The following is a 72,089-nucleotide window of genomic DNA, read 5'->3' as shown; positions in this document are numbered from 1 at the left end:
CCATCAAATTGCAACTTTTTTCCCCACCCTTTTCACCTGCTATGTTCTTGACCATTAAAAGCCATCCAGCCATTTTAACACTGAACATAATCTTCTCCTTGCTTCTGGATGAAAACCCTAGTAAATAGGATGGACAATCTGTCTACACTTCATCCCTAGCCACCTCCTTAGACATCCCACCCTACAAAAGACCATCCACCTGCATACCTCCAACGCACAACATTGCCTGGGCCATTCTGCTGTGGACAAAGATGTTCTGCCACTGGAACATACTCACTTGACATAAAACAGTCATTTATTGGAGAAGACACATGAAGATGGCTAAGATTTGACAAGCTCTGATGCTAAGGACCATGTTGCTACACACGTACCCAAGCCAGGCAGCAGCAAGGGCTGCAACAGGTCCATTGGAACAGGTTCCATTGCTGAACTGCCACCTGTTTCCTCCTGTCCACACTTCATTTTCCCTGCCATCCCCATTTCAGCAGCCCTGCCCCTGCCATCAGTGCTGACATCTCTGTGCTGCAGGTCTCTTTCCAAAGCCCCCACTCCCACAGCCCTGGGATTCACACTGGCTGACATGAGGACGGCCTTGCAGGCCAAAAACAGCATGCCAACAGATAAGCCTACAAGGGGTTCTACAACCCAGTCCATGTGACAGCAGAGGCTCTTTCCTAGCTCTTTATGCTACAGCACACCATACTAAGCACATCTGCTGCCTGCCGTGTCACCCACCCTGGAGGGGGCAGCTCACAGAGTAGAAGTCCATGTCAGCATGACGCACACTAACTGCACAGTCCTTCAAGACTTAACTTGCCTGCTTAAAAATGCTCTTTAATGATTACATACCTTTTCCATCTGTTTTGATCCATAAAGTGTGACAGCAGTATGTTTTCTCATTTTCTGAGAACACATGTGCTTTCTTTTCATATGCAGAGGGGATTATATAAAGGGCTTTTTGTTTTGTATTTTCAATTTGCATGACATACACTTATCAAGCAATTTTCTGACAAATGAGTTTTAAAGTAGTGTCACGTTACAGTACTAGACTTGTATGGTTATTATAATAAATTCTTTACAGTCTTCTGTTGAATGTATGCAGGAAAAAAACAATTTCTTTATCACAGTCACAGAGAATATATAATTTCCATTTAAAAGCAAGCTGCTAAGACCCTTTTCTACTGCTCTGAGCTAAATTTTGACTGGCTATGTTCATATGTCCTTGTCAGAAAAATGTTTGAACAGATATTTAGTTTCAAAGGCACATGATGAAAGAGGAATATCCACTATCCTATTTCATGAATACTCCAAGAGAGGCTCATTTTCCAATCCCTGAAAAAAGGATTTCACTGAATGTCATCATCCAGTATCATATACAGATTAATATGAACATGTTTATTAACATAATAGAGGTCTTAGCACCCTCTATTCTGACTGCAATAAATTTGATGATTCACACAGACTTGGCACGTGACTGACTGAGACTCTCAGAATGTTCCTGCCACTGCATGCAAGCACAATCAAAGGAATATTTTGCCAGCTTCCAAAATTATTTTATCACTAGGGTCTCTTTTACTACAAGGAGACTTCTCTTAGCTTTCTCAGCATCAGAGTACTTGATGATATCAGCAACATACAAATAAATATATAGATAAATTCACCCTATACATTTTTTCTTCTCAGATTTTGACTCAGAAGTTAATTTGAACAGACTGCTTATTTGACTAGAGAGAACTATAACCTAAGTGCAATTTCTGTTTAAAATACTGCAATACTTCTTTTTGGTTTCATTCTCAATAATATGAAGTTCCTAACTGTTGATTTCCCTAAGATGATGCACTTCATTATTGATTTTAAAAAGTCCAAAAGGAAAGCCAATATCTATTATCAATGGCCAGGATAAAAGCAGTATTTTTATTTGTGATATTCAGTAAATCATATTTCTTGTTTTCTTTTCTTAAATCTTCTTCATTCTTTGGCAAATATTCTTCATTCAAATGAGGCATGTAGATATGAGAGAGGAGAGGAGAGGAGAGGAGAGGAGAGGAGAGGAGAGGAGAGGAGAGGAGAGGAGAGGAGAGGAGAGGAGAGGAGAGGAGAGGAGAGGAGAGGAGAGGAGAGGAGAGGAGAGGAGAGGAGAGGAGAGGAGAGGAGAGGAGAGGAGAGGAGAGGAGAGGAGAGGAGAGGAGAGGAGAGGAGAGGAGAGGAGAGGAGAGGAGAGGAGAGGAGAGGAGAGGAGAGGAGAGGAGAGGAGAGGAGAGAAAAGGTTTTGGCTTTCCCCCTCTCTCAGTCAGGCTTGAGAAATTTTTTTTTTTTTGTCCTGCATCAGAGCTGTAATCACAGAATGATGAGCTACTCAAAAGACAATTCAGTCTGAGACAAACACTCAGCATGGAAATTTTTAGTCTGAACACTTGAAGTTTGGCAACGTCATAAGCATTTGAAATGAGAGAAGAAATTAGGCATTTCCTTGATACAGTGAAATGGCTTATATTTTAAATAAAGTCATGGATCTTTTGAATACTAGCCACTTTTAGTCCTGCTCAGTTTTTACTATGATAGCCAGCAAAATAGCCAGCAAGTTCAGGGAGGCAGTTGTACTCCCCCTACTCTGCCCTTGTGAGACACCACCTGAAATAACGTCTCCAGGCCTGGAGATCCTAGCCCAAGAAAGACGTGGAGCTGCTGGAGTAGATCCAGAGGAGGGCTATGAGAATGAACAGAGAACTGAAGCACCTCTTCTATGAAGAAAGTTTGAGGGAGTTGGGCATGTTCCACCTGGAGAGGAGAAGGCTCTGGGAGGTTTCATTGCAGCCTTCCAGTACTTCCAGGGAGCTTATACACAGGAAGGAAACTGACTTTTTACTTAGACAGTTAGTAATAGGACAAAAGGAAATGATTTTAAATTAAAAGGGGGGAGATTTAGGTTGGATATTCAGAGGAATTTTTTTATGCAGAGGGTGGTGAGACTCTGGCACAGGCTGTCCAGAAAAGCTGTGGTGCCCCATCCCTAGAGACATTCAAGATCAAGTTGGATGGAGCCCTGGGCAGTATGATCTGGTGGGTGGCAGTCCTGCCTATGTCACGGTGATTGGAACTGGATAGTCTTTAAGGTCCCTTACAACTCAAATGATTCTATGATTCCATGAAAATAAATATTTTTTCTTGTGATAATTCAGAAACATATGGAGAAGCTAGTCATATAAAGCCTGAATATACAGAAATTTATTGAAAAAATATCTGTTTCTTGTAAAAAGATAATAATAGCTTAACCACCGCTGAAGAGAAATTTTGTAGCTGCCACATGCCATGCCTCTCATAGAAAGTGATCTTGTTCAGGTGAAATTGTGTACAAGTGTGATTAAGACTGAATGCCCAAACACAGTTTGATAACTGTTCCTCCTCAATTACTTCTGGTTACCTTTGAACTTGCTTGCTAATATCAAACAAATTTAGAATAACAGCAGAAAATTAAACAATTATTATTTTCCATGGGAATTTGCAACTGGATAGAAAATGGAGATGCAGATGACAAGAAACTCAACCTTTATACACTCATTTTGACAGCAGTATTCCAGTTAATTATGTAGTTTACAGTGCAGAAGCCAGTCAGTCACTGTGAGAATCCTTCTTTGTTTTTTGGCTAAAAGCTTGCTGCCTGAGGTATTTATCACAGTCACAGAGAATATATGATAATTTACAGATAAGACTGACTTGTCTAGGAGATGAGTGATGGGTGTTGCTGTGTGGCAATCAACATCACTGCGTGGACAATTTTAGCTGTTTGCCTCCGGAAGAGAGTGCTCAGGAGTGCTTGCTGGAGGAAGATCCAGCCTGTAACTAAATAACTCCAGCTTGCTATGGGAAACTGGGGGATGATGCCACTGTATCCTGTGAAGGCAAGATACAAGTTGGCGCCTCCCTGCTCCCTCTTATCTGCTGGCAAGGCCAGGAAGATAGGAACAAAGGAGTTTCCACCAAGATCCCAGGGGCAGAAGCTGCCACTCCAAGGAGAGCTGACTCAACCACCTTGGATTTGAGCTGTCACTCCAAAGACAGCTGACTCGACCACTTTGAAAGCATTGAAAAGGAGCCATCATCACTGTGGTTATCGCCGTTGTCAACAGAACAACAACGCCCGATGACCCACCAGTACTGAAGATCAAAGGCTGAACTACGAACCACGCTGGATCCATGGTGGTGACTATCTCCCTCTTGCTTCCTATAAAGACTCCTTGCTGCTTCTTTCCTATCTTTTCTATTGCCCTCCTTCCCCTTCCCCATTACCCTAATTCATAATAGCGTCCGTCCTCCCCTTCCCCATCTCCCTAATTAAGATGTGTCGGACCAACATTTGAACCGTTGTTTCTTAATCTCACGCCGGGTATACAGATATTAAAAGAATCTCCTCTCCATCCTATAAATCAGAGCGAGATAGTCACCTTATACACAGCAGCTTAAAGACCTGTATTATCTTGTATGCAGCAGAAGAGCAGGAGGCTATGTTATGCTTTCGGAGGATATAAACAATGGAGACAGAATGCCAAAGTAAATTTGTTTTGCTTCTCACCAAACTTCCTAACTATATGCCACACCGTGCAGAAATGTTCAGCACAGAATTCATTTTCAGTGTTATTAATTTCCATTTATTACCTGTATCTCCACTGTATCGCTACTGAAAGTCTCTGTGAGTCAATCAGAACTATCACCTCTTCCCTCCCTTACACACTTTATTAAAAGGCAGTTTATCTGAATGCGAGACTTTAGATAATTCAATATAATAACTCAATAGAACTTGATAACTCCCTACAGTCTTGTCAGAGTTACTCTATTTCTAGTAAATATGTGTGTATGGTACTTCAAAACATGAGAAAATTATGTCTTCTGTCTACCAAATTTGCCACAAACATGGCTGAATTCCTTTGACATTCTATTTTGCAGAATATAGAAGAAAGTGCAGAAACTTTTAGGGGGAGGTCATTATTGCAGGATTTATGGGGAGAACAAATTTATGCAGAAATAAGGCAAAAGAGTGGAAGACTCAGAAAGCTACTGCAAGAATAAAATAATTTAGTATTGTATTATTCAGAGTACTAAGCAACTTTAAACAGGCCAAAGGCCTTCAGATAGCTATCAAAGGAACTTCACAGAGTTCAAGATCAGAATCTATATGGTTTTTTAAGTCAATACATTACCAGTCTGTAATGCATTCTTATGTATCCAGGCAGCCTTTATTTGCCTAGTTCAACTTGAAGTAGCTCGCTCCTTGGGAAGAGATATCTACTGAAAATGAGCAGATGCCTCTTTTAAAACTAGTTATCCTCAAAACACATCAAACACAGGGTCAGATCTTAGATCATACACAGTAAAGCATATACTTATTTCATACATCAGTATTCAACATTAAAGCAAAACAATAACTTTCATCACTCTGCCTGAAATTCCCAAGTCAAATAAACAATAGCAATATATTTGTATTTCACATTAATCCACTGTAATGAGTTTATAATATACCATATGCTACATAAATAAATAAATTAAAAATTAAAAATTTATATTTAAACAATTTTTTTTTTTTAGAAAGAGTAGTGGGTAGCTTTTTTTAAGATCCTATTCAGAGGAACAATGAACTCGTCTTTTTCCCTGTCTCTCAGACCACACTATACTAACACCATGTGTAAAAGATAAAAAAAGTTAAAAATAGATTATTGTAACTTCTTCCAGTTAATTATTCCATTATGCTGGATGTTCTTATGGCAGTCTTCAGCCCCTTATCAAACTGATGTCGGGTATGTCTACTGATTTTCACTAGGAACAATTGAGATAGTTGAAAACAAGAGCTAGTACAAAAGCATTCTACCTGGGCAGAGCTTGTCAGAAGATGTGTACAGTTGTTGCAGCCTGCAATATAAGATCTGTGAATAGTAGAAGAAACAAAGCTAAGATGAGAAGAGCATGGATCAGAGGAGGTTTGAAGATGCTCATGTGCTGTTGAGCTAAGATTCTGTAGTAGCAGAAAGACATTCTGAATAAGAAATCTATCTCTCCTTCTATAGAGACAAGAACATGTACATGCATTTTCTATAAACAGCTTCTTTAGAAAACTTGAAGCACAGGTTTTGTATAGGATGCAAAAATAGTGCTGTCATTATGAAAAAATGAAAATAAAAATAAAAATCCTTGCCCTACTGTACACCACAGCATGTTCACTTTCTTTCATTCCGGAACAAATTCCTTGGCTCTGTAGTATAAACAGATGGGAAATCAAATTGTACATCAATGACTTGTTAGCTCAAGCTTCCAGCAAAGAGATTATTGCAGAAGTTTGCCATAAAATAAGAGAATCTAGTATGCTACCTTCTTAATCCTTAATTCTTTCCCTGATTAAAACCCGCAAAAATGGTTTTGCCGTCAGCCACACTAAAAAATTACCTCTTCACCTGAGAACATTAATTTGATCAAGTATATTGGGAATTTTAACAATCCCTTTTGTATTTTGAAATGACAAATTTTCATTCTGTAATAATGGAAATGTGAAATGTTTTGTGATGTTTACTTTTGTATAGGAACTCCTGAGTCATGGCCTGAACCTCTGATTGATCACCTGAGGCAAGCAATGAATCACCCATGGGAGCACAGTTGAAGGCAATTCACCTGTGCTGCTGGAAGGGGTGGAGCCTGGCTCCACCTCTCCTAGACCCATTTAAGAGCTGACTACCAGTGGGGAAGGATCTCTTCTGGGGTTTCATAGCAAGCCCAGGTGATACAGGTAAGCATTCTATCTATTCTTTTTTAGTATAACTACATAGCCAAACTCTCTGATATATTTCTTAATTATGACATCTGTACATTCATTGGTTATATGATTTTGTAAGAAGAGATATCTGCATGTGGAAGGCTTCTTACCACATGAACGTCAGCAACAAATTATTTGGGAAGTCTCTAGATTGTTACTTCTCTCTTACTAGCTTCATAATTTGAAACATATTTTTCACTTGCAGCAATATAAACAACAAATCATGTCCATATACCTGTAAAGTTCTGCTGATATTGGTCAATATGGAAGGTCAAAAACGAAAAATTAGAGGCAATAATAGTGAGGTTCTAGAGAAGTAACTGTGACTGTTAATAGTAATAGGAATAATGTTTTGGATACTTTGTCTTTAACTTATGGAATATGAAGAAAAAGGCTTAGGTACTTAGTACTCTTAATAAAGATAACATATTATCCCAAACTGCAATATGACTTTCAGATAGTATTTTCTTGCTTTTGTTTTGTTGTTTTTTTCCTTTAAACAGTAACCTAAAGTAAAACAATTTTCTAATTTCTTGATTTCTTGATTTTTTTTTTGAAAAATATCTACAAGCAATTCTGTTTCAGACATCTACAGGCATGCTTCTAAAATCTAATATTTGCAAAATATTAGAATGTTAAACCACAACACTTCAAAAAGCTAGGAATATTTCAAAAAGCTACCAACTCTTTAACTGCAATATTTCTTTTGTTTCACGCATTTCCAGACTTTACTGTAAGCTGGCATCTCATGTACCACTTTTTTAAAATGAAGTCAAATTTTGACATACACATCTATTTTGTTATCCTGATAACAGTTCTACTATGCACAGTCCTGCATTGCTTTAAAACTCTAGCATTTAAAAAAAGGGGAAGCATGGGAAGGAAAGCAAAACCCTGGAAAAAGAACACCAGATTCTGAATGCTTGTGGTATCAAAACTAGCTAAACAGTAGCCAATTTGTAATTCACTTCCACTAGCCCATCAAATAATGAATAATAATCTTAAACAGCTAAACTTTCAGACACCTATTTCCTCCCTTCTTTAAATAGCTGATATTAGTGTGTGATATATCATGGTCAGTCTTTGCAAATCTGAGTCTGTGGGTCCACATTTATGATATTTCCTTGCTGAGCAGAAGCCCTACGGAGATTTCAGTAACTCCTCCATATGTTCTTCATCTAGCAGTAGAATAGAGGTACAGTACTTTTATGTTTAGAAGGTTAGTAGTATACAGCCGGACCTATAGATTTCAAGTCCACAGCATGCTTCAATTAATCACCCATAAGTAATACAGCAGGTATGCCATAACACTGAATTACTTATATAAAGAAAGCATCTCTCTGTTATAAGGCTGCTTAAAGCAGCCTTAAAACATACTTGTATCCTTTATACTTTAATGTCCACCAGGCTCAAACTTTACAGCTAGCATATAAAAGCTACTTTTCCAGTACATTATAGTGGAACAGAAGCTGTTAAAAATGAAAGGAGAAAATGACCCACTGCCTTTCTTAAAAATGCTCATTTTATTTAACTTTTCCTATATGCTACCTAGCAAATGGAACAGGCGTTAGCAAAAGCACTACAGATTGTACAGAAGCAGCAGCCTGTAGAGCTTTATATTATTCAGATTTATAGGTCTGGATGAAAATATAACATGATCTTATGCTTGACTAGAAAAAAACATGATTGAGTCTTTTCTTACTATAAATTGCTGAATGAAATTTCATACTGGTTTATTCCACATCTTTTGTGAATAGAGAAGAAGAAAACACAGCATAACTGGAGAGAGTTTACTGCCAAACAAACTGTGAAAGTTCACTGGAATCAAAAAGGAAATGAGCAACAGTAAGCACTTCTCAAAGGTTTAATATGTAATCTTGAGGAAAGAATTCCATATTCAACTTGAGGGATCTGGGTCGTCATTTAATCACTTAAATGCAGGTAGTCTTAGTAATGTAATTAATATTCAATTAATTAGACAGATATTTGGAAAAAGTACACCTATGAGAATTTGATTCAAATTTGCAATACCCTTCCTTCCTACCTTCCACCAAAATAATGCATTTCCTTTGTCTGAAAAAAATAAATACTTGAACTGTGGCATTGTTAGAAGAGTAAAGACAGATATCATTTCCCACAGTCATTCCTATAATAAGGGTTGACAGGGCAGGACATAGCACAGAGATGTTAATTTTCACCTTGTTTTATATACAACATGGAAGATTAGATGTAATCCATCAACCTTGCTCATATTCTAAGATTTTTCTCAGTTCAAACAAGTAAAAAGATTTCAATTCCAATGAACCTGAACATACCACCAGCCAATCTTGATATTTCAAAACCTTTATTCACAACTGACAAAACAGAATTCCACTAATTAAAAGAGTCAGAAATAGTAATTTGCAGCCTATTTCTGTCCTTGTAATCTACAGGCGGTGTCCATGCCCTACTCTTCTGTTCCTAGTGTAGCCTTGTTCTAGATATGGAAATTTGACTTACAGAAATATTCCCTAAGTGTATCACTAATTTTCCTGCCTAATCCCACATGATGGGAACTAAAGAGCATTAAGTGTTAGAAGTTGAAAGCCATACAGAAGTACAAAATAAGACTCTGTTAGTGTTTTCTTTTCAGAGATGTCTTTATTTTTTCTTTCACATGAAAATGGTAAAAGGTGAGAATAATGCTCAACAAGTTAAACTCCCAGGAATGCAAGCTAATACAACTTCACTAAAAGACCTAACACTTTTTTATCACATTTTTTGTGTGCAGTTGGTGACAACTGACAGGCACACAGAGTCACCAGAGAAAGAGCTATGCATTTTAAGGCTATACAGTACTAGCACATTAGAACTGTCAACTGAACCTTCCCAAGATACGTTTCACAGTAACAGGCTGACCCAGGAGTGCTCTATGGTGTTTATGGGCTACCTCTTTACTGTGCTGGTCTGTTCTTAGCCAGACAAATGTGTTGGAACTAATACAAATGAAAAGATAGAGCCCTTTTGCTCTCTTGTTTGGAAATACAGGGTGTTTTGTGATTATTTTTCATTTACTGAAATGAAAGCCCTTTCAAAATAAGCACCTAATACTGTCAGATTTTTTCTGTATATCATACAAGTCTTGTTTGAACAAGTATGCCAAAAGATGCATCCTACTAGTTTGGGCAGAATATATCTGGTTTTAAACTGAGCAGAATTAAAAACACACACAAAAATAAAAAAATAAAAAATAGAAAACAACAATCCAGCAGAAATTTAAAATTAGTATTTACAACAAAGTTTGCACAATCAATTAGAATTGTACCAGCAGGGATTCTGAGCAATGTAATCATAAATTTAATTTAGTTACAAGCAGCATGCAAATTTGTGCTTGAATTTAAAAAAAAAAAAAAATTGTTGATACAACCAGGTGAAAATCTCCAACCAGCATTTCTTATAGTAGTTAAATTCAGTTTCAACTCAAAGATTCCAATGACCACCTGGCTTGTAAACCGGTAGAGGAGAATAGCAAATGACATACTTTGCCTCAAACAATGTCAGTCTTTTACCTGCATTGTATTCCTAATGACTTGTACCCCAAGTCAGTAAACAAACCAAAAAATGTAGCTGCTGAGTCCTTCCTGTATCTTCTGTTCTCTAAGGTTACAAGTGTTTTATGTCCTTATACTTTGTTCTGTCCTTTCACTTCTATGTTCTCTAAATGGAATCAGTGAGAATTTTTAAATAAAAATCTGTCACTCTTCTCAAAAGGGGAAGATGCATCAGTTTTTAATCATCTCTGCTCAAAATAATCCAAAGAAAGATGTACCACAGCTCTGAAAAAGAATCCTGCTTTCCTCTAGGATATTATTGATTTTCCATTCTGACTTGGCTTGCCAAAGAGCATTTATTTGAGTTTGATTGCTATGGAAATTATGCCGATGTGATTATGTTAGAGCCCTGCTTTCCTCTCCATGTTCATGATAATCTCTGAATAGCTTTTGAGAGAGTCAATGACCACAAACAAATGTGGTGAAAGTAACAAGGAAAATCTTTTGGGTCTTGATGACCCAAACACTGTCAAGATCTTTCAGTTTCATGAGGAAAAAGCCACTGTGAAGTGGCAGAGTCCTCTACAATCTCTACATGCAAAAAAAACTGTTTGCACCTCCTGTCCTCTTAAGCATCAAAGCCACAGAGCTCCTTACATTGTATTAGCTCATTCTACTCTTATGCCTCAAGGTTTGATCTATTTTGTTTTCAAAATGTTAAATGGTTTTGGGTTGTTTTTCTGTTGTTTGTTTTAATTCTTCAGAAATACAAGATTGGGAATCTTATTGGGAATCACTTAAAATTTCTTTTCACTGTGCATGTTAGTATTTTGCCCTGAATAGAAAAGGAATATAAATGTGAAATACTAGAACTTTCTCTGTGGGAAGCGGGAAGAAAATACAAGCCAATATTTCAGATCTACTTTTAATTTACTGCAGTAGGAAAGCTGATAATGGGAAAGAATTTTTGAGCATCAGTAGGTAGTCACCGCAGAGTAAACCTCCTTCTTGTATACATACCTGCTCATCCAATGCAAGACAGCTCAAAATACAGAGGGCATACAGAGGTGGCATGAAGCCAAATATAAGCTGAAACCTCTTTCAAAAGCAGTGAATGCAATATCTGTGTGATGAATGAGACAGCCACAGCTCTGTCTAGGTTATTCTTTGAGAAGTTTTAGAAGTAGTAATAGCAATTACAGTGAAGCTTAGAAATATTCATAATCATTAATGCCTGGCAGGTTGTAAGTTGTTCCCACATCCTAAGGAGCCATAACAACTACCTCCTTCAAAGACTGTATTTTTAATTCATCAAAAAGAACTGATGTTTTCTGACACTTCTTTCAATCAAGAAGCATGCTCTCAGTTCTTAAAGCTGACTTTGTTTCCATGTTGAGAAAATTCTATTTCCAACTTTTGCAATGCTAGAAGAAATTACAGAATGAAATTACACTTGTATTGATATTATCCTTTAGAAGTAGATAATAATAGATGATGTGCTGCTAAGGAAAATCTCAGGAATGCAAGACAGATCCTACAAAGCTGTTAAAATGAAAAGTTAAATTACTCAGAATATTTGGCCATGTTCTTTAACCTACTTATAGCTTTTATGCTTGCTAAATGTCAAATGCTTTTTTTAAATAGCAAATGCTTTACATACAAAATATAAAAACAGGAAATTCCTTTCTATTCAATGGTATGAATTTTTCAGCTAACTTTTTGGTTTATGTTCTATAGAGCATAAAATGAGTAGAACATCTCAGATCATAAAACAGGCTTTGTATAGATTTTACACAGATTAAAAATATAATGCTAACTGACTTAGTTTTAAATTCTATTTTATCAGTTATTACATCTCCAGTTGGAGAGCACCTATTCAGGACCACAAAGGGTCATCTTTAAGGGAAGAAAACATTAGGAGTTCCAGTAAAATACCAGTGGATTCAGCAGCTAAATGAGGAAACCTCAATCGAGAGAGGATTTTCATTCTTCTGTTGTGTTGCCTTTCTTGATAATGTGTGTTGCAACAGAAGAGAGAGATTTGATTAAGAACCACCAATGTGCTGGAATTCATCCCTCTTCCAAGCTATTAAAAACCAGTGCATAGTCTTAATACTAATTATTATTGAGCAGTTGTGTTGTCATAATTGTGGCAATCCTGGGAAATGAGCAAAGCAAAGTCTAGGGAGAGAAATCCTATCAACAAAAATGGTTGTAAAACAAAAGATGAGCTCTTAGGCACAGAAGTTTGTCTTTGCTACAAAGGTGAAAACATACCAGTGACAACTACTGACAATTGCAGCAATGCAGGAACAACAACTTACATCAAGAATTGTGCTTATGATTTGAGCATGTTACTTTGGGCCTAATTTGACACACAACTTTAAAGGAGTAGGAAGTAAAATACCAAATATTCCTATGATTTCCGTTATGATACAACAAAACAGGATAAGGATGTAGAAAATATCACAGAATCATGGAGTTTGGAAAAAAGATCATCTAGCCCAACCCCTTCCTAACAAAGGTTCCTTCAAATCGGTTGCACCAGAAAGCATCTAGGTGTGTTTTGCATACCTCCAGGGAAGACTCCACAACCTCTCTGGACAGCCTGTTCCAGTGCTCTGTCACTCTTGCATTGAAGAAGGTCTTCCTCATGTTCAGATAGAAATTCTCATGTTGTAGTTTTCTCCTGTTGCCCACTTGTCCTGTCTGTGGGTGCTACTGAAGTCTTGCCCCACCCATTTATAAGCACTGATAAGATCCTCTCTCAGCCTTCTCTTCTCCAGGCTGAACTGTTGCAGCTCTTTTAGCCTTTTCTCATAAGGGAGATGTGCCAGGCCCCTCATCATCCTTGTGGCCCTTTACTGCACTCTCTCCAGAAGTTCCCTGTCTTTCTTGAGCTGAGGAACCCAGAACAGGATACAGTACTCCAGATGCAGCATCACCAGGGCAGAGGAGGAAGGAGGGATTGTTTGCTTTGACTTACTAGCCAGGCTCTTTTTAATGCACCCCAGGATCCCATTGGCTTTCTTGGCCACAAAGGCACACTTCTGACTCATGGCCAACCTGTCCATTATCATATCCAGGTCCTTCTCTGCAGAGCTCCTTTCTAGAAGGTTGCCTCTAACCTGTACTGATGTAGACAGTAATTCTTGAAGAAAGGGTTTAGCATCAAAACAAATTAGTTAATGTCTCCACTTTTAAATCACCAAATCTCAGAACTACTAGGGACAGAAGGAATCTCTACAGATCTTCAAACCTAACTCCCCTGTTCAATCTGCATTAGCAAGGACAGGTTGCCCAGTATCATGTTCATTCAAGTACTAAACATCTCCATGTGTGGAGAAGCCACAAACTTTGTGAAGTTTGACACCATCACTGTTAAAAAAAAAAAAATTAAGAACAACAACAAACACATGCAGGGGAAAAAAAACACAACAGAACAGTGCTTTCTGTTGTTGTTGTTCAATATTGCTCATATGGATTCTTGTGGTTTTTTAAATTGTAAGCATTACCTCTTGTCCTGTCGTGGAATACTACTGACTACTGAGGAGGAGTCATTCCTTCCCATCATGTATTTATGCAAATAAGCAAGATCCCAAATGAGCTTTCTCTTCCCCAGGTTTATCAGTTCCACCTTACTACTCAGCCTGTCCAGAAAGATATCCCAATCCCTGAATCATCTTTGTGGCCCAGTACTGGATCCAACATGATCTTTTCAGAGCCAGAAACCAGAATTTCAGCTGTGATTTCATGAGGGTTGAGTAGAGGGGAAGGTTTCTAATGCAGTCCAAGATGTGATTCCAGAAAAGGCTGGATTGATTGGTCAACTGGAAATTCTTCTTTTCTTTATAAGACTTCTCACATACATAAATTCTTCACCAGAGTTGAAAAGCTCAGCACTGCTCATCTAAATGAAAATCTTATTTTTCTAGATACAAGACACCTTTAGAAAAGTACTTAATAAATCATAACATATCTATTTGTGATCATGTGCTCTGCACACACCCCTAAGCCAACTCCCAGCTTCCTTCTTTGATCTGACCATTACACACAAGATCTTGCTCAGGCAGATAAACTACACCGTACTAACTGCACTCAAAACCTCACTCAGGCAGATAATGAGCACAGTTACTCAAGACTTTGCTAAGACAGGTAACAGTCAAATCTGTCTCCAAGTAAGGGAATGAAAGAACTGTTGCCATATACCTGATTCAAAAGCTTAGGGCTGGTGTCAAGAAAAATATGACTGTGAGTCAATCATCTTACCACATAAATAGTGAGCAGTCCAAGACAGTCCAAGAGTCCCTTGAGTTATTCTGCATGGCAGCAGGATGCATGTCAGGATCTCCCCTCAAGTAGAGGTGCATCTTAAGGTTACTCCTGCTGCAGAGATTCCTTACACCTTAATGTCAAGAGACACTTTGCTGATACAGACCTTCAGGAAGTGACTAACAGTTTAAGGTTTCTTAGATTCCCTAAGATGATATCTTATGTCGATTGTGAACATATAATCCCTTGGACATAAACCACTGACCAAGTCTAGGAACAAGAGTGCATCCATCCACATGTAGGCTCTTTACTTTCATGGTTAAGGAGTTTAGAAAGCAAACGGGTCCACTCTGAACCTTGTGATTCAAACGGAAGGCCTCCTCGATGAGTGTGTTCAATCCTACCCTCAATGCTGTAAAAATCAAGTGTACTTTGCCAACTGAAAGTTAAATCACAGTGTTATTTACAATTAAGCTTTGTTAAATCACTATATTCTATCAGCTTATCCACAATTATTGAAGATAGCTATGTTGCTTTGTAAAAAAAATAAATACAAAGAGAGAGGATACTCTTAGTATAGTTCATATCTTCTTGTCTGGAGAGAGATTTTCTACAAAAATTCAGATGACAGATAATACAGCCAATAAACAGCTATGGAATTGCTAACTATAATGGGGATTTCTCAAGTGAGTTGTGAGTAATGCAATATATGCATCAATATTCCATGTAAAAATCACCAGAATTACATTATTGATGTGACCGAACTTATTGCTGTTTCAGTGATTCAAATCCATTGCTTTTGAAAACAATTTTAAATTAATAGGAAAGAGATATTCCAGGTAATATGATTCTAGAAGATGACAGTGCTTTTCAGCTGGTTAAATCCACTCAGCCTTCAGTGTGGGACTGAAAACACTTCTTAATTGTGTAGAAGTCTCCCACAGAAATCACTAAGAGTCATATCTTGCTGCTTTCATAAAATGCAGTTTACGTCTCTCTGAGTAATTGAATTTTGCGAGGGTTATGGGCTGCATATTTGTGTGCACCAAAATACTTTGTAGCCCTTGGGGAAAAGCAGTTCTTTCTATTGTATGAAGTCTAATATGAGATTACTTTGTGAAATTTATGCTGGACATTTTTCACTCTAAAATGTTAATTAACAAGAAGATGAGTTTGTCTAGGAGAAAGTCTCAAAGAGTTATTACTGCTCTTATAGAAGTTTGGAAAGGCTCTTGCGTATTACATAAATATTAAAGCTCTAATACATTCCATTACCAGTATAAAACATCTTCCCCTTCTGCCAAATAATAATAAAAAAAGATTAGTTCCAACAGTGAGGTCAAAATCTGACATCTGATAAAAATCACAGATGAAGAAGGAATCATGGTAAGTGCATTAGTGGGATTTTCTGTAATGTGGATAAATATTAAGAATTAAAGAGACCTTCATATTCTTCACAACTATGTACAAACGTATTTGGAAGCAGCCAGAACTATTCATAGGCTGCTCAAAAAGTAATATCTCCTATTTATTTCCATGGAAACTGCAACAGATACAAAAAGACACAATAACTCTGTGATAGTGCAAATTCTCAGCTACAAAATACTATTTTGCAACACAGTCACCACCATTAGCCATGCATTTTCACCAGCAATGAACAAGAGCCTGCATGCCACACATGCAAAAATCTGCACCAGCAGAAATGACCCACTGTTGCTCTCCCCACTACTGAAATGCATCATCCACAACCTCGCTTTGCTCACATCCACTGTTTGGTCTCCATAAGTGGTTAGAAAGCGTTTATGAATGTCAATGGGTGCAATTTTTTTTTCACATGGAGGAATTCAGTGACACACCTTTGCTCCATCTGCACTTCCACATCAGCTGCCGCTTTGTCAGATTTCCCCTCTGCTGCCATCAGTCACATGGCAACAAAATGTAATGGAATACTGTTAAGAAGTTTCCATCTCTACCGTCATGCCATCAACATTAGCTTCTGGCATTGTAGGCCAACACAATAAAATAGGAGGCATTACTTTCAGTACAGTCCTCAAATACTATGTAGAAACAAACAAGCAAATAAACAGGAAAGCATGTTCACATATAGCAAAAAGTACAGGCAGAGGACTGTAATTTTAGTTTATAATTTGTAACAATCAGCTGTCCATAAATATCAATTAAACAATGATTCACTGCTGTTTAAATAAAAATCAACACAAAAGTAAGAACACCAAGCTGAGCGGTGCAGTTGACACACTAGACTTAAAGAAGCTATCCATAGGGACCTGGACAGGCTTGAGAGGTGAGTCTATGCCAACCTTATGAAGTTCAACAAGGCCAAGCAAGGTCCTGCACCTTGGTCAGGGCAATCCTAAGCACAGATACAGGCTGGGCAGAGAATGGTTTGAGAGGAGCCCTGAGGAGAAGGATTTGGAGGTGTCAGTTGATGAAAGACTCAACATGAGCCAGAAATGTGGGATTGCAGCCCCAAAAGCAAACTGTATCCTGAGTTGCATCAAGAGAACTATGAACAGCAGGTCAAGGAAGGTGACTCTGCCCCTCTACTCTGCTCTCATGAGACCCCACCTAGAGTACTGTGTCCAGTTCTGGGACCACCAACACAAAATGACATGGAGGTGTTGGAGCAGATCCAGAAGAGGGCCATGAAGGTGATCAAAGGGCTAGAGGACCTCCCCTACAAGGACAGGCTGAGAGAGCTGAGGATCTCAATCTGACCGTATCATTTTCTATAAATTTTATTTCAAGTTCTAAGGATAAAGATTAAATCCCCAGATCACTGTTGTCTCCTCCAAAGCCTGCATTTGAAATTCATTCTTAAAAATGTTCACACTTTCTGAAAGTGTGATCACATCTATTAATTCTTCTGCTGAGTCTTGCCATTCTTTGGAGATAGAGTTTGTTATAATTTGAGGGTCATGTTCTGCACTTATTTACACTGGGGTACAGCTGCTATATCTCAGAGCTACAGAATAAATATTATATGACAAAGGAAGTTTTTTATCAGAAAAATGGGATAATTCTTTTTAGAATAAATCCGTACAGAGAATAATGGCTCAAACACAATTCTGAACTGGAAATCAATTTCATTGTGTTGAACTGGAACTGGGAAGTCTAGCTAAATATATAGCACATCCATGTTTTGAGCTGCTTGGATATCACGATGAGATATCCAGAGACTGATTCTATTACCTGTCCCACCAGTGCAAATCCTGTCTGGGAAGAGACAAACATCTTCCTACCATCCAGGCCAGAGAGAAGGAAGAGAACACTTCCCTCATTGCCTGAATCCATAGAACAAGCTTTTAGTTTGAAACTGCTTACCCTTATGAAAGCTCCACTCAACCACCCCTCTCATTGTCAATCTACTTTTTCAGTTTTCTCAAACTTTTGGGGGTTTCTGATTAACTTTAAACTCACTGTATACAAATACATTACCCAAATACATGCTGCAAGAGTGACAAGATAGGCCTTCGAAGAGTGCAGAGGGGACAAGTATATCCTTTGAAGAGAGTTTTCCTTTATCACTCCTCTAATACTTGAACAATCAGAATTTGGCCCTTGGAACTGATCCAAGATAGCTGCTTTACATTCTGGTGCTCAGGATATATCACAGATCGATTACTATCTAATAAATGTGATTTTGCAGCCCATCAACTGGATTTTAGACAGAATTTTGCCTGAAAAAAAAATGCCCTCTCTAAATATACCCAGAGAGATATTTCCCTACCAAACCTGTTTGACTTAAAGCAAATTTTTCATTTACGTGAAAAGACTTCAGTTAACTCCAAGAAGTCCTATGGCAAGAACAGTAGAGACCAGGTAGAGACTACATGTGAGAAGGAGAAAATGTTTCATGGATTGGCTCCAATATCATTATAGATTGGTGATAATAAATGAATCTCTTCTTAATGCCAATTGCTACGCACACATAAATTTAAAAAAAAAAAAAAAATCTAAGATGATTTTCTGCAGTTATGGCAATCTCTATTTCATAACTATGAATTTCAAATATTACTCAGCTATGGAAACCAATTTTTAGATTAATAACAAAAAATATTTGAGAAAATTTGAAACACTTTCCGGGAAAGATGAGCAACTCAATGTGGAAGCAGCATGTAATGACACTTTCATAAATGAAATGTGTGAAGTCCAAGTGATAAATGCATATAAACAAAATGAGAAGGTCCCATGTACAAGATCCTGCACCTGTGTCAGGACAATCCCAAGAACAAATGCAGGTTGGACAGAGAATGGCTTGAAAGCAGCCCTGACTGAGGAAAAGGATTTGGGGGTGTTGGTTGATGAAAGGTTCAACATGAGACAACAATGTGCGCTTGCAGCCCAGAAAGAAAGCTGTATCCTGAGTTGCATCAAGAGAAGTGTGACCAGCAGGACAAGGGAGGTGATTCTCTACCCAGAGTACTGCATCCAGTTCTGAAGCCCCTCTTCTACAAGGACAGGCTGATAGAGCTGGGGCTCTCCAGCTTGGAGAAGAAAAAACTCCAAGGAGACTTTATAGCAGCCTTCCAGTACCTAAAGGGGGTCCACAGGAAAGCTGGGCAGGGACTTTTTATAAGGCCATGTAGCCACAGGATGAGAAGAAATGGCTTTAAACTGAAAGAAGGTAGGTTTAGATTCAAAATTAGGTAGAAATTCTTTACTGTGAGGGTGGAGAATTATTGAATTATACTGACTTATCCACATATCCCTCCCTATACATTCTAGTACCCACTGAGGTGAAACAGTGCAACCTAACTTCCAAGACAAATGATTAACAATTTTACATATTCACTTTAGTTATAATTTTGAATTATTAAATTATTCATTTATAATCTTAGTCCTTATGGCACAGTAAGCATGAAACTTAAAATATTTTAGTAATCTCGTAAAAACACTGCAGTAATCTGCAGAGGTTTACAGCTCCCAAATCTCAATTCTGAAGTTCCTTGACTTGTAAATTTGGGGTCAACTCTGATCTCAAGTCCAAAAAATATTTTTCTGCTTTCAGAAATTCCTAAGTCAGTTTACATGACATTATGGACAGATTAGAGTACTTACTTTTTGAAAAAGTAAGTATCATAGCTCTAGTACTTCTGGGAATAACTTATTCTGACCAATTTATGGTCTATTTTTGGAGATTTGAGACTGGAAATCTTTTCTTTCTTAATGTACTAAGAGAAACTAGTCCTCTATTTGTAGGTAATCTTTTCTACCTAAACATATAGGTAAAAGAATACATCTACACCACACTACAACAGGAAAGGCTGAAAAATCAGTTTTTGTTTTTTATTAATTAAAGCCTTTCAGTATTGTACTGTCCACACTAACACATAATTGTTCACACTGAGGAAAAAAAAAAACACATTTTTCCCAATGTTTCCTTTTCCTGACCTCTTCCACAAATTGCTTTGTTTTTATGAGTCCCAAGTAAATACAGGTTCAATACATTCCTCCTCAAAAAACTGTTCTGGTGCTATCAAAACTGTCAGATTACATCCACTGCAGAGTACAATAACCTTAAAATGCTTAAAATTTAAAATTAATCTATTTATCTGCTAGGGAATTAAATATTTTCTCTGTTCCTTCTGCTTCCTAAATCAAGGCAACTAATGTCAAAAGCAACCTTTATGGGACAAACTGGCAAGTAGAATTGGAAAACTAATCTGGAAGAGATTCAAAGAGGAATAAAAACACTCTCAAGCAGAATGGAAAACAAGCAAGGAACACTGCAAGAAAGAAACAGAGAGAAAGACAAACAAACTGATCAGAACAAAAATCTACACAGAAAAAAAAGTTAGAATATCATATATCAGCAGAGCAAAAATCAATTTTATAATCCTCTGATATACAAGCACATAGAAAAAGAAGCATTGCTGTAGTTTTATAAGCTGAAGCAGACATTTTTATTAAGCGGTAGAAAGGAAGGTAATTGAATTGAAAGTCCAAAGTGAAAAATCTTTGACAAGCCCAAGACTTCAAAGTGAAAGTGGACAGAAAAAAACTGTAAGACATTCCGGTTTAGAACGTAATACCTTGTTGACAAATAGAGAGTAGATGCATATCTTCCCCAGCTCTGAAACAGGACAGAAATTTCAAAAGCTTTCTGCACCAAATGGTACTCTGGATTTTTCCAGTTGTTCTACATGCAATAAGAAAAAAGAGGAGAGAAGGAGGGAAAGAGGGAAGAAAGGGAGGGGAAGGGAAGGGAAAAGAAGGGAAGGGAAGGAAGGGGAAGGAAGAAAAAGGGGCAACTGATCAATATTTAGTAAAAAATAGATCGAAAGAAAACCTGTACTTGAAATAAGTGTTACAAAGACATACCTCAGTTTAGTTAAGAAAAGTATTAAGCACACAAGTAATTTACATATCATATCATAATTACAAGCATACTTTAAGATAAGTTTTTGTAAGAAGCTTGTCAGTTCAGATCAGGGAAATCTTACCTGAAGTTGCTCTTTAATTGAATTTCCTGAGATCCATTTTTCTTTTAGCACAACATCATGCGTTTTGTGTTTAAGCTGCCTGATCATTTGGTGGACTCCTTCTAGGCTTGCTCCAGGTTGTCCACGTCTTCCATGTATTGTTTTAGTTATTCTTTTTATTCTTGCACTGAAACGTTTGTTAGTGTTACCAAAGGAATATTTCAATAATAAATGACAGAAATCTAATATTATTCATAATCAAATAGTTTGACATGTTAAATAAATGACAAAAGAAAGAAGAAGAAAAGCAAAAACATTCTTCATCTAATGGATTTCCAATTTCAGCCGTACTTCTAATATTACCTGAGACTGTAACAGAGCTGCAACACTTGTATTGGCTGAGGACTTAACCCTGAGACAGATTTAATGTTAGTCAAAAGACTACTTTACAAAGCCAGAGAGAAGTTGGGTAGCCAAGCAACCAGTTCATTTCATGCTATAGAAGAGATCTGCCTTTTCCTTGATGCTTCAATCATTGTCCCGTAGCATCTACTTAATGAATACTGTGTACTTTTTTCCAGAAATTAAACCAGCACAACAAATTGAAAAAAAAAAAAAAAAAAAAAAAGGTTTTTATTAGTGTTGTTGCAGAGATCCTAAGCTGTAAAAAACTGTAAATAAATCTAAAAAAAATCACAAACTATTTTTGCAGTAAAGTTACAGTTGGAATATTTTGGTGAAACAAAAAATAACATCATCAGATCTTATGAAATAGTCAGTAACAACAAGTTTATGGGGGTTCTTATAACAATTGCAAGCAGAGCAAAATCACACTTCTCCAGATAACTAGATTTCCTGATAGATCCTGAGCCTGGCCTTTTTTTCATTACTTCAGCAGAAGACTACTTGCATTCCCTGAATATAACCTGTCAGAGATGAATTATCAGATGAGGTGGACCTCTGCTGAAAGAAACTTCTAGAATTGAAACTGACTGATTTTATTTTCTTTTTCTTAGCTCCTGAAAACCTAACGATTCATATCAATATTCCCATGAATTTTAGGAAGTTCCTTAATTACCTAATTTCAATTATTTTAAAACAATATTTTGGAATGTACATTTTAGCAAACTTGAAGACAAAAGTTTTCTTTCACAACAGAATGTCCTCTGTTCCTCTAATAATCCTAATAGTCTGTTGCAGTTATACGCTTCATGACAGAAACATCCAAAAATTCTAGGTGAACTCTCACCAGTTTTTTCATTGTAGCCTTAAGAGTCATTAGCCTTCACTAGAAATTCCCCATCTGATATATACTAAAACTATACTTATATTTTTCTTTACCATATAGCTTTGGTTTATCACTCATTCTATGGTTGTTCCTGATACTTCTTGTGTCTTTCTCCTCTGGCAGCTGTTTAAATCCTTAAAGAATAATAAAAGCAACAACTCAAATTTGGGACTTTGCCCTTCTGAATACCTTTATACTTCTATTACTACCTCCTCTGGGTGACCTTATTCTGCTACGTATTTTTCTGATCCTCCTTTTTATTAAGGTGCACTCAAAGCTTTGTGTTATAAATAATGCTCTCCTACTTTGTGCTTCAGGGTCCTTAATTAAATATTAAATTAAAACTCTCTTCAGATTCATCTCTTCCTTTTCAAATAATTGCCAAGATGCTTTTGTAGATTTCATCTGAGTATGTAAATGAGTATTGATTTGGCACACATTCATTCCAAGAAGAACTACAAAAGATTTTGGCATTTTAGAGTAGCACTAAAACAAACAAACAAACAAACAAAAAATTAAATAACTGGAAATAAACTTTTAAAATATACATTTAAATTCATCATGTAGCCTAGAACTTGAGATTTATGAGAGGGTCTAAATATCTTGGAACTTATGATTAGATTTTCAAACAAATGGACAAATGGACAGGGCAATGATGACATTTCATCTATTTCCATGAAAAAAAGGGAAACAATTGTGGATTCTTAAATTTATAGGTCTGGAAAGAACAAGAGGATTTTTTTCTGGCAAAGTCTCTTATTAGGAGACATGAAATCTTTTTCAAGCTCAGAATATTTTCCACTGCATGAGCACTATCCTGAAGGACTTTGACTATGACATCAAACTCACCTCTAATGTCACTCATAGAGGTGCTGAAATACGAGAGCAATCACTGCTCAATTGTTTCACTACCACAAGATACTGACCCTAGTAATAGAGCATAAGGGATTTCCAGCTTCCCCAATTAGCACACACAGAGCATTCTTCCTTTCTTATCGTCAGAACTATGCCCTCCCATGTCTTTGCACTCATCACAGCCACATAAATGTTGTGCTAACAAGAAATATAGCCACTTACATTTCCATGTGTGTAAGGACTGCTTCCAAACCCAAAGCAAACTTCTTCTATATGCACCTTGCCCTATAATGGGTATTTTTGTCAAATGAAACCAGAAGAAAGTATGGAAACGTGAAAGAACCATATACTGGGATTATAACCAAAGAGAATATTCTCTTTTCTGTGAGAGTAAGAGAATCAGTTATTTAATTCCACGTGGTCTCAGGGCTTGTATGAATTTCAGACCAGACACAGACAGCCCATAGCAATCAGGAATGCAGCTCCAGGAAGAAGTTGAAGAATTCCCCTACCTCACTTTTGAGGTTGACACAGCTTAGGCATTATCTTTAATTTTAAAATCTCAGATCCTCTCTTCCCAGGTGTGAGGGGGAAGAGTGTGCCCCAATATCAAATACTACAGAAGTGGCTTCTCCCTAGTTACGAGTGAAAGGAAAAGATCCAAAACATACATTTTTAAAGGAACAAGACAATTTGATCATTGTTTGGACACACAATGAAAGAATGAAATCCAGATTTCCTCTCAAGTTGGTAAACAGATGTGGTTGTTTCTCCACAGAGAGATCGTAGTATTTCTGGCTGACTTTAATCTTTGGTCATGATTCTATTCCATGTGCTTTCTAAAGTAGCTTGTTAAAAGTAAAACTAAAAATAATTCAACTCTGCGTTATGCCCTTATCATCTATTAATGCAGACTCTCCCATGAAATTTTTTCTTCTCATTCTTCTTATTGCAACCAGATTATAAGAGTGATTGATGTGTCTTGCATTCCATTTAGGGCGCATAATCTGTGTAATATTAAATTGATAACTCTTTCTATTAAGCACATAAAAATTCTAACCGTAGATTTTTGAAATATAAATATCTAGCATGAGAAATAAAAGTTTTCAAGGAGTTTCAAGGCATACAAATATTACTTACATGCCTAAAGATCTTAACACAATGCAGGTTTCTATTGTCCATCTCCCATATACTAACAGAAGAAAAAGTAGTCATAAGTTTCAGGAATCGTTTTTTACTTTTTTCCTCTATCTTTTTCTCACTCTTGAATAGTACATAGGAAGGAACTACAATACTGATTACCATAAAAAAGCAGTTGTAAATATACAATAACTAGAGAGTAAGAAAATAACCAGTTGTTTAAATAAGACTACACCTGAGTACAAGTGTGTATGGGAACTGCTGAGTCACAGCCTGAACCTCTGATTGATCACATGAGGCGAGCAATGAGTCAGCCCTGGGAGCACAGGTGAAAGCAATTCACCTGTGCTGCAGGAAGGGGTGGAGCCTGGCTCCACCTCTCCTAGACCCATTTAAGAGCTGACTACCAGTGGGGAAGGATCCCTCTCTCTTTGGAAGATCCACTCCACTGGAGTTTCCTGAGCAAGCCCATGATATGGGTAAGTGTCCTGTTTATTCTCTTTGTCTTACTCTGCCTGACTCTCTTGTTTATTTCATTATTATAACATCTTAATATTCTTTGATTATACAAAGTGTAATAAAAAAATAAAATGAGGTAGGTGGAGGCAGTGAGAATGATAGTATTAAATACTATACCTGATAGTAGCTGTTTAACACCATTTAAAAAGTCTAAAAAGAGGTAAAGGTAAAGTAAGCAGGAAGTGGGAAATCTCAGAGCTAGCTATAAGCATTTGGTCACAGAAGTAGAGCTGTAGAGCAAGAAAAAGTAAATGAAGCACAAAGAAAACTAATGGGATTATTTTAAATTCACAGTTACACAGATAATCAGGAAAGGAAGATACTGATACTATACAAGCAATAACCATTAAAATTCAGAAAACATTCTTGTTTTTACTAGCAACTTCAGGGAAGTCCATTACTTCAGTATTTGTGTCACAAGATATGAGTCAAATTATGGAATGAAAGATGAGTTAGGGATGAAAAACAAATAATATTGTTTTGCTCTTTAAGAGTAAAGTAATTCTGACAGAAATCATGATTTCAATATATTATCTCTTAGAGAACAAGATTTAAAAAACTCCTAGGAAGACGTTTCCAAGCTGTCATCACCAACAAGTCAGAAAGAAATAAAAGAGAAAATAATAGCACTCACTTTCACACAAGCATGTTCAAAGTGAGTAAATTAAACAACATTACCCAGGAAAGGAGACTGTCTCTCAGCCTCCATCCTCTGTCTGCATTTCAAGATAAAAATAGGTTTGCACTATCATTAATCTGAGAAAAAAATCAGGCATAGCAACAGATAAGACAAGTAAATTATATTGAAGCCAATTAAAATTGTATGGTAAGTTTGTAACATTAAGAATGCAGATCTCCTTATGTGAAAAGAAATCACAGGACACATTTTTAAGAATACATGTTATTTTTAAAGAAACCACAAACTTTAATTTTCACCTCCAAACTTCTGTGCCATAAAAAGAACAAGTGATCATAATGATAAAGATAAAAATAAGAGTGTGCTGTATTTCTAGTGAGACTGATACATGGGAGTGACAGAAGTTTGCATCTTAACTGCATCCTTCTCTCAGTCCTGGTCTTTGCCCTGCTGCAAAGTACCAATGTCATATGAATCAGGAAAGCTTTTGGAGACCTAAGCGAATATACTGCTATCAGAGTCAAATAAAAGCAGCAACACTTTTGACTGAATCTAAAATCTTTCTCATGTTCACCCTCTACATTTTGAGTACAGGCCTCCTTTAGTTTTGCCTTATATGCAACTGCTCAGACTTACAGTCTACTTCTGGTTCCTAGAGGACATATTGACAATGACATTGGCACTCTTTTGCTTAAAAAGCTTCATGTAAAAATTGAAACAAAAGAAAGTGTCTGAATAAATTGCAGTTCATTATTAACTCGGTATACATTTGTGAGAATCCTTCTTTGGTTTTTTTTTTTTTTTTGGCTCAAAGCTTGCTTCCTGAGGTATTTCTTGTGATAAGACTGACTTGTCTAGGAGATGAGTGATGGGTGTTGCTGTGTGGCAATCAACATCACTGCGTGGACAACTTTAGCTGTTTGCCTCCGGAAGAGAGTGCTCAGGAGTGCTTGCTGGAGGAAGATCCAGCCTGTAACTAAATAACTCCAGCTTGCTATGGGAAACTGGGGGATGATGCCACTGTATCCTGTGAAGGCAAGATACAAGTTGGCGCCTCCCTGCTCCCTCTTATCTGCTGGCAAGGCCAGGAAGATAGGAACAAAGGAGTTTCCACTAAGATCCCAGAGCCAGAAGCTGCCACTCCAAGGAGAGCTGACTCAACCACCTTGGATTTGAGCTGTCACTCCAAAGACAGCTGACTCGACCACTTTGAAAGCATTGACAAGGAGCCATCATCACTGTGGTTATCGCCGTTGTCAACAGAACAACAACGCCCGATGACCCACCAGTACTGAAGATCAAAGGCTGAACTACGAACCACGCTGGATCCATGGTGGTGACTATCTCCCTCTTGCTTCTTATAAAGACTCCTTGCTGCTTCTTTCCTATCTTTTCTATTGCCCTCCTTCCCCTTCCCCATTACCCTAATTCATAATAGCGTCCGTCCTCCCCTTCCCCATCTCCCTAATTAAGATGTGTAATAAACTGGTCGGACCAACATTTGAACCGTTGTTTCTTAATCTCACGCCGGGTATACAGATATTAAAAGAACCTCCTCTTCCTCTTATAAATCGGAGCGAGACATTTATTTTATGGTGTCACGGACAGGTTCCCCACCATGAGAGTGTTGTCCTTCCAGATATAGTCTGAAACTTTGTGTGTACCTCCTGGAGTTGCATGGAGCGATATTTTTGAAAACTTAAACGTGAGTCCTTCTCCAGGAAGACCGCTCCATATTCTGAAACTTTTCATGTGTATACCTCTCGGGGACATATGAATTAATTTTGATTACGTGTGTGCCTCCTCGGGAAGACCTTTTCTGCATTTTTGTGGTTTAAGTATCTTGTAACTTAAGTGTGAAACTTGAACTCTTTTGTGTGCTTCCCTCAGAGAAAGGGAAGAGTGATTGGAGCATTTGCATTTCTTTAGTAGGTGTTGTGTGTCTCCCTGGGGGGAGGTAAGGAGTTACCTGAGCTTTTGAATACGTATACCTCCCTCTCTCTTAGTGTAGATCTTTCAGTGTATTGAAAAATGAGTGACAGCATTGCCACCAAGAAAAGCGAAGATGTATTATTTGATCTTTTAGAAAAACATGGTGCTCGACCCTCTTTATCAGGTGTGGATTGGGCCCGACAGAACTGGTATAACTTGCAGAGTGTTTTGGACCGTATTCCTGTTTTAAAAAATGAGGCTTGTACCCGAGCTGGAAAAGGAAAGTCGTTTATTTGTGCAGTACTTGGGGCTGCTTTAAAAGCTGCCTGGAGTTCCGAGATGAAAAGCGTTCGGCAGAAACCCAAACTATACAAGCACTACAGGAATCGGTTAAAGTAACACAAGAATTTGTAAAAACTCTGCAGAATCAACTAGTGAACATTGAGGAACAATCAGAAAGAGAAACGTAATTCGGTTTTATTGCAAATGGCTTTTAAGGAACTGTTAACGTCTAAGCATGCCAGCAATACTGTCACCCATAGTTCGCCTCAAGAAAAACCTTTGCCTCAGGAGGAACTACAAGGAATGAAGGAAAGGCTAGATAAATTAGAAATGCCAATAGCCCCATTGCGCCCTTTGATAAAAACTGAATATATGTTCAGTAACAGTGAGGATCTAGATCCTCAAATGAATGTTAAGGAAATTCCCTTCTCAGCCACTGAACTAGCAAAACTGAAAAAAGATTTTAGCCGCTCTGCAAACGAATCTGAAACAGAGTATGTATGGAGGGTTAGCCTCACTGGTGGAGACCAGATTTTGCTAACAGAAAAGGAAGCGGAGGGATATTGGGGACCAGGAGTATTTTTAACTACTGGCAACAACTGTGCTCCCTGGTCCTTAACACAGAGGGTTGCCTATTGGGCAGGTGGTCTCAACCCTTTAGAAAGGGGAGATCCTCTTGCTATTATTGGAACAGTTGATCAGTTAGCAGAGAGTGTTCAAAAGGCTGCTTGTCTCCAAATGATATATAATAGAAAGCTGCAGCCTATGATGATGCCTGTTGATCCTGAAATGATGACCCCTCTAATTAGGGGGCTTCCAGAGTTGTTAAAACCTATAGGTATACAACTGCAAGGAAAAATGCAGGTAATGCCTCAGGGAGAGAGAGAGTCCGGGCAGTGTTGGAACCCCCAGCTGTCTGCAGTCAGGATTCAAAGTATGGACATGGGGGAGGTTGCCCAAGGGTTAATTAACTATGGGAGAAAATATGGGCCAGTGGTTTCTTCCTCCAGTAAATTTGAGCCTAGGGGAATAAGACTTGAAGTAGTCAGCCTTGCCCCCAGGCCACCTAGCCCAAAGCTCAGTGGGACTGCAAGGGTCTCATTGCCAGTAAAAACTGGTAGGCAAAATATTGATCATAAACATCATTGTCTCTGGACACTGGGCTGGCTGAAGGATGTTCCATGAGATTTGATGAATGGATTAGCCACTGTTGTGTTAGCGAAATTACTTAATTGGTGGCCAGAACAAAAGCTCAGGGATCTTGAGGAAAGCAAAACCCCAGGTCCTGGGGCCTCTCCCAGGGAACCTGAATGGCTATCCAAGCCATTGGAAAAAATGTCTTCGCCCCTCCTAAGTGAGAGGGGTGGGGGTGGTGAAGGGTGGATGCATTAGAAAGCTCACAACAAAGGGAAACCAGATCCTTGATTTAACACCTTCTTTCCAAAGGCCTCACCACTCTTGCCAGTTATCCCTGTGAGTCACAATTCAGTGGCTGATAAGCCAGGGAAATCCTCTTATCTCCCTGGCCAGACTGTGTTGATTAACTCAGCTAACCTGAGGCCAGTTTCTCTAACCCTAATGGAATCCCTTAACAAATGTCCTTGGAAGGCTATTGACACTCTGAAAAAGGAATATGAAATCAACACTTGCTGGGTTGTTCCCTCATTTTTTAACTATATTAACAAAGCCAAAAAGGGCAAGTTGGTGTCTTGTTTTATTTTATAGAAAATCCATGTGGGACCTTGACAGAAAGCAAAAAGACTAATAGCTGATTTTAACCATTTGTGTTTTGTGACAGAAATATTGAAGATTTGATCATGCTAGAATACTGAATATACCTCTTCATTACATTTTTTTTGGTTGCAATAGTGTTATGTTTTGTGGTGTTGTGAGTGCGGGTGGTAACTGATATCAGTTCTTGGATCTGTTAAACTTCACAACTGGGTTCAGAGTTTTTACAGGTCATCCTGGCTTACTGATGCTCCCTGCACAGTGATAGCATTTCTTTTGAGCCCTTCTTTCACCCCCTTTTACCAAACTGATTATGATTTGCATGTAACTCCTCCACAGTGTTTCCAAATTCCTAACAAACTGGGAAATGAATCAAGAGACCCATCTAATGTATGTTAGATGTAGTCAGGAAAGAAATCTATTATAAAGCCTTTTGCACTGATGCTTTTCAGTGTCACACCAGTTCAGGAATTCCATCCAAAACATGGTTGTTGGAAAGTACCTAAGTTTTGATAAGAGATGTGTATGTTTCTGGGATTACCCCCTCTTTGATGGTTTATACTGTGGGGGTATCCTACACACGCTATCCTATGAAATGTTCTGTAGACTGTAAGAATACTTGAATTTGTCAAACTAGTATTTATATCTCTCAGCATTTGAATTGCTTTGGAAATGCTCATGTGGAGAGTTCTCATGACACTAAATAATCTTAGAAAACATTGTGCTTTTGGTGAATTAACTGAAGTGTAATATTGTATGGCTATTCATAAAACCACAACCTCTACTGAAGAATTCCCATCTGGATCCTGGCTTACACGGGGAGTTCCTGGGTGGGGCTGACACAAATAGCTCTATTTGTTTTACTTATTTATTATTATTGGTTATTGTTAAACGTATAGTTATTGCCAAATGTATGGTTGTCTTTTCACTTTCTACCTTTTATTCATTCGGTAACATTTGTGTCACCGCTCCTGAAGAGTCACTGGGTGGTGTCTGTGGCAAATTGAATGACTCTAATTGCTGTCTAAAGATTGATGATAATGGTAAAGTTGTTAAGCAAATTGCCCAGGGTGTATGGAAAGTAGCCCATGTTCCCATCCAAACTTGGAAGGGCCTAGACTTTGACTTCTTATCCTGGCTTCCAGGAGGCCTGTGGGTGGAATGTATCCTATTTTATCTACTGTGTGTTGTTGCAACTCTTATGTTTGTACCTTATATGATTCCATGTTTCATCCAACTTATACAATGAGTTGTATCCTCCATGTACTTTGTAACCACTTCAACTGATGATGGACAAGTCCAACAGATCAGGGCAACATTTGTAACCAAGCCCAAGAAATCTTTTGTAGTAATTGTGTAACAATTAGCTTCCCCTTCTCCCCCTCCTCCTTCCCTTGTGTTTGTTTGCTGGTTTTATTTTCTCCCTTTTCTTTTCCTCACCACCATGAGGGCCACTTATGCTTCATTTCAAGCAATCTTTGAGCCATGGGATGGTGTGAGAATTTTTTTTTTTTTTTTTTTTTTGGCTCAAAGCTTGCTTCCTGAGGTATTTCTTGTGATAAGACTGACTTGTCTAGGAGATGAGTGATGGGTGTTGCTGTGTGGCAATCAACATCACTGCGTGGACAACTCTAGCTGTTTGCCTCCGGAAGAGAGTGCTCAGGAGTGCTTGCTGGAGGAAGATCCAGCCTGTAACTAAATAACTCCAGCTTGTTATGGGAAACTGGGGGATGATGCCACTGTATCCTGTGAAGGCAAGATACAAGTTGGCGCCTCCCTGCTCCCTCTTATCTGCTGGCAAGGCCAGGAAGATAGGAACAAAGGAGTTTCCGCTAAGATCCCAGAGCCAGAAGCTGCCACTCCAAGGAGAGCTGACTCAACCACCTTGGATTTGAGCTGTCACTCCAAAGACAGCTGACTCGACCACTTTGAAAGCATTGACAAGGAGCCATCATCGCCGTGGTCACCATCGTCGTTGCCATCATCGCTGTCAACAGAACAACAACACCCGATGACCCACCACTACTGAAACTACTGAAGATCAAAGGCTGAACTATGAACCACGCTGGATCCATGGTGGTGACTATCTCCCTCTTGCTTCTTATAAAGACTCCTTGCTGCTTCTTTCCTATCTTTTCTATCGCCCCCCTTCCCCTTCCCCATTACCCTAATTCATAATAGCGTCCGTCCTCCCCTTCCCTATCTCCCTAATTAAGATGTGTAATAAACTGGTCGGACCAACATTTGAACCGTTGTTTCTTAATCTCACGCCAGGTATACAGATATTAAAAGAACCTCCTCTCCATCCTATAAATCAGAGCAAGGCAACATTCTCTGCACTTCAAGCCACCCACTTGATCTACCGATCAAATATCTACAAAAATCATTTTTGCCATCGGTAGGCATAAGAACATGGTCTGTTAGGAATTGCCTCATTGCCCCAGAGAAGTTAATTTATGGTCCATTAGCCAGGCATCTGTTTCTCAATCTTGCACTGACAACAGCCTGACCAAAAAGATTTCCTGTTAGGAAATCCTATCTTCCCAGTCTCCCAGTGTTCACTGGTCTCCCAGTGTTCACTGAAATGAATGAGCATTACAATTAAGGTATTTTAAAGTATTAGGGCTCAGCCATAGAGTCAATTAATTCAAAAGAACATTTCAAGTGTAGGTTTCTCTTTGTTACTGCATAGCTAGAAATACTATTGGAAACAGAGACTGGAGGTAAGGTTAAATAACACTTGTGGACAAGAATAAATGTGTAAAATAGCACCAAAAGAACTTACTACCAATTTTGGTACTATTTTGAAATATTTTTTCCCCTTGTCATTTGCTTTTCAAGCTACTTCCTTCTCCTGCTTTTTCCTCCTTACTGTTGCAAAATTGATTTAGATTTTAGAGGTGGCAAATTTCCTCACAATAGTTATTTAACACAGTTTCCTACCAGACCAAAATAAGGGGATTTTTCTTAGGTAATTTAACATCTGTATCTACTATTCAACATCTGTATCTACTATTCACATACTTTTTTTCAGGTATTAAAACTGCAGCTCTTCTGGGAATAAAATCTGTCACTGTGTGCCTTTCTAATATGCAGGTGGTGGTAAACATAGAATGTGACTAACCAATCTAGTAGAGCAGACTTTGTAAAGCATGATTAGGCATATATATAGTTTATATAATATATATATATAGTTTATTCTAAGTAAGGAAACAAGACATAACTTTAGATGAAGTGTACTTCAGGGAACAGGAAGTAAATAAATACAAAAGGTATCATTACTAGCTGTTGCCTCTCAACTCAGTGCTTCTTTAAATGAATTATTTTTTCTACTTTTCATACTTTTTTCTTCTGACATCACTTATAGCAGCATTTAAACCATACAGTTTCAGAGGAAAGACTTGGACTGATATCTCTGGGAATTATGACTTAGATATCTGACTTACATTAATATATCTCCAAATGTGCTCAGACTTTAAAAGTCTGAGTTCAGATTCAGCTCCTACAAGGACTGAATTGATGGTATCTTTAACAACACCCCCGATTCTATTTCATAACCTAATGTTAGAAATCCTAATGTTAGAAATGAGATTGTTCTGATGATGTACAAGGGGAAAGAAGCTGGCCAAAGCCATGCAAAGAAACTATCCAGATAGAAATGGTCTGACATAATTAGCTAAAAATAAATCTGGTATTAATAAAAGTGAAAAAAAATCAGAAGATCCACAGACATATTTTTAGTATTTATTAAATTCACTGGCAATGCATTTTTAATTTTAGTAAAAGCTGGTTTTGAATAAAAGATATAACTACTTCTTCAATAGATTGAAAGGTTTAAGTGCAATTCTAATTCAGAGAACATCTGCCTCAGTTCTGCTGAACTCTTGCTTCTGTTTCACTGACTTGAGACCATGAGTAAAGCCCTGGTGTTCTGTGGTAACTCTTCAGGTTCAAAGATTTAATGCTTTTTTACTGTTTCTGCAAATGTAAGAGAGGCTGTTTTCCCTCTCTGGGTCAGCTGTGGTAGGTGCAATCTCACTTTCACTCAATGAGGCAGAATGGTGGCAGAGAGAAGAAAGCATGACTGAGGCTCAATTTACACAGTCTTTCATTTTGCTCTCAAATATTCAAATGTTTCTTTTTTTCCTGCAGCTGAAAAAACCCACCCAAAATTTTTCTCTGTGATCTTGTATGTATGATTCTCCCCAGAGATAACCACTAGCCACCAAAAAATGTATTCACTTCTATAGACAAGTTCTCCCATGAGAAGGCTACTGACCTGTTCCCAGACCCTAGTAATATCAAGTCTTTCTCTACACTAGAGGAAGAAAAGCAATATATACTTTTTCAGTTAAATCTTAAAATATGGCTGATGAACAGCAATATCTGTCCTTGTGTCTATCTGCTCTAGAGAAATCATCTGCACAGTACCAAACTCAAGAGATCTTCTTTGAAGAACAGAGGTGCATCTCTGAACACCACTGAAAGAAGTTTGAGTCACCCAGTTTTGTCATTATTTGTACACCTGAAAAATTGTGCTTTAAACCTACCAGTGATACTTCAGAATGTTTTACATTTACAGACAACTATTGAGCTTCTTTACAAGTCTTGCCTCTTATGTTGTTTGTGTATTGTTTTTTAAATGCTCCTCTATAGAAGGGACATCTTTGATGTCAAACTCTTCACCTTATCAAAGGTGAAGAAAAAAAAACTTTTGCACCTTAAAAAAAAAATCAGTAAGTGTTGCTTATTAACATATTTGGACTGAGTGCCCAGTTCTATACAATAAAGCTTTCTTACATATTATGGGCACCAGGGAGCATTTCCATTAGATTTAAGAAGTATTGACAGCCAAATACATTAGACTGAGTTGTACTGTTTACTCTAAGTTTAAATCAGGCCTAGAAAGCAAAGGTAAAGGCAACAAAAATGATTGACAACTGTTTTCAATATGAAACTCTGGCACTTCTATGTAAGCAGTCTGCTTTAACCTATTACTTTCCCCACTTGCCTTTGATTTTCTTCCATCTTATTCCCTTTGTCACCAAATAATTCAGGGAACATATTTATTTAAACTTACATGTAACATTAGAGGCAAAGCTTTCGTAAAAGCCCAGATAGTCTGTTTTGTTGGGTTGGATACACACAACTTCATTTCTGCAACAGAAATGACAGAAAATCCAAATGGGAGCAATGACTTCCCGCACCCAGGGATCCAGACATCAAAGACCATCATGTCCTTCTGTGAAATCTACAAAAGAAAACCAAAACTAAAGGAAACAAAAGCTGCTAAGACAGCAGACCTTCAGACAAATGAAATATTTTCCCACCAACTTGATGGCAGGAGTCTGCTTCACCAGTCTTTCAGCCGGATTGGGAATGCAAGATCTGGGGATGCTGTTGGGGCTGACAATATGGAGAGGCAACAGTTAGGAGTCAGCTCCAAGTTTTCATGGTGACGTGGGACCAAGTAAGCTTCAGTGTCTGCATTAGACTGCCTCACACATTCAGGAGACCAACCCTATTCCTTGAAATGAGTCAGAGCTTCACGCATCCCTGATGTAACATGGCTGTGTCACAAAGACTGTCCTGTGCTAGTAATTAATGTTCAGTCTGAATTCACTGGAAAGTTTCAACTTCTTACCATGCCTCACAAAGCACCGAAGAGGTGATTAAGCAGCACTGGCACAAAAATCTGTCATGCCTTACTGATTAATTACAGTGACAAACCTACAGCTTGATTGTTCCCAGTGCATTGCTATTTATTTCTTTTCCTACGCTGCTGCTGCTGGGGGTGTGATATACAACAACCTGATTTCATAAAGAAGGCATGCTGTTCATCATGCAAACTCCATGAACTATATACATCAGCACTGCTTATAAGGGAAAACATAGCAGTGAAATGCTTTTTTAAATAACGTCATCAGATCTTACTGCTCTGCTGACTGACAACTACTATTATTTTATGGAGGAAGTGCTGACAGATAGAAACTTACATTTATATTATTTGTAATGGCAATGGACTTTTCTTGTTACACTGTCATTCACAGTTCACCTTGCTATTTCTCAAAAAGTAGATTTTTCATCACACAAAGAATCCATCCAAAGACATATAACTACAGCATACAGACAAGTCAGTGTTCTGTCTGCTCAATTTTTCTGAGAAAAAATTGTAGACAAAATTGTGAAAAGTATGTAAAAATAACAGTGATCAGCAGTGGTCTCTTCATGAGTTAGAATACAAGATAATGCCAAGCATTTGCCCTTTGAACATCCTATGCTCCTCAGGGGTCTACAAGTCCAGCCTGCCTCAGCATAAGTACTCCTTGCCTCTATTTTTGTAACTCCAGCAGTTATTCACTGTTTTTCTTCTGAAGATTAAAAGAAAAAAATATGTAGGGAAGAGAGGGAAAAAGATAAACTTTAAACACAAATTTTCTGCTTTGTGAAGTTTCTGACCAGCTGACTTTATGACCTGGAATCTCTTTCTGTAAGTTTAAAGTAGATGTCATGTACGTAATTCATTAGATCTTGTACCTTATCAGGCATTTCATAAATTTAATTTAAAAATCGATTTGCACTTTGGAATGTTAAAGACAATTAACATTAAATTGCTGAGTTATCCTTGTCTATTTTATAGAAGATTGATCATTGTAATTTTTTATGCTTAAATTAGTCAGATAGAGCAAATTACTTTTATTATAATAGGCAATCCATATGTTTCATTCAACATCCATCTCTAACAGCTGAATAATGCACCTAATGTTTAACTAAACCTAAAAATAGAATATATTTTCTGCAATGTTTTTACATTTTTATCTCAAGGAAAATGATTATTTTTCAAAGACTGAAAATGAGATAGAACCCTACTGATCATAGAGAAGATTGTTTCCCTTCTCTTTTTCTTTAAAAATAATAATTTTTAGGCAAAAACTATTTTTTCAGAACATAAGCTCAACAACATAGCACTGAAACAAATATACAACTTCAGTGTCACTTCACTGTATGTAGTTTCCATAATAGCTTGAGGAAGAGAGGAATAAATGGAGAAACGGTATAAAACAGAACATCTTCTCAAAGTAAAGTAGGAAACATTACAACCAAATCTGCTAGCAAAATATGAAAGATCTAGGGTCAAGAAGTTAAAGGAAAGGTTTATTTTTCATGTAGCAGACAGACTTCATAAATATTGAACTCAAAACAGAAATTTTTGTTGCAGCACAGGTAAGCTCTACTGACATTAGTTTTTCCTCACTCACTTCAGGAATATCAGCAATGATGTCATGCACAAATTTGTGGTGGCGGAGGGTGGACAACAGCTGGAAACAGAAACTCAGAGTAAATAGCAACATAAAGCTCAAACTCAGAAGACAATTTAAGGGGCCATTCCTAAAAGCTTCCTGGAGAGTCCTGAGAACTCCTCTGCAAGTGAGTGCTGTATCTAAGCTATGGAGTTTACCTTCTCTCTGGATTAGGTGCCAGGCTATAGGTGCTAAGGATCAGAAAACAAATATGAGACCTATGTTTAAAAAAACGTATGACATATTCTAGCATTTATAGCAGTACCAAGAAGTTCTGAAGTTATCCTTATTGTAGTTGTATTGCTGTAACATTGATTTTGAGATTCAAGAAGAGCCAAAGTACCTTCCAAATGCACCTAGTTATGATACAGCTTTTGGTTTGACATAGCTTTTGAAAATTTTGCAATTTCATTTCAATATTCTTGTTTCTCTAAAGTCTCCAAAAATCTCACCTTCCAAAATCACATCTTTCCACTTGGAAATATTGGGTCTGTTGAATATAAGAGCTCTGATAAGGGCATCAGATACTGTTGTGCTGTTGTTGCCAGACTATCGTGTCTCTCCAAGCAAGTTACCATATATCCAGAAATCCTAATAAAGTAGCCACTGTTTAAATGGCTAACTTTTCATAGAAATTGTACATCGCATACAAAAGAATCCGCTACATCCATTACATTTTTTTTTACAAAGCCATGCACCAGCTGGTCTACAAATATTCTAAATAAGTCACTCATTTTTACTTCACCTATGCCTAGAGGTAAATTTAGTAGATTCACATATCACAAGTACTCATGTTTGAATCTGAAAAATCTTTCCCACATCTCTACTTCATTTGATAGTCTATGGCTTTTGCCTTACCTGTATAAAATACGTAAGACAAACTGAGTCAAAATAAATAAAAATAAAAGCTAAAATATCTCCAGACATGACAGTCATTTCCTTATGAGCAGCACTATCTCTTTAAAACATTTAAGATGTTACATCACTAAATTTAAATATCTATTTTGCATAATTACTGATATCAGTAACCATTTCAATTGACATCAAACATTTATTGATACTGTCAAAAAGTCCAATACTTCTCATCTCACCTATCTCATTTTATGTTATTTGGAATATTAAAGATAAATAAAAATGGATACACTGATAATTTATTTCAGTTTTTGGGTAGATATTCCTTCCTGACCAGGGACATCATTTTGAAAATCCTACAGGTTCTCCCTGTCAGCTGCAGCCATTTCCAATAATGGCACCTTTGAAAAAGTTCAGCAGAGCAATGAACTATTGCTCACATGGTCACTCTGAGAAGCACATGGTCTCAGAAAAGATTCAGAAAGAATAAATGCTTAATGTTGCCTAAAAAGGAAACAGATCCGAGTCCTCTTAGGATTAAAAAGAGTTTCTCAGTGTTTCTTTATCTGTATCTTTAATGCTATTTCAAGTAATAGTATTAAATCCACCTGCAAATATATGTCCTGAAAAACTAACTTAATTAGTAAGAACAGATTAGTCTAGAATTTACAGATGAGAAGGTTTGATACAGAAGTTACACTGAGCACTGCATCTTTTCTCTAGATTATTAGGATTACTTTCTTAATCTGCAGGATAATACCTCGAATACCTACAGTTAAGCTCAATCTCAGCAATGTGGTTGAGCTTTCTATTCAAGTGAAAAAGAAAAAAACAAAGAATATTTCAGCCACTTTAGAATCAAATATTTCTCTGGGTCTGACTCTAACATCCCAGCCTCAAACATTACCCATCCCAACAAGCAGACCACACATTTTTCATACCCCGAACCCAGAAGAGACTCTTTGGTTTTAAATATGTATGAACCTTGTAATTGCAGGCTGTAGTTAATAGGTCAACACTGTCCAGAATTTCTAATACATACAAAAGCAATTTCCCTAAACGCTAGAGACATGGAATTTCTGTCTTAATTACAGCACCAGTTGCTAAAGAACTTGCACCCTGAGGAGTGTACAGCTGTCTTACTGTGCCCATGTTTTGTTTCATTTTTTTTTTAAAAAACATTCACACAATGTCTTCTGTATAATTGAGTTTAGATGAATATGATTATGGTATTAATTAAGAAAGGTAAGATAACAGGTTAGGAAGTCTAATTAACTCATCAAATTTCAGACATAATCTACAGCAAATTTGCTGCATTTCTTAAAAGCTACTATAGATTGATGCAATAATTGTAAGATTCTTTTTACATGAGATGTGAAATTAATTGTGATAAAACTTCTAATCACTACAAATAGCACATCTCTGGAAGAACACCTCAAAAATACTACAACAATTGGTTTGTAGAACAATACATAGAAGAAGGTCTTCTAAATGCAAATTAGATGCTAGCAATTTAATAATAAATATAATGTAACAAATCAAATCTGAGGTCGCCATAACAACTTACATAACATTAAGTGTGAATTATGTGAAAAGCAATTAAATACTGCATTCAGTGTAGTCATTAAATCTATGAGAATTTACATGAATAGTGACCAGCCTCCATCATCAGAAAGTTTCAGTGAAAACTACTTCCAAAAAGATCATTTTAAAACTCTAATTTCTGAAAGGTAAAACAGCATGAATAGTTAGAGAGAAAAGGTTGGAACAGTGTAAGATGATTTTAGGGTACATTCTATTGCAGTTAATCAATTTCTAGTTCTGAAAAAAGCAGAAACTAGAAGACAAATGGAGCCCTTATAATTCCCTCTCTGCTCTGCATCAGCAATCTAAACAATTTCAATCCTAAAAACAAAAACAAACAAGAAGGTCGTACATCAGCATATCTGTTTGTACACAGGCTATCTGGTTAAGACAACTTTTCTATTATGATAGTTATTTTTCCCCTTGAAAGTCTGACTGGAGATTTATGCAGTGATGGATACATATTTGCCTGATTTTTCTCCAGGGTCTTTCCATTTTATCAAGGATACTTTATAAATTTCTCACATAAGAAGTGGACCTAGTATTTTAGACATTAAACCAACACCAAATGTAGCCTTACTGCTTTATCCGAAGATTTCTGATGAACATCAAAAGACTAGATTATTCCCTTTGATCTCTATGCTACAATGAGAATTCATACTCTTCTAGAGTTACCCTTTTTCCCTTTTGCATTTTTTTTCCCCCAATATTTATCATCTTCCAGTCACTGTGGTAAATAAAGTTTCTCCAACTTTTTTGCAGGCTTTTCTTGCAGCATTGGGTAAACCTTTCAACTTGTTCTTAAATTCTTCATCCATCTGGTGCTAAAGTATTTTAACATTATGTGTTTTGAACAGAGTTTGTGTTTTTTCCTGTGGGATGTCCAGAGAATTACTTTGATGAAGTAGTTCATTTTCTGTGTACATATTTTTGAAAAACTAATTATTCCTTTGACAATTTCCTGTTTACAGCTTTTGTTATAATCTTAGTGGGTGCAACCAGCACTTTTGATTTAAGATGTACCGATTGGAACAAATAAAATCCAGTAATTCCAAGTACTGAAATAGTTTCCTAGATGTAGTATTCCTTTTTTGTAAAGAGCATAATTGGTAAACCATTAGAAAAACAGGATTTCTAAAAAGAAAGCACTGAAATGCTACAGTACATTCCTTATTTCTTGAAGATATCTCTAGTAGCTATACATTCCTATTTGGGAAAATTCCATTATTTTTTCTAAGATCTACATTAGACTAACAGGCTCATCAACTTGTTTTTAAATATTTCCTTTCTTCATTATTAGTATTACTCTAGAGCTCTGCTTTTTTTCAGTCCTTCTAAGAGCTTCTGGAATAAAGTCAGGAAGGGCTGCTGGTTAAAACAAGTCCATCTTAGCTGCCTTTACTTTGTTTTCTTCTACAGTTCTTAGCTCCTCATTTATGGTGATTAGCATGAGAACCACTGTGATTTCATTTAATATATAGCTTTCATTTGCATCTGGCTTCATCTTCTAACAAGGTTGCACTCTTACTAGAAAGATAACAGTTTTTCATTTAAAAAACAAATTTCACAACTAGTTTGCTTGGACATTTACAAGATTGTGGATTTTTAGAGACCTAGAAAGTATTCTCATATTTGTTTTCAAAGCATTATGCACACTTATTCCTCACTAAATAGTCTGTCCAAAATTACTGCTATTATTTTCAGCTTTAAAATTCCAAATACATACATCATTTACTTGTATTTTATTCTGCTTACCAAAGCCATCTGAGGTCAATCAGGATTTCTATTTGCTTATCTGTTATTCTGTTCTGAAATCAATTTCTCCTTATCTGTTATGATCATGTCTCCGTACCTTTATGCTGTATTGGATGCAAAACAATAACAGAAAGTGAGTTTTAGAGCACATAAAAATGTCAAGCACATTTTGGTATTAGCTGTATGAATTTTTTAACATTATCACCTGAAGAGAAGCCCTGTAGTTATGCAGCTTTTTTACTCTAACCCAATTTTAATCTGTGATTATGAGGCAGACTGAAGGCCTGAAGCACTGCCTAAGCTATAATCCATCTTGCACATTATCTGTTATGACATTTTTCCATAAGCAATTAAAGATTGTTTATGCTTCTGACTTGTCAGTTCCTCATATGTGGTAATTCTTTTTTGCTTTTGGAAGAAAATATGCCCTTCCTAGAAACACTGTGAACCTTAAGACAAATTTAAGTACTTCAACCTTGATAAATATCCAATATGACTGTGATAGCATCACAAGCAAAATTTTGCTTACAATTTGAGAACTATGGCTTATCAAATTTTAATACAGACTCCCAGTCTTGGTGTACAAAAACGATCTACTGCTTGCAAAAAAAACATTTGCATTCCACAATTTCTTACTGTCCATTACATTCCTACTTCCACCACAGACACAGCTTTTTCATTAAAAAAAAAAAAAACAATTTATTCTAATACTTTGGCTCTTTTAATAGGGAGACTTTCCTGAAAGAACAGCAGTCTTCTCCAAAGTGCATGCAGCACCACGTTCAAAGGCCAACAGATTCACTCTATTATTCATCAACTTACTTCTGCAATAGTCTGCCTTAAAATTGCCTCTTCCGTACTCACAGGGCTTTAGACCTCCCAGGTGCCATACGAAGTTGACCTGAGAGAGCTAGCTTGATGCTTCCACCATCACACTAAACCTATTTCTGACCACTGGGCAATAAGAAATAGTTAGGAAAGGCCACATAGCTCACACTGCAGCAGCAACACCACTTCCCTTTCACCTTGACTTCGTCACAAATTGGGTGAAACTTTCACACTCGCATTTCCTAGACCTACTCCAAAATTCTTTCCATAGATACAATGCTGGAGACAATGTGCTTGTCTGGGGCACAGCATACATAACAGCCCTTGCTACAGCAACATGGCTCTGCAGCACACTTAGACACACTTCATCCCAGTATGTGTTGCAGGGATTGCTAGATATTATGCAGATATGGTATTACAATAACACAAGTTAAGTCACAGAACTACAGAAAACAAATGTGTATTTTCTTACATTTATATATTAATCTTTGTGCACTAAATAGTTATTTTTGGACTCTTCTAGAAAATAATAATTCTGAAATGTATATTCATCTGTATTCAGAACTCTGGCCAAATTTGATCCCTTCCAAGAAAGGGTTGGGAAATATGTTTTTCAAAGTTCCTAAATCGTGAGAATACTTTTACTGTAAAAATAAACTGAACAATACCACATTTCTTCAGAGTCTGACTATGCAGAGAATCACAAGGAACCTCTGTTATTGCATAATTTTTAATTCTGCTGATGTTAAACAATTCTTCCTTTTTTGAGGAAATACCTGTTTTGATATTAGAATCCAACTTCATGATACCAGTATAACGAAAGTGGGGGACACTTTCTTTTCTAATTCGTACCAAAAATTAAGCAACATGGAAAGATCACTACATTTTTGCAGACTAAGTGTTTATTAAAGCTCTTAAAATCTTTGAGATGATATAACGTATTGATAAAATTGGAACAAGGTTTCTAATTTCCACTGTTTCTCAAACATCTTTCACTAATACATAGAAAGCAGAATCCATGGCTACATGAAACATCTCCAGAAATTTAACGTTATTGAATTTTGCCCTAATACTTTGAAATGTTTCTGTTTAAGTAATCCATGGAAATAAAAGCATTGCATCTTTTCTTGTTCTATTAGTTCTTTTAACCAGTCTCAACAATAATTGTTTATGATATGTTTTTTATATTTCCTTTGGAAGATATTATGAAGAAGAGATATCTCTTTTCTTATAACGTTGGAAATGGGCTCAGTTCCTTCCATACAACCACATTCTTCATTACAGCCTCCCCCTTTTCATTAAGATCAAAGTTTTACTTTATAGCTGATTTATACTTCAGCTGTTTTTGTCTAATGATTCAGAAGATGGACTCCCATTAAAAAAAAAATTTCTATGTAGTGTTCAGCTGAGGCACAACTCTTGCACTCTTTAAAATGATTCTGTGATAGATTCCAGTATGTTTTACAAAAGCAGTATTCACAACTTATACAGCTACTGTGCAAGAAAGAAAAACAAGTAGTAAAACTTCAGAACAAAAGGTTGTGCATGTATGAAGTCAGTCAGCACAGAGATAACATTTGACCCAGCAAAGCCCAGTACAGTATGGACAGGTCAACTGCCTTCCTGACTGCAGGAAGTTCTGTTTGCGTTAAGTTTTAGTAGCTGGTTTAAAATTCTTCTGAACACATATACCAGGCACATTGGACAGATGTATTAAATATTTTTTTTGGGATTTGATTACTTATAGTAGATTCGGTTTTAATACATCATCCACTCTTACCTGAGAAGTAGAGATAGACACTATACATGCTTAAATATGGATATGTGCAATTAAAACTATTCCAGCTGTAGAAGATTTAGCCTATATACAGACTGTTCTAGTGCAGATAATCAATACAAATTTATTGCATTAATTCTCCACGGTGAAATTTGTTTGATTATTTTCAACACATCTACAGTAGCATATTCAAGGAGGTCATCACTGTAGCTCTATTCTGCTTCTCCCTAACAATTGTTTTTATTCTGCCAACTATCCTTTCATTTCAACAGACCACTATTGTTAAATTTTGAAAATATTCAGGGTTTTGGTTTTTTTTTTAATGATTTGTAAAAAAAGAAAATGTTATGTGTGTTCATGCTGCATACCCTGGTAAAGCCTGTTTCTAAGTAACAACACTGCTACATAGCTATCACCACTGTCTTATGAGAGGGAATATAAAATTCATCTCCTTTTCTGAGGAGAAATAGCTGAACTGCTACAGAAAAAAAAAAAAAATCAAAAAACTTCTATATGTAAGCATGCCAAGCTGATACCACACAATTCTATTAGATACCAAGCTGCTGATAACATTTGAAAGTCAGATAGGTATTAATTTCAAATATTCTTGTCACAATACTTCAATCAGGAAGACAGTAACATGCAAACGTATATTTCATTTATCATAAAACTTATTCAGTTATGTTCTGTGGGGTTTTACTTGAACTAATATTATGCTTTACCTTCTAATTTCCAAAACCATGTTCTCTCCTGTGTGACAGGGTAATGAAGATATCTGTGTCCAGAGCCCATACTGCAGCACTGCACTAACATGGCAGAGCTCTCACAGTTCTTGCAAAAAGGAACAATACTTCAGATTAGTACTGTTTTTAAAGGGAAAAGAAATAATTAAAAATACATAGCTTACTATGATGAGTAAAATTATAATAAGAAGATATATTTCAGGTAAAAAAATCAATAGATTATATGGGCAAGGGGAAAATATAGATTTTAAAATCCATTCCTATGACAGGCTTTTCCCACCTTGTGATAGTACTAAATGACATTATTCCTATTTCCTTTTATTCATTTCCATTTCAAAACACATTTTACATCTTTAAATTTAAAGATGCTGATATTTCCTGTCTTAAAACTTTGAAAACTTGTGCTGTAATAGACACAAAATGGTATTTACCCAGGGTGATATTTTGAGAAGATAGAGGCATAGCTTTTGAGCTGATGTCAAAACACCAAGATTAGGCTGGGGTCCCACAAAGTCTCTTTCAGGAAGATACAAGCCTCTTCAGTCCCATTATTTTCCTTCTGAATAGGTCTTTGCTACTACTGAAGCATAGCAATGTAATGCCTCTCAGGATTCATCAATATAATGTTTCAAATTCTATTCTGTGTTGACAGTGGTCTCCAAGAACCATGTAGAGAGCACAGGAGCTTTAACTAAATATTCTGCCTGTCTAGACCACAAACAACAAAGACAGCCCATTTTAGCTCAAACACAGTATGCGTTGTCTATATTCATGTTGTTGAGTTTAGAGGATTCAACCTCTTCTGAGTGAGAGCTAATCTTAATAAACTGATGGTTTACAGAAAAACAGTATTGTTCAGGTTTGATCTGTCCAGAAGAAGCCAGAGAGAGCTCAAGGCCAATATTACAGAGTTAGACACAATCACTCTTTCTCCAAAGGACTCCCAAACTCACACCAGAGGGCTTCCTAGCACAGCCTAGTGATATTGCTACATGAACAAGAGGAAGACAGTGACAAAAAAAAAAAAAAAAAAGGTAAAATCTGCTATGTTTATTCCAATGCAATTTTCCCAACTAAAATTTCATGCATGTCTAAAGCTTTTTGAAATACAAAAGTACTCCTGTGGCACTGCACAGAACTTTCAAATTTATTTTCCAGTCCACTGGAGAAAACATATGGAATGATACATACCCAGTTGGACTTGACAGTTTCATAACTGCATCATTTGTGAGGCATGCAACCATTTATGAAATAAAATGCTATGCTCAGTGATTCCCAGCAGAAGGTAAAAAGCTCTCTGGAAAGCTGTCTTAGTTTCAGCTAGAATGGAATTGTTTTCCTCAGAGTGTCTGATATGCATGATGTTTTGGTTCTAGGAGAAAAATAACATCCATAACACATCGATGTTTCTAGCAGTACTGTACAGAACCATGGCCATTCACAACAAAGGGCTCAACGAGCTGGTAGGGAACAGAATTTGGACTTAAATCAGCCAAAGGGGTATTCCATAGCATATGACACCAATTGCTTTGTGCATCACTTGTTATATACATTCACATATGTATACACACATAGGTCATAATTATTATCCTTTTCCTTTTCTCTATCTTAGTAAACAGTTTTATCTCAACCCACAAGTTTTACTTGGTTCTTCCCAATTCTCTCCTGCATCCCACTGGAAGAGGAATAGTAAGCAAATGACTGTGTGGTGCTGAGCCACCTGCTGCGTTAAATCACAACAGAAGTAAACAAAAAATGCTCACTTTACTGAAATGATTACCATTCACTCAAATGCAAAATAACAGAAAATTAATACATGGTTATACATTGTCTTTGTCTTACTTCTTAAAACACACAACCACCCTGAACAAAAAAAAATGGTGATAGTTCTGCTGTAAAAATGTTTCTAAATTACCAAGCAAGCAACACAGAAAATGTTTCTGAATACTTCTTTATCTAGGTACACCTTACAGGAACTTTTTTTTTTTTTTAAACTTAGGAAAACAGATTTTTCTGATACAAACTGCAGAAAAATTTTGCCATTCAACATACTCTGGAGGATTTACCATCTCTGCAGTTTTATTAAGCCCCATTTGCACTGAATCAATAAAATTACATAAAACTTATAGTAAGGTGGTTAGGTAGTAAAGAAAATACATTTAGATCTCCAAAAATTAATGAATGTTTTTGCATGTAACTACATTCGAGATCTAATAGCTATCTAAAAGTAATGGTATAGTACACGTTTAAAATGCAAAATAAAAACTATGCAATTTTCAATGTAGGCCTCCCACATAAGTGCATCAAATGAGTGAATGTGGTAAAAACAATAGTTGGAGCCAAAAATTGTCCAAACCCCTTCTATACACGTGGGAAATTTCATCAAACAAAAAGAAACACCTTTTTTTTTCTCCACATAGTGTATTCTAAAATCATGATTCCTTTCTCCCTAAGGAAAATGGGTGCCCAAAGAACAGATAGCTTTGTTTTAATGATCTAGTTTTTTCTATATTTGTGCAAAGAAATTTCTATGCCATCACTGTATCCAAGCTGTAGGGATTGTCACAGTTAAACTACCTCTTCCCATCAAACCATGGAATAGTATTAATGAGATGCAGAGGGAGCTATATTAAGAATTCCTTCAGCAAAAAGGGCACATCAAGCTGCTTTATTGCTCTTGAAGGAAGAAAAAGACATATTTCTTCCTTTCTCCAATAGGATATACAAAGGTACCTCATGTATCAGAGGTGCTGCCTATGCTTACAGACTAGGGTAGTGTATTAACACATTGCAGCTCTATAGAATGACTGGAAGATGAAGGAGAACTTCAGATAAATAATCTACTTTGATATTTGTCATTGAAAAGGTCTTTTCCCCTTAGAACCTCTTTTCCTGAAACTGTGCTAAAAAAAAAAAAAATCAGTCCAAGAATCTGGATGTCTACAAAATAACTGATCTCAAGCTTAAAACAAACAAAAAAAACCTTTATAACAGAAGTCATTCTTTAGCTGCATGCCTGATCTCAGTATCTGCTGAAATTATTTCACAGATAGCTGCCATTCAACAGAAAGCAGGTAACATCTTAATTTATTTGTTTTCTCTAAAAGGAATGATGCAGTAAAACATTCCCCAGTGAAATAAAAAAAAAAAAAAAAAAAAAAAAAAAAAAAAAAATCAATCAGGATATTGCCATACGGTTCTCTGAGTTGTCTATATGTTCATTTGTCTCCTATAAAAATTTCCTGAAGCTGATTGTTAACAACATAAATAATGGATAACAAACACGTTGGATAATTTCTGTAAAAAACTTTGTTTCTAGTAGGCAAAAACAACCTTAAATATGCCTTTTAAATTCTGCAAAACTCTTTTTTTAAAAAACTATTTCCTGGATGAGTGAAACACTACAATAATACGATAGGACAAGCATTGCTTTAAGGGAATAATCTCAACATTCTTGCAATTATACCAAGGAAGGAAGGAAATGCGGTTGTATCAATAAATGAGCAAGTTCAAATTATTAAGCAATTAAAGCAGCAGCAACATGCTCAGCTTTGTAGAAACAAGTGCTATAAACAAATACAGTTATACAAATGTGAAGTTCAAGCCACAGTTCTTAGTTGGGATGTAATTGCAGGTACAATGTTGCCATTAGATTTGCTTAATCATTACTCCTTACTGCACAAAGTATCAAGATGATTAGTTATTCTTGTACTGAGCTTCTCGTTATCATAACAGCGGATGAAAACACCTAGAAATTTGGCTCTGTATAAATCCTGTAAAGCAGCTGTAATCACTATGTGTTCATTCCAGAACACACAGAACAACCACCAAGTACATTATCATCACACAAAAGCTGTTTTACACACAAGGATTACATAGAGAATACAATCTCCAAATCCTGTGCTTCAGCTCTGACCTCCCTAACTTTTTTTCTGGTAAATGTTGCAGTGTTCCCAGTATTCATCACAAGAACATCCAGGAGATGTGATCAATCCAAATGATAACATATTTTACAAACATCCTCCTTTGGTCAAATAGTGATGACCCACGCGTATCTTCTCTTTCTGAAAAACAGCAGGACATTCTCACTCTAATCCTTCATTTCTGGTCGAAAACTGCTGTTCCAACAAAATAAATCACCAAGGAAAGGCACTTGGCTATTTAAAAGCATTAGATCTGTTTGTTTTTGAAGACTGATGTGAGGTCTTATGTGTTGCTATCCACAACTCACAAAACTGTGTGTACATTTCTCTGCAACTTCCTTACGACTTTGCAGCCTTTGAGTCACCTTGACTTTGTTTTTACTTTTTCTTCATGATTACCAGCATAAGCTGCATGTAGAATTTATTTTTTTTTTTTAAATGAGCTTAGATAATTGACCTGAATGAACAATAGCACTGAACTCTTTTACTGTATAAAGATTCCAACCACATAATCCAAATATTTGCAAGCTGGAATGAGTCAAAGTTAATTTCTCATGGATACCTCTATAGAAGAGAAGTTTACAGGAAGGATTTGAATGCTAAAAAGTTCCTGCCTTGCCATTCGTGTTTGGAATAAACTTTGGATGGGGAGCAATACTCTTTAGAAATAAAAGGAAAGGTAATCACATAACACAGATGAATTCACACAGATGAGTAGCATTTAAAAGTCACATTGGTATTTGAGAAAATGACAGGTTTTAGATATCTGGAAGTGTTTGTAATGTGCTGAAAATTCCAAAGACAAGCATAGGTTTGACCCATCTAATGACTACCCAAATAAATCACTTTCCCTTTTTGTGTTTCATCGAAATTGGATCCATTCCCAACAGAGCTTCACATAAAATTTTATCAAAATAACTCTGACTGACTGCAGTGAATTGCCTCACATGTACATTTCGGAACTGATTTAATGTCCTCCATGCTTCCTCTGAGTGTAATAGCACTGCAACAGTCTGCATCTCTTGCTGTAATATTCACTAGCAGTAGGCGAATGAAGTGTGGCTGAAGTATCTCTGCCATTTGTGAAGGAAAAATGCATAGCAACTGCCTCAAAAAGAGAAGATAGCAAGAAAGAGATAAGGAAAGTAATATTTTTGAAGCTCCCAAAAATATTTTGAAAAGCAGAAGCTTTTGAGAGAAAGAAGAATGGGAACTTGATCATCAAAGGCCTTGTAGAACACCTGTGGGAACAAGAAACAACTCCATTCATCGAAGAAATAACTTGTTTTTTTCTTGCTTGGTTAAAAAAAAAAAAAAGCTAGCAAACTTACCCACAGAACAGTTCCACTGAAACTTTCTGGAATGGTAAGGAGCCATAAAGTATACAGCACCACAAGGTAAGACAGCAAGACAATTTCAATTAGTAAATTATTGCTACAATTTTACAGCAATTACCAGAAATGAAAGATTCGGAAGACAGATCTACAAGTGTGGAATCACCAGATCCCTCTGAATCTGGCAGGAAGTCTGGCATACAAGTAACCCTCTTCACCTTGCTCTGGCAAGAAGGCACAACTGTTCTCTCACTATCATACATGGAAGATCTAACTAGATGTATATAGTGCTTAAATGAGGAAGGAAGAACATAGTCAAATAGAGAAATAATATAGAGTTCATAAAGATAACTCATAAGTAATTTCATGAATCATCATGTTTTGAATAATACTGACGCTTATGTTCTCAAACACAAAACTTTAAAGTTTGTATCAACATTTTTTTCTTTCAAATAGCCTCAAAGAATGCACTTGTTTCTCAGGATCTTCTTATTCAGTCTGCTTTAATATACTACACTGTCACATTTTTGAACGATACTATGGGTTTTTAATATGACTAAATATCATTAATACACATCACAATGTTAGTGTAATAGTAAGTTTTTATTAGAGTGCAGTAAAAAAATAAAGGTAAATTATATAATCCATTAAGTCATGTCTGTACTACAAAAAAATAAAAATCAATTATAAACAAATTAGTTCTCATGTTAAACATACAGTAATATTCACTCTTTATTCAAAATAATATTTTTAAATTCTTTTTAAAAATTAAAAAAAAATAGACCCATCTTGAACTTAGGACAGAATAAACAAATGTAAACCATTCTGCTTTTAATCAGACTACCTTTAATCAGTTCTTCCACCTTTGTCAAGAAAGATCACTGAAAAATCATAGGAAAAATAAAGTTTGGCAGCAGATGCTAGAGAACACAAGTCCACACAAGCAATGGCTTGCTCACCAAAGTCATAAAACTAAGAAAAAGATGCAGTGACTCTTCAGTTCTAGTATATATTTTTAATAGAAGGTCCTGATGATTTTAAAGACGATAACACACCAACCAACTAAATGTTTGCTTTCTTGATTCCCGAGAGAAGAAATTTCTTTTGAAATACAATCATATGCAGCTTCTTGCAGCACAGTGCAGAGCAGTGTAAAACAACCCTGTCCAAACTACATGTTATGCCTGCATTTACTAGTCCTACCATTTCTCACATCCTTTTTCTCCCTGCAGAAAAATAGCTTCACTGATAACTGAAAACAAACTTATAAAACTTGTAATATGCTTCTATATAAATGAAATCTGAATAGCCATGCATTTGTCTTTTCTTTTTTTTATAGTCATTTACTATGTAAAATATTTAGCAAGTACATCCCCACATTTTCTTTCCCTTTGAGACAGTTACTCCTTGCTTTCTGGTAACATTTGAAAGAATTTTTACTTCTGTTTTCCATCACAGAACTATTAGAGCACATACACTCACTCAGCACTTCATTTCTTCATTTCTATCCTTGGGATTTTTTTTGTTTCCAAGTTTAGTTTTAAGTTCACAAACCCAAGACAAAATAGCTTCAGTGGAAATGTCCCTAAGTCTTTCAGAGAGTCCTCAGGGATCTCTCACCCTAATTATCTTCCCTCTCCCTGGTAAATTAATCTGCTGATTCAGAAAAGTAGGTCATAGAATCATAGAATTACTCAGGTTGAAAAAGACCTTAAAGATCATCAAGTCCAACCACAACCTAACCATACTACTCTAACCAACAACCCTCATCTAAATCATGTCCCTGAGCACCACATCCAAATGGTTTTTAAACACATTCAGGAATGGTAACTCAACCACCTCCCTGAGGAGTCTATTCCAGTGCTTAACGATCCTTTAAGTAAAGAACTTTTCCTGATATCCAACCTAAACCTCCCCTGGTGCAACATGAGGCCATTTCCCCTCGTCCTGTCACCAGTGCAAAGAGACCAACCCTGCTCTTGCTGTAAGCCCCTTAAGGGATAACCTAGTCTGAGCCACAAACATATGTTTAATGAATCTATTCACTGAGAATTGAAAACAATGGACAAAGCTCCTCTGTTCATTTTTTCTTTTCTTAAAGAACAATGCAACATCAGTGTGTAGGAATATTTTGAACTCTTCATAATAGTTCTCAAGAAGCAGTCTGTTCCTGCTCTGAAATGTAACAAATGTTGACAAATAAGTGTGTTAATTAGAATGGATTTAAAATTAATATTCAAAACACATGAACTTCTATATGATAAGCACCTTATTTGCTCTAGAGACCATCCTATTTGAATCTTTGGTCAACAAGGCATGACAATCAGTTACACATTCTGCACATATGTGGTGAGGTGGAAATTTTGAGCATATATCCAGCTCACAATAAAGCCAGTAGAAATGCAAACAAACTCAATTTCAGTATAGTTTAAAACCAGAGAGGACTGCTGTTCTTAGAACATTGATTCCCTTTTTACTAAACTGTCTTCTATAAGATGACCTGCTTGTCTCAGATGAAGTGTCCCTACCAACTGCTCTCTCTAGAATTTAACACTCACCTTTTTCCTTTTTTAAGAAGGTAGAGTACCTGATCATTTCAGTTATATAAAAGCTATTAACTTTACCTTTACAAAGCAAGAGTCTATTTAACTGCATGTCACATTATCTTGGAAAAACTCATTTTCCAAGTTAATTTCAGATCAGCTATTTCAATTTATAGTTAATTATACTTAAGTGTTTGTTTTTAATCCATTAGTAATGTTTACTGTCTCGCTAAAGAACTAACCACAAAAAAAAAAAAAATCATAAAATCAGTGAGGATTCTTTATCACTTTCAAAAAAATACTAAAAAACCACAATTTATTGCATAAATTTCACCTTATCACTATTCAGAGACAAGGGAAAGGGCCACATCTGGCATGGAAAACACAACAGAAGACTGATGTAAGAAAACCTGTCAATTTGATGCTGTTCGTTAAAGCTTCATTGTATCTTCTGTGCCTTACTGACAGATGATGATGGTCTGTCACCTCGAAACAGGTTGAAAGGGAACAAATTACATTCTTTCTGCAAAGCTTCATAAAATTGAAGCATGGAAGACAGTACAACAGCACGGGGTCAGATACCCACAGGTAGGTGGGTATCTTAGCCCTACAAATTAGGATATCTACTATTATCTTTTGTAGCAGAACCCAAGTAAAATAAGATATTTTGTGCTGCATATCATCCCAATCCCAATGAATTCTACAACATCAGAACAGATTGTAAATATCAAATTATTATTACTTGCACCAACTGGAACTGTATTTGATTAGATCTAGTTTTAATTGCTTTCCCTGCCATAGTTTCTCTTTGGGGAAACATCCCACTTGCTATCGGATTATTCCAAAGCACTCCTGCATATCAAGGTTTTTGCCAGGCTTTTTCTTTCATTTGCAGCTTCTGTCTATGCTGTCAAAGTCTAAAAACTTCAATTACCAGAGTTTTCAGGTGCAGCAATCTCTTTTCATTCACCAAATACCTCAATAATAACCTTGACATACACTATACCTAGCCTGTAGCAAATCTGTTTTATTGGAAGCACAATCAAAAACCTGCACAGGGGCAAGTAATCCCACTTTTTCAGGACACTGTACCATATGTTGTACACAGGCCATGTGTGTTATCCTCAAGAAGTGTTTATACAGTTGCATATTTTGTTTTTATTTCTTTTCAAGAAGCAAAAGAACACTCCCATCTTTCATACAAGTTTCTCATTTGATGAGATATATATAAAAACTAAAGAAAGTCACTTTACTGCTGTTTCTCCCAATATGCTACAGTAAATACCAAAGGAGCTGTTCAACTTTCATATAACTTTAGAATTAGTAAAATAACAAAATCTACATAATGACTTATCAAATGCAACAGGAATCCCCAAAATATTTCCAGTCTAAAATAAGGATACATAGCAGACATGGATTCAAAGTTGTTGCACAAGGGAACGATATGCTTGAAGATAAACATTTTCTCCTTTCCACTTTCACTGACAAATTTTTTTGTTTGACTTTGCACCCTCTGTTAGATAAAAGAAGCAATACTTCTCTTACTTTTTGAAGAAATAATAATTTATTTACATTTAAGATGAGTCAATCCAAAGGCTGCAGGAGTGCACAATATTCTTATAACAGTCACAAGGCAGGATCCAAGGTTCAAGAGTTGATCACTGGATTAGCAATCATTTTTAATCTGTAAACCTTGGGTTAAAAAAAATAATAATCTCCCATCCCACAACACAAGCACTCTTTGTAACCCACTTAATTCAATAACTGTTAGCTAATTGAGCTCATTCCCTTCTTCATGTTGTTCATATTAGGATATAACCACAAACTTCTGAGTTATTTTCAGTTTTGTTGTATGTTAGCTTGTGCCTCTTTTAGTTGTAGAAGTAGGGAAGTAAGAGCTTTGCCTTTGCAATAGTAATTAAAAAATGTAATTTACTCCTAAATTCAAGAAATCATTTGTGAAGTTAGAAAAAATATAAATACAATATTTTTTGGGGTACAGACAGCTAGGCAGTGAAATTATAAGTAACATTACTATACTTCTCCAGACTATTTTGCTGACAAGAAAGAAATACGTTTTTCTTTGTTCTGTTAATCTTTTGTCCACTTGGGGGCTTGGGGTGTCTTTTTATTTGTTTTTATTGTGGTAATTGCTTCCATTGAGAAGAACTGGTTGTTAGGATGAATTCATCCTAAAGCCTAACAGTTACTTGATTTAAAAAATAACTCAACTCAACTTGTAAAGTTCAGTCACCTGGATTACACAACCACCAGTTTCTCAGGAGAATATTTTCTACTTGATATTTACGTCCCTAACTCCTATGAACTTTAATAAGAACTGTGGAGGTATTTGATTCAGAGGGCCCAGGGTTCCAAAGACCTTCACTGCCACAGCCCTCCCTTGTCAGAGCACTCTATTAGCTACTGCAGAGCAGTCCCACTAACAAGGAAATTGAAGAAACCAGGATGGCTGCTGGCAAAACCTCCAGATCCAACTGCTCTTTTCACGGTTGTGCCTCTGTAACCAAATTCAGGTATGCCATCAATGCATAAGGTATAGTTTTAGCCTACAGATTTTCAAAAGACATCACTGAAGTCACTTGGACTGGAAAATAAGTATGTAAAATCAGCACAGCATGCTACAGCTTAGTTGTCAGCTCACAAACTGTGATAACATTTATTGTTTGGGTATGTTTCTGATAGAAATACTATCACTAATGCTGTTTCATTTCAAAACATCAAGGGTAATTCAATAGCCATGAATATACTATATATGTCAGTTCTGAGATAATACACAGTTTCCAGAAGAATTTTCCTGCAACAACATAGTACAAAGAAGACCATTTTAGAGGATTACTATCATTTAGAAACAGTTAAAAAAACAAAAACAAAAAACAAAAACAGGAAAATGTCAAAATATCTGCAATGTTTGACTGAGACCAAAAGGAGGCAATGAAATAATTGTTAAAGAAGTGAATGGAGAAACTGGAGAAATAATACAAACAAGTCTGAGAAACAGACTTACAGGCATACAGCTAACAACTTTGGGAAAGTCAAGGTACTCTTATAACAGATAATAGACTGTTTCTTTCCAGCCAAGGAGGGCTTTTCCTGCTGAAGATCAGATTAGGCTTGGAAAAAGAAGCCTGACTGTTCACTACTCATACATACAGGCAAGTTATCCCCATGGTTGACGTGTTTTTTGAGAAGATGCTTCCAAATTCTTCAATCACAGATGTAGCCTGGATGTACTTCAAAAGCAATTGTTCGGTGTGAGTCCCAGGTGCTTGTACCAACAGTTTGTTTATGTAAGATATATTTCAAAAAGTCATACTAAACACTGAAAGATTTTCAGGGAAAAACAATCATTCTTCCAGTTTACACAATTCACCTATAAATCATTCTTTAATATTCATGAAAGACCATAAGGTTTTCAAGATGCATGTTTAAGAAAAAAATTGCTCACAGTGCTTCTGCAATCCAGCTTAAACTCCATAATCATAAAATGTAAGACATTCCTCATTCAGTTTCATACAGATAAGGAGCTTGTTAACTAGGACCCTATGTTACACAGGAGTAAATACTACAGGCATGGATCAATCACAAAGATAAATTGACTGAAACAAAGCACTTATAGGCTTGTTCTTCTAATAGTTGATTAGAGAACATCATGTTTCCAAAGCAAGCCATTTTCACAGAATGGCTTGAGTTGGAAAGGAACCTAAAGACTATCCATTTTCAAATCCCCTGACATGGGTAGGGATACCTTCCACTAGACAAAGCCCCATCCACTCTGACCTTGAAAACCTCCAGGTATGGGGCACCCTCATCTTCTCTAGGCAGCCTGGGCCAGTGCCTCACTACTGTTAGAATCATAGAATCTTTAGAGCTAGATGCATTCACAGTTCCCTTCTGTTGCAACACCCCTGCAATGAATAAGGACATCCACAGCTAGATCAGGTTGCCCAGGTTGTCTATATGAGGACAAACAACACAAGAATATGTAACTGATAGTTCTAAAAAGCTTTACTAACACAGATTATAAAGCACCACAAATAATTGGACATTGCCTGGAAATTGCAAGCAAGATTTTCTTGTTCTGAACATTGCTTGAAGTCAATTTACATACTTATTTCTACATTTGGTATCTGTTACAGTTGGTGTTACTGCTGGAAAGGTTATCGTGGTGGAAATGGGAAAAGAAACAAACATGGAAGGAATGCTCACCTGTATCCAAAGACCTAGGTTTGCAGAAAAGACTCCACAGAGGGGGGATCTCCAGAAAGAGATCCTTCCCCAGTGGCAGTCAGACCTTAAATGGGGTCTGAGAAGTGGAGTCCCACAGCTGACTCAGTCCTTTCCTCAGGTGATCAATCAATGGTTCAGGCCATGACTCAACTGTTCCCATACTGATATAAATTTGCACCAGAACAACAGGAAAAACAAACCATTAACTTAGAGCTTTGTTTTTCTAAACCAGTGATCCAAAAAAAAAAAAACACTGGATAATCAACAAGAAAGATTACACTATAGTGCTGTATACTCTTTCAGTATCTCAAGCTTCAGAAAGGCTGAAATTACAAGAACTGCTCCAAAAATAATGCCTCCTATTTTATGATGTTTGCCTATAACATCAGAGGTGTATGTTGGTGGTATGGCATTAGAGGCTGAACCTTCCCACTATTATTCCATTACATTTTATTTCCATGTGACAGATGACAGCAGAGGGGCTGTCTGACAGAATAGCACCTAATAGAGAACTGCAGAGGAAGCTACGGTGGAATTCATCCATGCAGAAAAAACAATATATACTGATAATCATTGATGCTTGCTGAAGGTTTACAGAGATCAAACAGTGGATAAGACCACTCTGTTATTTCAGGTTATTTCAGCAGTGATGACAGCATCTGTAGTTCATCTCCACTGGCACAGATTTTAATGAATGCAACATGCAAGGTGTTGTTCATCACTAGTGAAAATGCATGGATGATGGTGGTGACTATGTTAAAAACCGGGGTTTTGTAGCTGATAATTTGCTCCATAAAATAGTGTTATTGCATTCTTTGTATTTGTTGTAGCTTCCATGGAAATAAATAGGAGTCATTTATTTCAGAGCATCCTTTGTAAGTGTCCTATGTAAGCAAAACACGGAGAAATAAAAAATACTGCCTTAATATCTTATCTGAGTATTTTCACTTTTTCTGCTTTTTCCTTTTCACAAGTCAAATTTAGAGGAAGAATACGTAGCATTAACTGCTAATTTACACAGTAGCAGGGAAAGTGCATATCACATACAAACTACTGCAAAAAAATCTGCTATATCTTGATATATAGCCTACATACGATTTTGTCCTGCAGAGCAAATAATACTAATTAAATTGAGAATTTAATCACACTACATTTACTTCTCAAGAGAAAGGGGTATAGCATAAGAGAAAGTAATTTCCATCTTTTTCAGTGATGGCTCCAAGACACGTTGGTGATGCTCATTACAACTAACAAGAAACTTTTCATAGCAGAGAACTTTAATTTTTGCCTGCCTTCCCCAGAATTCCTCCCTTCAACAAGCATGCTAAGATCATTCAGTGATGCATCTATCACATTTAATGATATTCTACCTGGCATTCAAAGTTTCTTTCAAGCTGGATTAGCTTTCTTTGAGGAATACAGATGCGTCTAAAGAACAATATATCTGTTCTCCACAAGAGATAAATTAATGTGAAATCAAATACCATTGTTGTTAAGCTGTCACATTTACTAGCATCCTCGTTTCATACTTACAGGACCTGACTGGAAGAATAATCTGAATATAATGTAGCACAGAGAGTATTTCATATCTTGTTCCTGCAGAATACTAACACAATCCAGCCACAAAGAAGCAGGTACAGATAGGTGCACACTCTGTGGTTCTTGCAATTTCCAAAGGCTTCCAGTGAAAAGAGACATTCCACTGGGAAATGTCTCTATGAGGACAGTATCCTATAAATCTCAATACAAACTGTCAGGGAGCAACCTTATTATTGCTTGAAAGTGCTTTGTTCACTCTAGCTAGAAGTCTCCAAGTGAAGAAATAGAAACAGAGATTAATTACCTCATCCGCTCAGGGGATAATTCCCTTTTGGGTAGTACTATAAAGCTTAGAAAGCTTATTGATGGTGTCCATGCTTTCCTGAGGAAACACTGCTAGTTTCTTTGCAATTGACTTAATCAGCTGAACAGGGTAATTTCAGACTGGCACTTTGCTAGCTGAAAGAGTTACATACAGAAGAAATCTGTCTGCATCAGGAATGAAATTTAGCTATTAATCTACACATGACTCTGTAGTCACAGTCTTTTATCAACGACTTAGACAAATGACCTACAAACTTGGAAGAAGTTTGTAGGCTGTAGTCAAAGGATGCTTTTCTTTTCACTCCAGATAGGGTTCAGAGGAAGGAATAGTAACCATGACCTCTGTATAACTCCATAGTTTTTATCCTGTTAACTCTGAAAAATAAATGCAAGACTATATATGGATCAACAGCACAGTTGAACTATCTAACACATTTTTATTTTTAATTAGAACATTGAAAGATGTAAAAATATGTACAAATGTAGTTTACCTCATAACCAAAATAACACATTTCTTTCTCATTCCATGGGTCTGGCCACCTAAGAGAGCTCAAAACCTTAAGGACATTGCCATGATGAGGTCAGAACTAGAAGTCATTTTGCCAGCTCAAAACTAAATGAAATAAACCTGAGATTTCTTTCTAACTCTTTGTTCTTCAGCAAGTATATTTTAATTACTGTAAACTGAATTGACTGTGCTATATAATAAGTTACTGGAAATTCACATTATAGTGAACTAAATAAAATATATCTCTTCTCCACAATAAATAAATTAATGTGAAATCAAATACCATTGTTGTTAAGCTGTCACATTTACTAGCATTCTTGTTTCATACTTACAGGACCTGACTAGAAGAATAATCTGAATATAATGTAGCACAGAGAGTATTTCATATCTTGTTCCTGCAGAATACTAACACAGCTTAATCACTGAGAGCTGCAGGGCAATGATTAGTCCAGGTATAAAAAAAAATTACATTATGTATTTCTTTAGAAACTCCTCTTCATTTTTGATACTATCAAATTGCTTATAATCCCAGGAAATCTTGAACAGATTTTCCTGCTTATCTGCATTGCAAAGAACAGTTTCTGAAAGACCGTTACCAGCAAGTAGTAAGCCAAATTTATTCACGGTTCAGGTCGCTTCTTTAGTCTATGAGTAGTGTCATGGCATGATAATCTCCACAGCTGCACTATACTAGCTGCATGGAAAACTCTGACTGTTAAGTAAAAGAGTAACCCAAAATATTAGCAGGTTAACAAAACTAGGCAATTCATATACCTCTTTAACTATGGGAAACATCTCAAGATTACAGGTTTGCTATTTGGGTTTATTTTTGGAACTGATCAGTGTCAGAGTGCAAAAATGTTCTGCTCTAGAGTTCATCATTTACTTTTGTAATGGGTTGTAAGCATTCAGACTTCATAATCAGGAATAAGATTGACTGCTGCTTTCTAAGCTGCTGCTGTTCAACTGATGATACATATCAACAAAATCAGCATACATAAGGAGGTCTTATGCTATAGCTTAGTTCCCCTTGCTAGTTTCTCCTTCATACACCATTGAACATGTTATAACGATAGAGCAGTGAATAGTAAATAGCATTATATAAAAAGCAACAGCAAGGGAAAGCCTTGAACTTTCACCCTTTACTAAATTCATTACAAGTTTCTGAAGTGGATTAAAATAGCACAGAAGGCACCTTTGATCCACTTTCAGTCACAGAAATGACCTTTGAATTTTATTGTGTTTACAATAATCTTCTATGCAGATGGTTGTGAACTTTAGCTAAATTAGTTTGACCTATTGCAAATAAAGAAAAATGATTTGCATTTAATGTTTCTTCATGGCAACTAAGGGCAAAATGAAGCCATGGAGCAGTATAGTTAGAAAACACTTAAACATTTTCTTTTATTCTACAACAGGAATATGCAAAATTCAACAGAGAAGAAGAAACTGGGAATTGAAGTGTGTCTGTCCTATACATCAGAACCTAGCCAATGAAAATACTACAGCAGGCTCCCTGCAGATCATATCTACAAATAGAAACTCCAACTGCAAGAAAATACTGAAGTCAGTTACATCACTAGTTCTTTTTCCTCATGCAAACCTTCATCTTATATATCTATCCAGGGTGCTCTTGAAATTAATTTTTCTGTTAAAACACAGTAAGGTCCTTTCTTTGCAAAGGTGACAGGAATGGTACGGAGTTACAGCCATATAGTGTAAATCACTTCTGGAAGTACAGTCAATACCTCTAAAACAGCAGTTTTGGAAGCTCTTTTCATGCTTGTAGTACACTGACACTGTTCCACTAACCAGTGCAAACTAGGACATGAAAATAATTTGCACTCCTTTCTCTTGAACACCATTCCCTACATCCACACACAGACAACCATCCAAAGACATATACTGACAGAATTAGATGTACTAACGAGGAGAAGGATTACTCTCTAACCATGCTGCTCCTACATCTTTCCCTGAAGGATCTTATGTCAGAGACCTGCTACTAAGTTAGACAGAGCTTTGGTTTCCTGAACTACAACATGCTTATTCCAGCCCCCATCACATCCTTCGCATTACTTTGCCTGTCATCACACAATCCTCAGAGGTGGAAGTCCCTGTCTGGATGCAGACAAATCTCCTTCCTCCTGCAGCACAGCTGTCACTGTCATCACAATTTACCATCCTAATGAGGCCCAGGATTTCTCTGTAAGTCAAATCACTTTTCAAGCTTCATTATAAACATACACACATACACATATGTGCAGACTGGTCTAATGATTACATATGCAAATGAATAAAGCTTTATTGACAATCAAATTGCTCTGTATAAACTGTCAAATAATCTCTAAGACCAAACATTTTTGAGATATTCATAGAGGAGACAGAAGATTTTTCAAGGCAGTCATCCCAAACTCTGCATCTACTGACCAATGAGTCCAGTTCAAAAAAAGACAGGGATCTCCCAGAGCAAGGCCAGCAGAGGGCCACAAAGACGGTTGAGGGCCCGAAGCACCTCCTGTATGAGGAAAGGCTGAGAGACTGCAACTGCGCAGCCAAGAGAAGACTGAAAGGGGATCTCTTTACTGTGTACAAATATCTTAAGTTCAGGAGTCAAGCCGATGGGAGTGAATTCTTTTCAATGGAATGCAGCAATAGAACAAGGGGCAACAGGCAGAAACTAGAACACAGGATGTTCTGAAGGTATTTTTCCATGCTAAAGGAAGGAAAAATACCTTCAGAATGACAGCGCACAGGAACAGGCTGCCAAGAGAGGTTGTAAAGATTCCTTTTCTGGAGATATTCAAGACCCATCTGGACACCTGCTGGTGTGATCTGCTGTAGAGAATTTGCTTTAGAAGGTAGTTGTTCCCAGTGGTCTCCAGAAATCCCTTCCAACCCCTACAATTATGAAATTCAAAATTACGTATTTGGAAAAGCATTTTGCATCTGTAATCCTCTTTCAATTCTCTACTTAAACACACATGTGAACCAGCTGATTATAAATCCAAGTACATACACATATACATTAAATACACAATATCAATAGCAACTAGCATACTGTCATAATTAAAACATATACCTCAACTGTTAAAAATCTTTTGGAAGCAATGAACACAGCTGTCAGATTAAATCTTCTGAAATGTTTTCTAAGTCAAAGCAGTTTGATCACTTTGTTCCACATCATAAACTTAAAGTTTTCTGAAAGCAGGAGTAAGAAAATGTATCACTGACACTATATTGCTGCTATACCCTAAGTGATTTGTGGAAGCACTAAATGCTATTGTCTTTACAATGCACATTCCTCAGTATCAGGTGTTTTAGATCTGTTCTGAAGAGTCTGAACTGCTGTTATGTGTGCAGGTTGCTGTTCTCTGCTATTCACAGAATCTGTAAACATTCCCAAAGTTAGGGAACAAACAACTCTTTTCTTATCAAAAGATGCAGGGAGAATGTATGCAAGACAATGTTTTATTCTGTGCTCAGCATGGTATGCTTCTAGGTGTACAAAGAAAAAAATATTTGCTCAGTTTTAATTAACAGGCATTATTCTAGGGCTAATACTAAGGAAGACAGGCATTTGAAACGTAACCTCACTTAGAGAATTAAAAAAAAAAAATGCACAGGGCAGTAAAACAAGCTCAGTTAGAAATATATTTATGTCACAAGAAAAAAAAAAAAGTAATAACATTTTATTACTGTTTTCCTGTTCCTGCCCCATAATTATTGGCTATCAAGAGTGCAGTTCTTCAGTTGCCCTCTTACACTGTGTCTGACATGGATGGAGATAACTTTTTAAAAGCTATCCATATGGCACTGTGTTTGGGATTTGTGACTGAAATAGTGTTAACAATGTATTGCTGTTTGAGTCATTGCTGAGCAGTGTTTTTACAGTGTCAAAGTTTTCTCTTTTTCTCATTCTACCTCCCTTCCTACCCCCTAGCAAGGAGATAGGCAGCCTGAGCTGGACAAAGAAGTATTCCATATCAGATAACATCCCCCTAAGCATTAAAAACAGGGACTTCTAGTGTAGCCTCTGCATGTAGACTGGTTGGTTATTAGTCTGCTTGTGGGAGATGAAGAGCTATTGTCTTCGCATCACTTCTTTTCCTTTCATTTATTAAACTGTCTTTGTCTTGACAATGAATTCCATTGCTTTTTCTATTATCAGTCTCTCTTGCTGTCGCACTGGGGTGACAAATGAGCAAGTGGTAGGGTGGCTGTTTGGCTGGTGACCAGGGGCAACCCATCACAACTCATTTTTTAGGAGAATGAAAACTGGAGTGTAGTGTGAGTAACAGAGGAAGTTGGAAGAGGAAAGAAGATAAGTATGAAAGGATTTTTACAAAAATTACAGAAGCATTAATCAGTAAGATGTTATAACATAAAAAAAAGATCAATGTTAATGGTATCACCTTTATTCAGTGAAGCCTGACATTCTTCAAACATTCTTCTCAAGCCTCTTAGTTTTACTTCTGATTTGCCTTACTTATTAAAAGACAAGTCTGCCTTTCTTCTTTACTTCCTGAACACAAGAGAAGAGGGAGCAATATACACAATTAAATTGCTTACCTCATGGTATTTTTCCACATTAAAAATAAAAAAAATCAGCAGCAATGTTTAGATTCTACAAGTCTTTTTCTTTTTCTTTTTTTTTAAACTATCCAGCAATACACTAATCTGTATATTTTAAAAGGAGAAACTCACTATTAAGATACAGCAATTAACACCACGAAATTAAAAGTTTGCATTTGAATGAAGTCCAGCACTCGATTCCAGATTGAACAGGCAAAAACTGCACCTGTCATGTGTACTTTTATGCCTACAAAATGAACAGGGAATGGCTATTCAAATGTTTTGATTATACAGGCAAAAATGAGGTATTTCAAAATTGACAAAGAGAAGGAAGTCTGCATTTATGGTTAAAAGGTGCTCCGAAGACAAAAAGCAAATTTTAGAGGAAAAAGTAAGGAAAAAGTGGAAGCCATTGCCTGAAAATATTATGGACTCAGGAGCACTCACAGGGAGCCCACATTTGAAACAGTCAACAATCAGACATATATCAAGCACATTTAGCTCTTCTGAGGCTCATAAATTACTAGCTTTTACTTATTACAATGTGTGAGGGAAGAATAAAGTATAGCGTACAACAAGTTTAAAACTAGACAGTGAAGGCTGGTACAACTTCTCAGTAAGTAGAAGAAAAAAGATCATTTTTTCCAAGGATTCTAGAAAACATATGTTGAAAAATATTTTTCCCACATAATGGCTTCTTTTTATCCTGAATAAATCAAACACTTAAATGGGGAAGAAGGATGCCTTTTTCTCTCAACCACACTGACTGAATATGCAGTAAAAAAACTGCACTATGTATGCAGAAAAAGTAACTGTCTAAAGTCTTAAAGATAAATGAGCTAGATTCTCTGAAGATAACACGGACAGCTGCATCATTTTTGCATTTCATAATGAGCTAATATGAAGAAGAACTCTATATTTATACCACTATTTGTAAAATAAAGCTACTTGTTACAACTTCTATTGCACTAAGACATTTACAACAAAAAAAATGGCTAATGATAAGAGTTTTCAAAGACATAAAAACTTTTATTGTTTTATGCTGAATGGAGATATCTATAAATACATCCTAATTAATAGTTATAAAAATAAAGCATTATTTTTGCTAAAGCTTATGGGATGCTACGTGAAATAATTCCATTTGCATTCTGTTTTAAAACACAACTCTACATATGCTTTCATTGCAACTATAGCAAAGACCACAAGACTTAAAGAAAGCACAGTCAGTAATGTCTTGATACTCACAAAAGGCTTAACTCAATAGTCACCTTTCAAGGCTTTATTTTAAGCCCCTTATGACTTAATCAAGCACAGCTATTTGGACTTTTTTCATTTCAGTTTCCACAGAAGAGATTTTAAAAATAAACTACATTTAAACTGACAAAAAAATAGCTGATGTATTTTCAATAGGGTCATAAGATAACCAGTGGAAAACTGGTTTTATTCATCCTATGGAAAACATTCCTCCTTTCTGGGCAAGTTATACATCCTAGACTTCAATCCTACAAAGATTTTGCAGATGTGTCAGCTTTACAGCTGTATTTATTCTAAGACTTTGTGTTACACCAGAGAAGTTTAGAAGTTGTAACATCTCATGACAATTGCACCTGAATCATATCAGCAGAAAAAAATTTAACACATGTATTTTAGGTTTGGGCTCCTTGCATCCTCAATTCCACTCCATTCCCCAGATAAGAAATGACAAGCAGAGAGATGGTCTGCCCTGAACAATCAAAACTGCCTTCTGTATGATGTCAAGAAGTGAAAATGCAGCAGCTCATAATATGAACTTACAAACAGGGAAGGATAGGAAGGAATAGAAGGTTGAGAGACACCTAGGGGATCAATGTCATAAGGGACTTTAAGAGGACAGTAGGAGAGATGAGAGAAGGAAGGAAAAGCAAGAAAAGAAAATCAAACAAAATTTTATTTGCAGCTAACTATATGTTAGTTTATGGCTAGGCTAAGCCATAAACTCCATATGCTTAATGGCTCTGAAAGTAACTGCTGACCAAATTTTCATTACACAGATCTGAATACAACTGCTTCACAAGAGCAAGCAGAGTTCCACTTAACTCCAGAACAGGGGGGACCACAAAGCACCACTGTTCTACTTCCACTTGTCACTCTGTCACTTACCTGGCTGCTCAGCTGTATCAGTCACTCAGCTGTAGTCAGACAAGGCTCACAGAGGTGTGGTGAGCCATTCAGCTAATCTAATGGCAGATAAAAATGAAGCCTCAGAAGTCACAGAAAAGGTGCCTTCTAACTCATAGTTCCAGCTGCACAGTCTATACAGAACATGAGATACAATCAAGACATAAAAACAAACAATCAAAAAAAAAACCACTAAATCTTAATTAACAGATTGGTTCCAATAAGATAGAGAAGGCTATTTTTTTCCTTCTTCTAATAGTGTGTATACTTTATTAGCTGCATTGCAAGATCAGCCCATTTCACTGCAAATCCAGTCAGGCAGATGGTAGTTCATATAGTTGCTTATGTGCTCGTATAGTTGTTCATGTTTGCATCATCCTGGCATTCTTACCTTTTTTTTTTTTTCTTATAATGAAATCTGACAAGCAGCTGTTTAAATTCTAGCAGATATGTCAAGCAAGTGATATTTAAGCTTACGTTGCACTGGAAATTAATCAGTTATCTTTAGGAATTTTCTTTCATTTCCCTTTCCAAATGCTACTCAGATGTAACAGACTCCAGTCCACCTAGAGTCTTGCTTAATTCTGACAGGAAAAGCATGTGTTGACACTGACACAGAGTGAATTTAAGAAAATATTTCACTGGTCAATAACCAAACCCAGAAAATCAACACTTTGCATTCTACCACACAACCTCCCCTCAATTTCCTCTTCTCTAGGCTGAAGAAACCAAAGGACCTCAGCTGGTCATCATATGTCTTGCCTTCTCACCATCTTCATAGCTCTTCACTGGATGTACTCTCATGGCTTTATGCCTTTTTTTTATTGTGGTTCTCAAAATTGCACCAGTTTTTAGGCACCAACACACAGAAAAACACCATCTCTTCCCCAGAAAGTAATGCTGGACCTGATGCATCCCAGAGTACAGTCAGCCCTTTTGGTTGCCAGGGCACATTGTTGAGTCATATTCATCTTGCCATCAACTAGAAGCCCCAAATCCCTTTTCCATAGAGCTGTTCTCTGGCCTCTCACCCCCCAGTCTCTCAGGTTGTCCTGTTCCAGGTACAGCATCCAGCACTTGCTCTAGTTAAACTTCATGTGTTTGGTGATTCTCAGCCATCCAACTTTTTAAGATCTCTCCACAAGGCCTCTTTTACCCTTAAGGGAATCAACAGTTCCTCCCAATTTAGTTTTGTCTCCAAACTTATTTAGTTTAGGTTCAAGCACTTTATTCAAGTCATTGATAAAAACACTAAAGAGAACTGGCCCTAAAATAGAACCGGCCCTAGTATAGTACCCTGCAGAATCTCATTAACAAATGGTGGCCAGTCATCTTCTGCATCCTCCTGAGACAGACCTGGCCAGCAGGTCGACGGAGGTGATCCTCCCCCTCTACTCTGCCCTGGTAAGGCAGCATCTGGAGTACTGTGTCCAGTTCTGGGCTTTCTAGTACAAAAAAGACAGGGACCCCTTGGAAAGAGTCCAGCGGAGAGCCACAAAGATGGTGAAGGGCCTGGAGCATCTCCCCTATGAAGAAAGGCTGAGTGAACCGGGTCTGTTTAGCCTTGAGAAGAGAAGACTGAGAGGGGACCTGATCCAGGTCTATAAATATTTAAGGTGCTGGGGGCAGAGTGGCAAGGCCAGACTGTTTTCAGCAGTGTGTGGAGACAGGACAAGGGGAAACGGCCAGAAACTGGAGCATAGGAAGTTCCACACAAATGTGCACAAGAACTTCTGTACGGTGAGGGTGACGGAGCACTGGAACAGGCTGCCCAGGGAGGCTGTGGAGTCTCCTTCTCTGGAGATATTCAAGACCCACCTGGATGCCTACTTGTGCGACCTGGTGTAGGGAACCTGCTTTGGCAGGGGGGTTGGACTTGATGATCTCTGGAGGTCCCTTCCAACCCCTATGATTCTGTGATTCTGTGAGTTCAGACCATATGAATTTTCTCCTGACAGCATCTCCGCAGTCCTCCCATGTTGTCTGACCTCACTTTCTGTGGTCATACCACTTTCTTCTTAAATTCTACTTAAATTCTGGAAGATCACTTCTCAGCTAGGTTGATCTTCTGCTCTACCTACTTCCTTCCAGTATTTTGGAATGATCTATTCCTGTGCGATGTGGGGTTGGGGAGAAGAATTAAAAAGTCACCCTTAGCTTCACTTCCCAACAGATAAGCAAGCTGCCAAGTAGAGCCTTTCTGGATCAGTTTGGTATTTACAGACCCCAAATCTGCTTGACTTCATTTAAAATTTTCCACATGATCATTGTCAGGTCAATGTGGGCTAACCTCAGGTCTGTGAGCAAAGCTTCTCTGTTATCAAAATTAAAATAAATTAAAAGAACACAACCAAACCCTACAAATCTCAATACAGCACCAAAAAAGTATGTTGCCACAGACCAGAGAATAAAAAAAGCAGAACAATAAGCTAAAGATACATATTGCTTTGAAAAATAAGAGGATTGCTGCAATCCCCATGAAGACTACAATTTCACAGCAGTGTTTGCAATCCCTCTGGGTATTTGATGGGTAGGAACTGTTTTAGCCATCATGCAATTTGTTCCAATGAGTCCACTGGTGTTTTACCACACACCTTCCAAAAGATTATAGAAAAGAAAAATACACATCACACCAGCATTATGCACACAAGTCAGGGAAGTGGCATGACTACCAAAATAGCTCAGCTATTCTGAAACTTGTTTAGCTCTGTCAGTAGTTTTGCTTTCCCAGTCACAGAATTCTGTATCCACACAAGGACCTCCAGTATCATTCCTCATTCCTCTTACCTTTTATCCATCATTCTCATGCAACTGTGCTGACACTTGACATTGTGCTATCCCAAACAATATTTCAGGTTAATAAGATACAGGTACTGGCAAGTATATTAAGTGGCCCAATTACAAGCTTCTAGCTTCAAAGAAGGGCAATAAAGCTGGTGAGGTGTCTGGAGCACAGGCCTTATGAGGAGCGGCTAAAGGAGCTGGGATTGTTCAGTCAGGAGAAGAGGAGGCTCAGGGGAGACCTTATTGCACTCTATAACTACCTGAAGGAAGGTTACAGTGAGCTGGGGGTCAGCCTCTTCTCTTGTGTAACTAGTGATAGAACCAGAGGGAATGGCTTCAAGCTGCACCAGGGGAGATTTAAGCTGGATGTTAGGAAATACTACTTTTCTGAAAGATGATCAGGCACTGGAATGGACTGCCCAGGGAGATGGTGGACTCACCGACCCTGGAGGTGTTCAAGAACGTTTGGATTTTGTGTTGAGGAACATGGTTTAGTGAGTACTATTGGTGATAGGTGGATGGTTGGACTGGATGATCTTGAAGGTCTTTTCCAACCTTGGTGATTCTGTGATTCTATTGATGTGACTTAGATTTTAGAGTACAAGTTATTTTCCTCCTTGCAGAATAGCTAGAAGTATAAAGCTTGCAAACAGAAAAGCCACGAAAGAATAAGGGAAAGTACGAACAAGAAATACTGAATTCACCAAAATAGCAGTTTTAGTTAAAAATACGGGGTTCTCAAAAAGAAAGTTTTATTTTAATATTTTATTTCAGAGATTGCCTCAATATTACTCCCTAGGTCTCAGGGATTAATATTTCAGACAAAAACATTTTTCACTTCCTTTTACTTTTCCCCCCAACTCATGAAATTTCAAGTCAGCATATTCAGTTGGCTAGTCCACTTTTATTGCTGTTATTGTTGTTGTTGTTTTTATCTTTTTCCCTGGTTATCGTACAGAAATATTTGCAATCTCAACCTTTTATTACATCTTCCAGATGAACTTTCTGGCTGAAGATTCTCTAACTCCGCAGTGAAGCCCAGCACCTGAACTGACATGAGATAATTCCCAGCACCTCTGATAGCCCTCTTGAAAAATATAATAGCTTACAGCAATTATTTCCTCTTAATATATTACTTTCACATTTCTCATAATTACACTAGTCATCCATCAATTTAGACTTTACTATAATAACCACCAGAATTCTTTAGCTTGGATATTCAGCCTACTGCAACACTTATATAAGGATTTAACACAAGGGTTTTATGGCATTTTGAAACCGACAATCTTTTTCCTTCAGTACTGCTATTTCAACTAGGTTTCAGCAGTTGAAATTCTGAACCAAGTGACTGCATACATTCTCTTTCTCTTACAAAAAAGAGATCTGACTAATTGAAGAGCTTTTTAAGAATGACTGCTATGAAGCCTTTAAACCTGAAATGTTCATCAAGAAAGTATTGGGTTTTTTAATCTGATGAGATAGCTCTTTTCCTTCTGGCTTGTTGAAGAGTTGCTTAGTCATCACTAAGTAATTAATTTTGCAGTAAGTTACAGCATTTCATTCAAAATTTCTTTGTCCTCTATACATAAAAGTGCCTCCTGATTTAGAAAATCGTATCAAGCAGCTAATATATTCCATAAAGCCTATTTATGAATATACATCTCTGTCATTTCAATTGAACAAAGATTTTACTCTGCAATTTAATCAGACAATCTTCTTTCAGAAAAGTCTAGTCACATTTCGCATTTACCTATTTTGACAGAGAAGGGGTTGAAATAGATTTTTATTTTCATATCTGTTTTGGACAAAAAGCACACCCACCATACTGCCCTTTACAGAAAGCTACATGCCAAATGCATCCCTTCCAATTTCAAGTGAATCATATATCAGTGTCAGAAAGCCACAGTATCTGAGACTCGTTCGTATCTGGAAAAAAATTATAGGAGAACTGGAGTTAAACCTGAACCTGGATAGAATACTTGGCTCAGATCATATATATCAGAGGAGACTGCTGAGTACTGAAGGTTAGGATGGAAGTATCTTGATCCTCTCCTAGCCGTCTACTGAACATTTTATTTGACCCAAATACATTTTATGTCAGTATATTTAAGAACATTTGCAGATACAGACTGGATCTAAATGTAGGCCCCAAAGTTGGAAGCTTTGTAGTAAAAGAGTGCTCGACCTGTATGTAGTCTAACCCAGCATTACACAGACCAGAGCAGGTCAGTTTGAAAACCACAGAAAGTCATCAGCTCCTTTGTTCTGCTATACTAGTCAAAACCCAGAAAGAGAGGGGAAAAATAGGTATCAGCAGGCTGACAGGCTTGTCAGAGTAACTTACAGAACAAAGAATTAGCTGCATGCAGCAATTAGGAACCTATAAAACGCAAGTGGTGAGGACAGAAAATGAAACACAAGAAAGATGGTCTTAACATCAAGAAATACCGCTTTCAGAAAGAGCTGAGGAGTCACCAAAATGACCAGACTTTACTTTCAGCCTTAGTTTATTTTTAAAGGATGCTAAGTATATCTACTGTATCTTACAGAGTTTGATAATAAAAATCAAAGCTGAAAATCCAATGTGCCTTCTCTGTATGGATTTCTCTAAGCAACAACTGGTGAGAACTTCAAGAGCTACTGGATGTTACAGGGGTTAGCACTGGTTTCTGCTCCCTCGAATGGCAATCCAGTCTAGCAGTCTCCAATTTACTTATAACATCTTTGACTGGGTGTTGGTCTAGACATTACACTACCAGAAAAGTAAATAAACAGCTTTTCCCAACTTTCTCAAAAAAAAGTTATTTTATTCAAGGAATAAAAACAAAATCTGAGTTCAGTTGCAGATTTCCTCATGCTGCTACTGTTTGATTGTTCCAGAAGAAACTTTGTATCCTTTACAAGCACAATTATATTTCTTTTAGTTACAGATTATCATAAATATACCTAAATGTGTCTACAAGGAAGCAAGTATACCTAGAAAATAATATAGCTTGTAATACTATTCAACAGAGCAACATGTATTTTGCTGAGAAAAAAATAAATTGCTTTCAATTTCATTAACATGTAATTTAAAAGGAAATATTTTCCACTAAAATATTCCCTCAATCAAAAATGATTGATTTGAATGCACAAGAGTACTGCTGTTTTCCTCATTTTTTGAGCAGTAGGAGTGTAGTCTATTTGAAATGAGGTGGTTCTGGAGGCTTGTTTTAAGAGGCAAATAAAGCTCTCAGAACAGGGTAGAAGAATTACAGAATTAGACAGATCTATATAATCTGTCTGATTCAAGATTGCACCTGTTAAAGTTGGATATTTTAACCTTGCCTCATATAATTTAGAAACCACAAATCTGTTTTTGTACCCATCATTAAGGGTTGCCAGTGACTATTGAATATGCTGGGGGAAGAGGGTGGCCATTAGTATTCCATGAGTGCTGATGGGTGCCTGCAACAATATGATTAGCAGCCTCAGTAGATTGACCTAGGGTGCAAAACTATCAGTTCCTTATCTTGACATGAAAGCTAACTTAGAAGTATAGACTAGCATTTTAACCAGTAGGAAAGTGGATCACACTTAGTCAGAAGCACAGGGGATATCAAAAAGGCAGATTTCTATCTCCTAGTACCCATTTTCTCAGACTAATCTAGGCTGAATTTATAAAACTTACTTTATACTAAAAGAAAGATACTTTAAGGGAAATCTGCCAGTCTACAAAGTACTAATCCTAACAAATCTATTCAAAAGCAACAGGTGCTGTTTAAGTACTGGATAACTAGCAAGAAACAAGTTCTTCATTGTTTAATACAGTTTTTTTTGTTGTTGTTTAGCTGGTTGTTTTTTCTCCAGTTAGATGTCCTCAGCTCCTATATTCACATTATGTTTCAAGTTT

At 36.9% G+C, this 72,089-nt stretch overlaps 1 long non-coding RNA gene and 1 pseudogene across 2 annotated transcripts; one reads left to right on the top strand and one right to left on the bottom strand.

Moving 5' to 3' along the window:
- Positions 1-27,511: 27,511 nt before the first annotated feature.
- LOC116226546 (uncharacterized) lies at positions 27,512-29,823 on the top strand (annotated as a pseudogene).
- A 6,466-nt stretch (positions 29,824-36,289) lies between these two features.
- Positions 36,290-66,370, bottom strand: LOC116226548 (uncharacterized). 2 transcript variants are annotated; one of them, XR_004166355.2, is made up of 6 exons: positions 66,184-66,370; positions 65,396-65,547; positions 63,097-63,206; positions 44,245-44,353; positions 40,918-41,021; positions 36,290-36,744 (listed from the first exon to the last, which is right to left on the bottom strand). It is a non-coding gene; the product is annotated as an uncharacterized LOC116226548 (long non-coding RNA). The 2 variants fall into 2 exon arrangements; XR_016465499.1 differs by having other exon boundaries at positions 66,151-66,235.
- Positions 66,371-72,089: the final 5,719 nt, after the last annotated feature.

The sequence above is a fragment of the Phasianus colchicus genome, chromosome 3, assembly GCF_987193195.1.
Source record: "Phasianus colchicus chromosome 3, bPhaCol1.hap1.1, whole genome shotgun sequence".
Taxonomy (NCBI): Eukaryota; Metazoa; Chordata; class Aves; order Galliformes; family Phasianidae; genus Phasianus; species Phasianus colchicus.
This window is presented reverse-complemented; position numbering and strand designations above follow the sequence as displayed.